Here is a 72089-nt window from a genome sequence, read left to right as displayed (position 1 = left end):
AGCTTTGGAGTTTGTATTGAATTCCGGGGGTGTATTCGAATGACACCGAGTTGAATCATGAAGCTTTTTGATTCATGCCGTTCAAATGAAATGTCCGCCGGAGAGCGCGGGAGATGTAGTGAATCAACAGAGTTCAACTCTTGCGAGATTGCGGATGAACAATAAGTGTACTGCTTGGGCGTAAGCCGCGGATGTTGGGCGCGCTCAGCGGACAGCTCAGTCTAGACTGTGTCATCGGTTCTGGTTGTCGTATAGAGTGATCTATCCTTGCAAATGATTGCAATTTTTATTAGTCGGTGACACGTTTACACTTATCAGTGGGATTATCATTGCGGTGTGTTTTAGAAGCAAAACATTTGCTTGCAATATTTTATTGACGCAGAAATAAGTGAACTTTGTGGAATTTTATACTAAACGTTTGTATAATTTTATCGTTAAGATCAGAAAATTTTTCGGTTTGAATAAATAAAAACAAAAACGGTCATATGTAATGCAAGCGGATTCTTGTTTGAGTATGTCATTCCAAAAGTGATCAATGATTGTAACCATGGAATAAAAATTATTAGCAGTTCGAGTAACTAAGCGTGGAAGCAAACGTTCATTCAAAAAAATAAGTGCATGCTTTGAAAAGTAATAGACTGTCTTGTTCAATAGTTAGCAGAGAAGAATATCTAGTTTCAAATGTATGGGAAAAACGTGTTCCGATAGACGGTTCACGAGGTCACGATTTCACCAGCTATATTTCAAGACTCAGGTGGGGTTAGCTATATGGCTTGCCTTGTTACTTCCGCTTGAATCGCTATCGACCTTCTCTAAAAGTTGATGATTTTTTGACAAGTTTATCTGATATCTTTTCGGTGCGCTTCTAGTCAATCGGGAGATTTTGCAGCGTTGAATTAATTTAACAGATCGATATCCACGTGAGTAATAGAATTGTGTATGCTATGCGGATGAATCCTACAAAAATATTACATCTATATGGTTTGATGGGTTTTGTGTTATGAAAACCAATCAACTTATTGGTAATTCGGCATCTATGTAGTTGGAATTTCCATTTGTGGAGACCAATAGTTATTTGCAATACTTCGTGTCTGATTATTACATTCACCAAGTATATGTATGTGAAAAAGGAACTCTTTCATTCAAAATACACGTATATTGTTCTTGAATGATTTGAAATATTTTATGTAAGTTAATGTCTATTGGAAGCGGCACATTTTCCCCATACTTCCGGCAAAACATAATGGCCTCGCAAAAAATATTTGTTTTTTGTCAGCCAAACCAGTCATTGAGCCATTTTCCCATTTTCGTGAAGCTGGAAGTTGTTCGACCGGAGGCCAAATATTTAACACTTTTAAATAGAAAAAATTGGGTGAAAATTTTGTACCAATATTATTTAGTTGGTCACTCTTCAATTATTGACAGAAGTAAACAACTACAAACATCGACCATGGAAAAAAATGACTGAAATATTTGCCTTAGGGGTAGTGGGAGCAAAGTGGTCACCTACTTATTTGGTAGTATAACTATTAACTATTGGCACCGTATTGATAGTCTCCCTATGTTTGCTGAAAATCATGACTTTTGAGTCACCCTGTACTTCAGTGGAGCCGTCGCATGTCAAATTATAAATAAGAACAAAAATCGCATTCTCGGTACCCATTCGGCCCTAGTTTTGTGCGTTTCGACTTTAAGGAATTTGTAGTGAAATTTAGTTCAACAGTTTGTACGAATGTTCACATATTCTGATATACAGATATACATATATTTTGTGCAATTTCAGCGATTACTTCGCATAGAAGTTACTTTGTTGTTTGGGGACAAAGTGGTCAGTGGAGGATTACTACTGACAATGTTCTGTTTTCAAGAGCTTATATGCCTAATCACTATCTGCTCTTAAAAGGGTCCCTTTTGTGGTTTTGAACCAGGAAAAATATCGCACCCCAACCAAAACCAAGCCTCAAAATGAAAAACGTGTGTTTCCTACTACGTTTTTGTACGCATGATAAAATTTCAATAACGACTCTAGGTGAATAGGCCTAGCTCATTTAATACATGTACCTACTATTTCAATAATGATTTAAACAAATTTGGACAAGAAAACACGCATAAATCTATCCCTTCTAGCATGATATATGCGAGTGACCACGTTACCTCCTCACTAAAAAATGTTTTATTTTTCAATTTTTTTTCTAATAATGAAAAATGTACTCTTTTCAATTTTCTTAATATAAATCACTTGCTCTTTTGAACTACAATAAGTTGAACTACAATATTCTTCTAAAAACGGGAATTGTAGTGGTATGTGGACACAGGAAATGGGCGTGTTCCTAAGGGTGACCATTTTCTCCCCATTTTTCCCGTTTCTCCTATGTCAGTTCATGGTTAGAAGAACAGGTCAAAAAAAGTTTAAGCAAATAAGAGCTAAGTATTTGCCCGCCGTGATTTGTGTCAAATATATTTGATCAGTACAAGTACCATACATGTTGATCATATTTTATCACTCAAAAAGTGTATAACATTTTAGCTTCGGTTAAACAGTATAATTTTACCCTAAACATTGAAGTACTGTTCATCAAGTGTTTGTTCCGTCTATGAAAACAAATAATACTCCGAAAAAGTCAATATCAAATGAGAAGCTCAACCCTTTTTTGTACAGTATTGGACGTTATGACGGGACATTGCATAAAACTTCTGATATTTGAGGATCGATGTGACTTTCATCGTGTAGTTCATTCTGCATACACCTGGTATGTGGCCATATTGAAATTTGCTCGTTTCCTTCCAATTATTTACTTTGTATTCTTCTGCTGCTTAAATTCCGGATAGAGTGTCATGTAGTAGGAAATTTTTTTTTGTCATGCGGTATTGGTCTTCCCTGCCCATGATTGTATAGGAAACGTAATCACCAACACCATTAGTGTTGAGAAATCGCATTTTTGTTGTTTTATTGCCTACTATGCAAATTTACAATGAAATAATTTGTTCAGTTAAAGTATATTATCGGCAAAAAGAGGGCCTATGAGATTTTGCGGATTAAAACATATTTTTGCCATTTGGAAAACGCTAACGTCTATTTATGCGGACAATCAATCATTTTAATGAACATTTGTTCGCATAGTTAGACGTTATCACCAGGTTGCACTGTCGGTAGCGTTAGTATTTTCATTTCCGTAAATAGTCAAAACGTCTCCGTCGGTAGTTTCAATTGTTATCGGATAAAATCAAAAAGGCTTGGAAGAAATTTAATGAAATGTCTGGAAAAAGTGCTCTGGATTTGTTGCGAGTCTATTACTATGTACTTTTTTCCTGAATACTCTGGGATATGATAAGAATAGCAGGTTCGTGTTTTTTCAGTTAATTAAATTTTTAAAGGCAATCTGCAATGCTGGTAATTTTAGCATTGATTTACCGATATCACGATGAATCGCATAAAGATGGTGGAGTGACTTACATCAACGGTACGAGTAAATGCTGAGTATGTAGATTAATTCGATGTAGAATCCGAGGAGTTATAATGCTAAGAACCAATATTATTTTAATTTTAATACTGATCTGATTGTTTCATAATCTATTTGAAGATTCAGATGCAGAAATTAAGGTAATTATAACATTAAAAAACACAATTGCCTCCTCTGTTCATCGCAGAGCAGTGTACAGAAAATAGTAATAATATGAGCAGCGTTTCAATGGTTTCTTATATTCATCTATTAAGAAACACTAAGTAAAAAGACACTATCGTGATAGGCATGTTTGGACTCCCCAAAGAATGTGATTCAAATGTAGATTTAGCTTATAGCACATAATACTGACAATTGTTGATTTTTCGGAAACTTTTTTTCAAAATTGCTGAAATGTTTTTGAACAAAAAATGTTTGTTTGCCTGTTGAGCAAACGTATTACATCGCGTAGAATGCATAACGGCGAAAAAGTCGATTTTGTTCATTTTGTCGCTTACGTCTCCTATACAAACATGGGCAGTTCCGGTTTTACAGTTCTTCAGTCTATTTATTGAGTACCTTTTTGCAGTAACTGATTTCTTCTAATAAATCAATTGTGTCACTTGCAGTGTGGCATGTTGCATCGTCTTGTTGAAACCACAGCACGTTCGCTTTAAGAGCGTATAATTATAGTAGAAAATTAAAAATTCGAAAAGTAGAAGATAGAAATTTGATCAAACAAGAGATCAAAAGAAATGAATTATTTTTCTTTTGAGACTTTTTATACTGAACTGATCAGTTAGTATAAAATACAGAAAAAAATATTCAACTAAGCATCCGGATCAACTCCTGCCATTAGATTCTGCACAGCCACATTGTCCATTTTATTTGTCGCAGAACGCCAAATTTCTTTGAACTGTTTCTCGCTATCAACAGTTTGTTTGGCCTTCTTTAAGTTCCGCTTGATGATGACACAATATTTTTCGATTTATTGGAACTCTGGCGTATTGGGAAGGTTCTCGTCTTTTGGAACTACTTGCACATTGCCATACTACTCCATGGCCTTTATTCCTAATGGCAGGATGGCGAATTCGGTGGAAATCATGTTACCATAAAAATGAGTGGGTTATATCTATGATATAACCGCAAGGTTCACGTGGAACTACCTTAGCTTAGCAATCATTCGTTTGTATTGATTAAATTCTTGATTGAATGAAACAGTTTCCAAATTCAATTGAGTTCAATATATTTGCTCTGTGAGTGAAAAAAATGAACAAATGCCGTGTAAAGTCAATTCATTTATTGTGATTGATTGTTCTTCGTTACAAGTAAATTTAATGACGGACCTTTTACGTTTGGTATGATGACTAGAACAAAATATATGTACGGAAGAATTATCAAACGTTTGATGAACCAGCCTAAGGCTGAAAATCTTTCCAATAAAGACAAAAAAAATTTATCAAACGATTATTTTATTTTACATTTCCCTCTGAAGTTTACATCCCAAAAGTGTACATACTTCTCGAATCTCGAATTTGCTTGAAACTGGGAAGTTCATTCGCTTCTAGTGGCTGTACGATTTTCCCAGGTTCCTAAGTTTAGAAGATCATGTTAGGACAGACATATTCCACTCTGCACAAAGGCAAGCGAGGACAAAAGTACTCGCAGTTTGCATTTATTTGCAGAGCCGATTTCCCCAGAAACCTCGGTTTTGAAGTCTGTGTTAGGGAAACACATTTCAATCGGAACAAAAATACCCCCGATTTGTATGAATTCGCAATGCCGATTTCCCCACGCTTCATGGATTTGAAGTCTGTGTTAGGGAAACACATTCCAGTCGGAACAAAAATACCCCCGACTTGCATGAATTTGAAATACCGATTTCTCCAGGCACCTTGGTTTAGAAATCTCTATTAGGGAACACATTTCGGTGGGAACAAAAGCTCCCCCTACTTTCGTGTGTTCTTTTTCTTCTTTTTGGCTTTAAGAGGGTTTAAACTTTTCAGTTCAATCGCCTCTAGGCTCTTTCGTGTGTTTGCAATGCCGATTTCGCTGCTTGATTTTAAAGTCTGTGTTAGGGAACATTTTTCGATGAGAACAAAAGTCCCCCTACTTTCATGTATTTGCAATGCCGATTTCCCCAAGGCTGCTTGGTTTTGATGGCTGTGTTAGGGAAACCGTAAATCGGGCCAATCAAAACGATGCAGTTAGGGCGTTTAGATAACGCCTAATATTTCACAGTTATTCAATTGTGTATCTAATGAAAAACAACATTTTGTTAGTTGCGATAGATGCGTAGAAATATTCCCTATCAAGTGATGCAAACATCTCTCCTATCCAGTACGAAATGTTCGAGCTATAAGCATTCGAAATCTTTCATTTTGTCCTGCATGTTCTGTGTTTAGGTTTTCATTTTACCCTCCATATATTCCGGTTAGACGTAGTCCCACGTCAAAATCCCTGGTTGACGGTCCCGGCATGTGACAACGTCAATAGCGAAAGCTATCAAACTGTCAAACTGATATGTATCACTGCCCTAAGAAGCATACTACTACTAGGGTCAATATGTCAAAGCCACTTTGCAGCCATATTAAAAATATACTGTAAATAAAACAGTAAGAGGTTTTATTTATTAACAATGCTGCTACATCCCTACATCCTACATAGATTGGATCTTATTCACAACACTGTTTCGCCAATAAACCCGGTCCATAGCTGCAGATCTCCAACTCCGGGGCGCACCGATACTTGAAAAGCCCTGCTTCTCCTGGTCCAACCATCTTGCTCGCTGGGGTTCTCTTATTATTGTCCCCACCGGATTCGATGCAAACACCATCTTTGCAGGACTGTTGGCAATTTTCTGGATGCTGAGTTCGTCGTAGAGTTCCGCCAATTCGTAGTTCATACTCATTCTCCATACTCCGTTTTTCTGTACACCACCGTATAAAGAGGGAACGACCAAAAAGTGCTTAGACAAAATAACGTTTAGAGTATGTTCATTTTTAATTTAAAAATTCATGTTATTTTTGAAGTTCATACATTACATTATTAAAAAAACATTAGGTTAGTTCTTCTGCGACGAAGAAACGAATGCTCGGGCCTTCATTTTCGCATGCTGCATCAAATTTTGTTCAGTTGTTTTGTCGACCTTTTCAGCTGCTACAAACCAGTTCGCCTCGAATTGCTGCTCGCTCCCGACGACTTTTTTGTCTCGCGTAAGTTCCGCTTCACGATGACCCAGTATTGTTCGATCGGGCGAAGCTCTGGGGTGTTGGGCGGGTTCATATCATAAGGCACGAATTGGTCGTTGTTGGCCGCATACCATTCCAGTGCCTTTGGCCGTGATGGTATGAGGCCAAATCCGACCAAAATAACACGGAACCCGTGTGCTGCTGCAGGAACGGCAGGAGTCGTTCTTGGAGGCACTTTTTGACGTAAACTTCCTGGTTGTGATGGTGCCGGTTGTTACAAAAATGCTGCTCTTCTCTCCACACGAGCATATCGTCTGCCAAACCAGAAATTTCTTTGCGAATTTCGACAATTTAATGTTTTTAAATATCTCTGACACCTTGTCCCTTCCCGTCGCCGTGTGGAGTTCTTGTCCCGGAAGCTGGTTAAAGTCGGTTTTGACGTATGTCTCGTCATCCATAGCGATACAGTCGAATTTGGTCAACATCGTCGTGTACATCTTCCGTGTCCTCTTTTTGGTTTCGATTTGTTTTTTCCTTTTTGTCGCGGTTTGGGGTCTTTACCTTTTAGTACGTTAACAGCCCAGCTCTTCTATTGGGGCATTGCACCGTGGTGTGGGACACTCCCACTTTATTTGCCACATCCCGGATCGATAAGTTTGGATTCCTCGTGTATGTTCTCTTCACCACTTTGGTTGTATTTTGGGCCATCGGGATACGGTTTCCTCCACTTCCAGGCTCCCGTATTGTGGTCAACCTCTTCCCAAACACTCTAGGCACTTTAGACACCGTCATTTGAGGCAAATTGAGCTTTTTCACTAACTGGTTATGTGACAAAAGCGGTAATTCTTGGTGCGCGTGCAGAATTTTTAAACGCCGTTCCTCTTGCGTGAAGGCCATTTTGACAACTGAAGAGTGTACGCCGAAAACAAAGCAGGCACATCATTCTACACACCTGTGCCAACAAAAATAGGGGTTCCCATTTTTTTCAAACAATCGATTATAGGATTAATGCTTCATCGAAGTTAAGAACTTTTTGGTCGTTCCACCCTTTACTGTTTTGAGTACCCGGCATACAAAAACACCAAGTACTCATGAGTTCTCTTCGAGCATCGTCTCTGCTCCGTGCCCATAGAGTACAACCATAGCAGGCCCGACTTCCTTTAACTATGCGTCTTAGAATTTCGAAATTGTTTTGTCAGTTGTTATCAACGATCCAAAGTAGATAAATTCCTCGACCACCTCGAGTTCATCGTCGTTGATCACAACGCCACAACCAAGAAATATTCTGTTACGATCAGTCCCTCCTGCACTTTTGGAGGATCTACCGCAGGGTAAAAGTCTGGTCTGTCATCGAGCTACCGAGCTAGTAGGCACCATTCGGGATTGTGATTGCACGGGATCCAGCTTGTCACCTGTTTATAGATAGGGCAGATTACCCTTCTTTCTACTCCTCCGGTAACTGTTGCATGTCCCATATACTGATTATCAATTAGTGCATACATTCTATAAGTTTTTTCGGAACTTCCTCGAAGAGCTCCGCTGCGAGGCTATCTTTACCAGCTACTTTGTGTTTCTTAAGCTAATTAAAGACATCCTTAACTTTCCCCGTCGTCTAGGGGAAACTTTTTGTCCGTCGTCGTAGCTCATTCTCAGTCTCATTCAATCTCATTCTTTCGATCACCTCGCGTTCATTCGTCAAGGCTGCGCATGCTTCTCGCTCAAAAAAACTCGGTACTCCTAGTCTAACCATTCATTCCGTGTTGTCCATGTTGTTCATACCCGATCACGGTCTCTGTTGTGCTGCTAATTGCTGCTTTCAATGTGTTCCAGCATTCATCGAGGGAAGTTCGCATTCAGTTCGTCTACCTCCGGAAACACAAATTCAAGACGCTGCAAGTATGTTTGTTTGTGTAATCATTACTATCAACAGGCCTGAACATGAGTGCCCTAATGATACCTGATAAATTAATAACTTAAAATACTTAATCTACTTAAAACTATGCCTAACTGGAAAGAGCGGTCAAGAATGCCTTTCTTAAACGGGCGCGAGATAAGTGAAAGTCATAAGATAAGTAACAGCGGTTAAATACACGAGACATACTCGATACGGGTTCGTTGTAACCGTAGTTTGTGCGAGAGTGAGGAAGGCAGAGAATGCCGATATCTGAGAAGTGCCGATCATGTTGCAGCAATTTTCGGCTCCTGCAGTCGCTACCTACGACAGTTTGTATCGTGGTGTTAAGAGCGACATGAGCTCACCACGCGATGAGCTTATGTTATGGTCGACTAACAGCTTTGAACGCATCTTAACCATCACCAGGTAGTGATCTGAATCGATGTTAGCGCCACGATAGGTTCTGACGTTGATGATATCTGAGAAGTGTCGATCATCGATCAAAACGTGTTCGTATGAACATAGCTATAGTTCTTGAAGGCGGTGAATTCGAGAAGTCATCGATCATTTTCGTTGGTTTAAAGATGGGCGCTGAATCTATCAGTTACCGATCTGAACTCCTCCTCTTGGCCGTTCAGAGCGTTCAATTCAACGATGACGATTTTGATGCTGAGTTTTAGGCAGCAATCGTACTCACGCTCTAGCTGCGCGTAGAATTCTTCTTCATCGTCATCGGTGCTACTTAGGTGGACTTAGGTGTTGTAATGACGGTATGCACTCATCACGTTTTTTTGAGCTTATGTTATTGTTAACTAACAGTTTAGAACGCAACTTGACCAACATAAGGTCCACCATCGATCAAAACGTGTTCGTGTATGGCTATGTTATTGGAGGCGGTGAAGTCGAGAAGTCATCGATCATTTTCGTTGGTTTAAAGATGGGCGCTGAATCTATCAGTTACCGATCTGAACTCCTCCTCTTGGCCGTTCAGAGCGTTCAATTCAACGATGACGATTTTGATGCTGAGTTTTAGGCAGCAATCGTACTCACGCTCTTGCTGCGCGTAGAATTCTTCTTCATCGTCATCGGTGCTACTTAGGTGGACTTAGGTGTTGTAATGACGGTATGCACTCACCACGTTTTTTTGAGCTTATGTTATTGTTAACTAACAGTTTAGAACGCAACTTGACCAACATAAGGTAGTGATCTGAATCGATGTTAGCGCCACGATAGGTTCTGACGTCGATGATGCCTCAGAGGCGCTGACCATCGATCAAAACGTGTTCGTGTATGGCTATGTTATTGGAGGCGGTGAAGTCGAGAAGTCATAGATCATTTTCGTTGGTTCGCAGATGGGCGCTGAACCTACCATTTACCGGTCTGAACTCCTCCTCTTGGCCGATTTGAGCGTCCAAATCACCGATAACGATTTTGATGCTGAGTTTTGGGCAGCATTCGTACCCACGGTCTAGCTGCGCGTAGAATTCTTCTTCATCGTCATCGGTGCTACTTAGGTGGACGTTCATGATGCTTATGTTGAAGAAGTGATTTCGAATTCTCAATATGTGCATTCATTCATTGATTTGCCATCAGCCGATCAAGCAAGTTTTTTGTACTCAATTGAGCTTTTTAACGCCGTATTTTACGTCGTATTTTGTGCATGTGCATGTGCATGAAATGATATCGCCTACATGTAACACTCTTTTAGAGCACTTATCGTATGCGTGACATTGACCCTTATGCTGGTGTAGAATGACTTGAGTCACTTGTCACACTCTGAAAGGCGAAAGGTGAAAAAATCATCTGGAGTGAAAAACGACAAGCATTCGCGATATATCCGGAGGTGGATGCCGTTATTATAGTTTTTATTCGAAGTTGGGTCCTCTTTTGTTATTTTTTTTTTTTATTAAATCGTTTATTTTTACAGGTTCAGTTACATAAGTTTAAAGGAGCCAAACTCCTGACTGTATTGTTACAAGTATATATAAACATTTTTCCTTAATTCTAATGTTAATGGTGTAGAAAACCGATTACTCGCGGTCTACTCGAATTTAGAAGGGTGACATATTTTCTTCAGGAGAAGGAAGGGATAAAAGGATATGTTGACAATGTTCACTCTCACATTCACACTCACATTCATTACACTCAATTCTTAAGCCTATCTTATATCTAATATGTATTTACATTTCACCTTATTCTATTGTTAATAAGAAGGGATTTGATTTCTCGCGAAGGAAAAGGAAAAGGAGAATATAAGGATATAAGGACAATCAGACACGAAGATCGATAACTTTTAGGAAGACATATATTTGGGACATGTAATCAAGGTCTAAACTAGCCAACACATCTCTCACCGGCACATTGGGCTGCCTTCCTCTAGCCCGAAGAGAGTTTTCTAAATTCGATCTGGCAACAAGATACTCCTCGCACGACCAAACAACGTGTTCGATGTCGTGGTAACCTTGGCCACAGGCACTGATACTGCTGTCGGCAAGATCAAAACGAAAGAGTAGCGCGTTTAACGAACAGTGATTGGACATGAGTCGGGAGAAGGTGCGAATAAAGTCCCGACTCAAGTCCAGACTTTTGAACCATGGTTTAAGGCTAACCTTAGGGATAATTGAGTGGAGCCACCGGCTCAATTCATCTTCGTTCCATTTGCGTTGCCAGTTAACGATGGTATTTTTACGAACTAAAGAATAAAATTCATTGAAGGCGATTTGACGCTGATAAATTTCGCCTTCAATTGCACCTACCTTTGCTAATGAGTCAGCCCTCTCATTACCCGGAATTGAGCAATGTGAAGGGACCCAGACAAAGGTAATGACATAACAGCGTCTGGTTAAAGCACTCAAAATTTCTCGTATTCTCTCAAGGAAGTACGGCGAGTGCTTTTCCGGCCTCACTGAACGGATAGCTTCGACAGAGCTAAGACTATCCGTTACAATGTAATAGTGTTCAACAGGTCTTGAGGCGACGCTGTCCAGCGCCCAGTGTATTGCTGCCAATTAAGCAATATATACTGAGCAAGGATACTGAAGACTGTGTGAGGTGCTAAAAAATACGTTGAACACTCCAAATCCTATGGACTCATTCATAGAGGACCCATCAGTAAAATACATATTATCACAATTGATACGCCCATACTTTGCATTGAAGATCGTAGGAACGATCCCCGATAGAAGGTAATCTGGAATATCATGGATTTTCTCCTTCATGAACAGATCAAAATGTACAGAGGAATTGATGTAGTCAGGGAAACAAACACGGTTGGGAATATACGAAGAAGGATCAACCTGCATGGAGATGAATTCATGATATGAGCTCATAAATCCAGAATGAAAATTTAGCTCGCTCAGTTGCTCAAAATTTCCGATCACCAATGGGTTCATAACCTTACACCGGATGAGGAACCGAAGGGATAATAAATTGAAGCGATCTTTTAGTGGGAGTACGCCTGCCAAAACCTCGAGGCTCATGGTATGCGTTGAGGGCATACATCCCAACGCAATACGGAGACAAAGATACTGAATTCGCTCGAGTTTAATGAGGTGTGTTTTGGCAGCTGATTGAAAACAGAAACTGCCATACTCCATCACTGAGAGAATAGTTGTTCGATAGAACATAATAAGATCTTCGGGATGGGCTCCCCGCCAGGTGCCGGTAATTGTACGGAGAAAGTTTATTCTTTGTTGACATTTTTTACTCAGATACCTAATATGGGCCCCCCAAGTACATTTGGAGTCGAACCAGACCCCAAGATACTTGAATGACATAGCATGAGTGATCGGTTTACCCAAAAGTTGAAGCTTTGGTTTTGCTGGTCTATGCTTCCTAGAAAAAACCACCATCTCTGTTTTCTCCGTGGAGAATTCGATACCTAGCCCAATGGCCCGGGTTGAAAAATTGTTCAAAGTATCTTGTAAGGGTCCTTGCAGATCTGATTCGTTTGATCCTACAACCGACACCACTCCATCATCTGCAAGTTGTCTTAGGCTGCAATTTTGTGTAAGGCAATTGTCGATGTCGCTTACATAGAAGTTGTACAAAAGGGGGCTTAAACATGAGCCCTGGGGGAGGCCCATGTAAGAGAACCGACTTACTGCCGAATCTCCGTGAGAAAAGTTCAAATGTTTCTCACAAAGCAAGTTATATAACATATTATTCAATAGAGGCGGCAGACCCCGAGAGTGTAATTTGTCTGACAAAACCTCTATTGAAACAGAATCAAAGGCCCCCTTTATGTCCAAGAATACTGAAGCCATTTGTTTTTTTTCGGCGTAAGCCATTTGAATTCTTGAAGAAAGCAACGCAAGACAATCATTCGTCCCCTTGCCCCTGCGGAACCCATATTGTGTATCTGAGAGTAGGCCATTCGTTTCAACCCATCGATCAAGGCGAAACAAGATCATTTTCTCCAACAATTTCCGTATACAAGACAGCATTGCTATTGGGCGGTACGAATTGAAGTCGGACGCTGGCCTTCCGGGTTTTTGAATAGCTATAACTCTTACTTGTCTCCAATTATCTGGAACAATATTATGCTCCATGAACCGATTGAATAAATTCAACAAGCGATGTTTCGCCACATCAGGGAGGTTTTTCAACAAGTTGAACTTAATTCTATCCGTTCCTGGAGCCGAATTGTTACAAGAAAGGAGAGCAAGGGAGAATTCTACCATCGAAAACTCGGAATCAAGATTGCACCTATCTTGAGGTATATCTCGAACAATTTTTTGCACAGGAGCGGAATCAGGACAAACCTTCCGTGCAAAATTGAAAATCCATCGATGTGAATATTCTTCGCTTTCATTCGTTGAAGAGCGATTTCTCATGTTTCGAGCCACTTTCCATAATTTTTTCATTGACGTTTCTCGTGACAAACCTCCCACGAAATTTCGCCAATAAGCACGTTTTTTCCCTTTGATCAAGTTTTTAAATTGATTTTCAAGGTCGAAATACGATTGAAAATTTTCAATGGTTCCACGTTTCCGAAAAGCTTTGAATGCGTTCGATTTATCCTGATAAAGCTTGGAACATTGGCTATCCCACCATGGATTGGGAGGCCTTCGACGTATAGTGGAACCTGGGATGAGTTTCGTTTGAGCGCGAACCGCGCTGTCATAGATCAAACGAGAAATGAAGTTATACTCCTCCAATGGAGGAAAACCATCGCTGGAATTGATGGCTAGAGCAATCGCGTCCGCATATTTTTTCCAGTCAATGTGTCTTGTGAGGTTATATGCCATGTTTATAGATTCAGAAGAATTCGACCCAATGGTGATGGAAATTTTGATTGGCAAGTGATCGCTACCGTTGGGGTCCTGGATTACATTCCACTTGCAATCTAACGATAGTGAATTCGAGCAAAGCGAGAGGTCAAGAGCACTTGGGTTAGCAGGAGGTTTAGGAACACGTGTTGTTTCCCCAGTATTCAAAACGGTCATATTGAAGCTGTTACAAAGGTCATATATCAACGATGAACGATTGTCGTCGTACTGTTCCCCCCAGGCAGTTCCGTGAGAGTTTAAGTCTCCCAAGATCAATCGTGGCTCAGGAAGAAGTGAGCACATGTCAACAAGTTGCTTGCGGCTAAGCGCAGCTCTCGGAGGCCAATACAAGCTGACAATACAGAGGTCTTTTCCTCTGATGTTTGCATGACAAGCAACAGCTTCAATCCCTCCAATAGGTGAAAGGTCAATTCGAAAAAATGAGTGGCACTTATTGATCCCCAATAGCACCCCTCCGTATCTGTCGCACGGTCCAAGCGTATAATATTGAAATCATGGAAAGAGAGATCATCTCGCGAAGAAAGCCAAGTTTCGGACAGAGCAAAAACATCACAATTGAACTTATGAATTAAAAATTTGAATGTATCCAATTTAGGGATAAGACTACGACAATTCCACTGTAAAACAGTGATATCTCCGACCTCTCTATTTGAATTAGACATCAAGAGAGATAATCATTGCAAGGAGGGGTCATGTTTGCATCAATTGCTGTAAAATTGTCTTTAATACTGGAAGCATTGAGATGACAATGGTTCTGATGGAGTCGGAAACATTAAAACACTTGAAGATTTGATCCAAAAGGTCAGACAACTTTATAAATCCCGATTGGGAAGTTGAGCTGGACGGAAAAATAGGGACAGTTGGGGTTTTTGATGTCCCCTCGAGTGCTGGGTCGTTCGAAGGTGAACTATTGCCACGGAAGCCAGGAGGAACCTGATTTTGCTTGTCCGCTGCACTCGATTTTTTAGGCAAGCTAACAGGGGTTATCACCGGAGGGACTTGTCCTTGAACTTTGGGAGTGGTCACATTTTTGCGCCGGGGATTTCCTTGGAAAATGAACGGTGTGCCCCCGTTAGCTGTGTCCGCTTCCATTTCGTCAACGGGCAACGTGGCGAAGGCATTTTGTGTATTGATTGGTTGTTGTTCTTGAGCCGGTGGAGAAGCGCCCTTCAAAATTTCCGCAAAAGTGCGCTTCGAGCGTTCCTTCAAAGAGCGCTTCTGTTTATCCCAGCGACTCTTATAAGTTTCACAAGCTGAGAGCTCGTGTGGGGATCCCCGCAATATGGACATTTATGCTCAGTCGACCTGCAGGATTTCCCCTCATGTTGCTCTCCGCAAGTGGCACAGCGCTCCTTGTTGGCGCAATAGTCTGCTGTATGACCAACTGACTTGCATTTGTTGCAAGTCATGGGCTTTGGCACAAAGAGTCGCACTGGAAGCCTTAATTTATCCACCATAACGTAGTCAGGGAGGGCGGAACCAGCAAAAGTTATTCGAAACGAGTCGGACGGCGCGAATTTTTTTTCTTCCCCATTCTGGGAAACTTTTCCAAGTTGCTGGCAGTCCAAAATTTTAATTTGCTTCAAAGGGAGCTGTTTAAATCTGCCATCTCCCTCTTTTATTATTTCGCTCGTCAGACCCGTTTCTGTAATCACCCCCGCAATTTCTACGTTATGGCAGGGCACATATACGCGATATTCTATTACAAAAAGAATTGTCGACAACAATATCGTTAGCGTGCTTCCGATTAGCCACGACAACACGCAGTTTGTTCGGTCTAACCTTTCTAATTTCGACCACGGAGGAATAATATCTTACCAGATCTTTAGAAATTTGAAAGACATTTAGAGATTTTCCTTTTGGTTTGGGCCGGAAGAAAACAACCCAGGGGCCAGATCCAGGTGAATCTTCTGGATAGACCTTGACACGAGGAGAGGAAACAACTGAGGGGGAGGACGAGGTCGATTGTTGAGCGGGATCAGGAACAGTAGGGCTGGGAGGCAAGTTCGGGAGTTGATCGGAAGCGGGAGCAGGAGATTGAGGGGGTGAAGAGGAAAGGTTTGCAAATTTTCTTGAGGGGGGCTTGTTTAGGTGACTTAACTCTCCCTCTAAAGAGACATCCGAGGGGGGAACGCGTTTAAGCGACTTTCCAGCTCCCGTAGATATGGAGGGGTAGACAGTGGATTCAATCTCCATGTCAACGGTTCCTTCTTCATCTGCCATTTAAAGTGGCAGATGTACACTTTTTAGTTAATTTTTCAATTTTTTTTTGTTTTTTCTTTCTTAACCTAATAAACCTAACCTAATAAAATTATTTATACTTATAATGCACACTACACCAGTGCGGATAATCTCCAACGCGTATCAATCCTTCGGTGCAGCTGAACCGGTGTATCGCACCACAGCACGATAATGGTGTCGATGACGAGAGGCGATAAGTTCACCAGCACACAGCATACAGCGCCCGCGCTGCAGGCCTTCTTCCTCCTGCTTGTTGTGTCCGCTTCAATGCAATCCAGTTACAATCTAGGGAATCCCGTTATTGCGCACAATCACTTGACCAGCCACGAGAATAACGGTATCACTTCAACGATACACGATCACGAAATATATGCGTCCGGCGGCTTCGAACTTAGGAAGACGAATGATCTCTTTTGTTATTGATTTTGGTTAAAAATAGAAGCTAAAAGATATGGTGGCTTCCATAATAGATCGAGTGACTTTGACGCGATCAGAATGAGAGGTGTTGAGCACAGTGAAAACATTAAAAATATAGAATTCAAAGGCATATACTTTTCCATTCACTTGGAAAAAAAATTGAACATAAACCTCTGATGAATTATCGATTAAATTAACATTTGTCGCTAACACGAGTATGTCGCTAACACGAGTATTAGTGGTAACAATAACTCGTATTACTATTATTACTATTACTCGTAACTCGCGACAGGTTTCAATGATATATTCTGTGTTCGTCAATGTATGTCTGAGGCATGTTGCACTTATGTACCGTCTGGAACAGATTTTGAACGCGGGAAAATCGCGACTACGCTTCCACTTTAGCACGACGGTACACTCAGAATAATAAAATTGATTTCATTTGAATCGGCCTACTGTGAGATGAGTTGTCGCAAACATACAAATCAAAATATTGATTTTAATCACTTGAGTTTAATTTCCATCAGAGCGCGTTCATAACAAACACGTATTTTCTCTTGGTACGAAGTGTAAAAAAAATCCTAAACAAGAGAGCACAGAGTTCAGATACTAAACATCACTTCTCGCTTGTGTGATGCGCGCCTCATTTTATACATACACACATCAAATTCTGGCGCCCGTTTTGTCTTCGCTCGCTCTAAGCAAAGCATAAAAACAACAGCGCGCTTCCATACTAACCGCATGCGCTTATGTGCAGAAAACTAACTCAACAGAGAAAGCAAACCAGATTCAAGGGCGATGTAAAACAGGTATAAAAATACGGCGCAAATTCGGCGCAAAACTCAGTGTAAAAACGAGGCTGACAACAAAACATTTGATCTGTGTTTCTGGGGTGCTCATTCGCCAAAGCGCATGTGTATACAAGGAGTGAGAGCACAACTGAGTAAAAAAACTTGTTACACATCAGCACCGCGACTGAGATTGACTATGAAAAAAAACGTTTTTTTTTGCTCTAACTTTTATATTTTAAATTTTACATCAAAGTTGTCTTCTGACAACTTTTAGAGCTTATGGTTACCCTAACGCAACTTAGAAAAAAGCTTGAAGTTATTTTAAGAGATAGAAATTGTTCAACAATGTTGCTTACAATATCTGGGGTTGCAACATTGTCGAACTATGTTTACCTCTATCTATAAAAAAAAAGAAGTTAGATTTTATATCTCATCGAAAATTTCGATCACCCTATTTTTGATAATATAAAAATGAGAGCTCTATCATATTTAAAAACATTGTCAAAGACAGTTTTTGAGTGTGAAGGCAATCTGGTGCAGTGGTAACATCCATACCTCTCACGCTAAGGACCACGAGTTCGATTGTCACTCCCAACTTTCTTCAAAAACTTGGAAGTAAAGTGACGAACCAGCCAAAAGTGCTGAAAGTCAGTATAATACAGAAAAAGACAGTTTTTGTCTAGAGTATAACTGCTGAGCGCTAGATGCAAATTTCCACTTAAATGCGCTTCCTGGACCATTGTGCAATGATAGTTATTACAACTTTATTTTTACAACTAGGCTCAAACAATGACATTTTCGTGATTCGAGTTTACTGTCGCTGTAAACCATTGAATACGATTTTCATGTCGCATTTGATCTCAGACAAAAAAAATGAAAGCAAAGGATGCAATCGCTTCTCATTCGAATATTGAAGAAATAACTCAAATGTTGGTTATCAACAAAGACATACTTTTTCAATCCCTTCCTAGTCAAAAAAACAATCAACAAGAATATAAGAAAAAGCCGGATATTTCGGCAAAGTCCTAACTGCAACCGAACCAAACAAAACTCGCCATTGAGACTTTTTCGCCCGATTATTATTACGTGGGTTGGACCATAAATTAATTCCTGCTCCACAATACGTGGGCACACGAATAGGTCCAGATTTGGATTCGAAATACAACATGAAACAGTGATTCACCTCGACCAGCGCTCGATTCGATTCGTATAGCGTTTATACAAAATTGGACAAAAAGGAAGATGATGTGTTTGCGTTCAAAGCTTCTTGATTATGACGATTATGACGAAGCTTGTGGCAGGATGAATGATCCATTCACGCAAGCGTCTAATTATAGAATTTCATTCACTTTCTTGATAAAGGTTCCATTTTACTAAAAGTGCTACAGTTTTAGGCTTGTTTTTATTTAGCACAACTTTCAGTGAAGTCTACCGATGCAATTAAATTTGAGTGGGATTATCAAACTATGACCTGTTGAGGAGAGATGCATGAGGAAATGTAGAAGATAAAATTAAATGAACGGGTGTTGATTTAAAAGAGAGTGAGAGTGAACGCGCGAATTCGAATGTTCATTTGAACCATGGACCAGTGATACATTAAGTGGACAGTTCAGTTCAGTTTGTGTCATCGGCTCTGGCAGCCGCCTAGTGTGCGCTGAGGCTACGCGTTGTACGGCCAGTACCGTAGTATTTGTACGTAGGTGTCACGATCCCACTCATAAATGCAATGTCTCGCTGTTTTCTCGCCATAGATTGAAAAGACCTTCGCGCGACACTCGCTGCTCTCGATGATATTTAATTGAATGAACTCGGCGAAGTCCTCTTAGTTACTTCGAACTCGTGGAACAGCAAACAAGTGATCTCCCTCTCCTGCGAACTTGCCGTAGTAAATCGCGCAGCTTAAACAGTGTACTAACCGCAAAACAAGTGCTACACACCGCTGATGCTCTCGCACTGATGACCTCATTGAGATCTGCGAAACTGTGAATAAATAAGAAGAAAATTATAAAAGTGTATTTATCTATATTAATGAGTGAATGCTTTTGGAACGAAAAGTGAAGGCATGAGATAAAGTGTGTTTAAAGTCTAAGTCTATAAGTGATCGAGTGCAAGCGAAAATTGATTGATTATTATTGTGGTGTTTCAACTTCCAAGATGGGCTTGAACAAACGAGACAAACAGGATAAGCTGAAAAGCCAGAATTTAATTGATGCAGAAAGATCGTTTCATTCTGCTGTTAGCAGCATGGAACATGCTGCTACTGACGTGTCAAATGTGATCACAGAGCAGCACAATCCCCCAGTGAATATAAGTGGTAGCAGCAGAATGCAGACTGCATCTTCAAGTTCGTCCAGTAAAATGTCGAATTCCAAGACAGTGCGAAATAGTAGTGCAAATTCAACCACAATTAGCAGTGCCATAAATGAAAAGCAATCGTCAAAATCTCAGGTTATGAGTAGTGAGAAGTTTATAAGTGAATCAAGTTCTTCGCAGTCTCAAAAGTCGGTACATGTTGCCGAATCAAAAACCGTAAACTTATCATCTTCAATGGGAACCGCCCTCAATACCAGTACATTCCACAAAAAAGATTTCGACGTGCAATCCATAAAGTCTGATATGGATCTGAAAGATTCAGTTCTTGAATTTGAGAAGCAGCTTAAAGACACCGGAAATGATTCCTTCCTTCAGAGTAGCGAATATCACGTTGCGGGTTCTTCTGGTGGTGCGAAACATTTCTCGGATAGTCAAAGTTATTCGTTTTCTGAGAAAACAGCTCCGACCACACAGATCATGTACGACTCGGCAGGGAATAAAATCACCAGCACAACAGTAAGTTCCAAGTCAGGAGGAAATATCATACAAAGCCGAAACATCCAAGACTCGAGCCATTCCGTTATAAATTCGTCGGCCATCACGTCATCTTCAGTTGAACAAAAAAGTTCGTCAAACATTGTGAACATCTCCAATATAAGTGATACGCTAGATAATTCATTCCATAAATCTATGACATCAAAAACGGATAGTAAGGATTATGGCCTGAAAGTGGGTAGTCAGTTTCAGGACATTGGAAATTATTCCGTTATTCACGGTGGATCTCTTCATGTGGATGATACCGGAAACACTAAGACTTTCTCTGATAGACAAAGTTATTCTTTTGCTGAAAAAATCGCTCCCACAACGGAGATTATTTATGACACATTGGGAAACAAAATCGTCAGCAACAAATCGTCTTCCAAATCGGGAGAAACAATCGTTCAAAGTAGTAACATTCAAGACTCGAATCATTCCTTGGCAACTAGTTCTTCGGTTCATGTTTCGTCCTCAAAGCAGCAGAAAACTTCGTCAAACGTTGTCAACGTTTCGAACATTCACAGCGTTGAAGCGAACGATTCCATAATCGATTCAATGACACTGGAAAATTATAAGATTCAAGACAATGTGACTCAATCAAATATGCTTCCGAAGAGCGCCTCAGCGCATACTATCGCCAGCATTTCATCCGCCCATGATTCCCAATCGAATACTATTCAGAGCACTCAATTAATGACCGAATCGAGTCAAGATGTATCATCAAGAACGCAACACTCTGAATCAACGAAAAATTATGAAAAATCATCGCACTATGAGCAAATGGATGAAAAATCCAGATCACGGAAACAAGTCACTGACTATCACGAGCAGCGTGAATCGAATGCTGCAATTTTTAAACGTAAAACGTATGATGAAAAAGTGAAACGACTCAATCTCGTGGATGAGAAAGTTGTTTCCAGAGATGCGATTATTCAGGATATTGAGGATGACGTAACGAATGTCACGAAAACATCTTTCGAAGCAAAACTGTATAATCCAAAACTAAAACGGTGGGAATTGGTAGACCAGAAAACTGTTCTGGAGAAGGATATCACTGTCACTATTCCAGAAGAAATAGTGCACGAGTTAGAAGTAGAACGTCCTGAGCTTGCAAATATTACAACCACAATTCAACTGACAAAGGTAAGTCCCAGAAGGCTCATTCTTTCGTGAAAACGATCTTTTCAACAAGTTTTATCCATTGGTCAGGTTTATGATGCGAATACTAAACAATGGAAAACTGTAGATCAAAAAAAGTACACAGATGTGCTTGAAAAAATCAGCTACCTTGAGGAAAGTAGTGGACGAACCGAACTGAATGAATCGGAGAGGGTGCGAAACTTGCAAAGTATTGACACAGTGGTGAGTATGCCGCAACCACTGCCAACCACTTGGGTCATTCTATATATTGCTACTTTTCATTTCAGGATAAAGTTGTTGTCCAAGAAATAAGTGACCTTAGTGAAGAGAACCGAAGACTCAGCAAGATTAAGAAGCAAACGGACAAAATTGTGAAAGAACAATGCATCTGTGAGATCTGTACCTGTGGGTGAGTATTTATTTTTCAGCGCCAATGGAACACTGTATACTTTACCGACCACGCAAACTACAGTCTCGGACGAAAATTTTTACCGAGTTTCTATATACCACGCAAAAAAAAACCTGCTATCTACTGGAATATACTTGCCGTAGATGGTCAATTGAGGCCGCCTTCTTACGACGTGATGTTGATTTGCATTCGTTTTACACTTCTTTCTTTATATGGCAGAATGACATCACCGGTCTCATATATCGTCATCATTCGGGTTTGTTTTATTCGCCTGTCGGGTTAAATATGTATGCTGTGTGTATGTTGTATGTATTTCTAGTTTTGCAATTCAAAAAAATTACCATTCTACTTCGAATTAATCTCGCTTGAATTGAAGCAGTTTTGGTTGTCTCTGGAGATACTTTGGTCAATTATTTTTTTATTTTATAGAAAAATAAAATTTATATCGTTTTATTTCTCGAAAAAACACTCTCATTTTCGTCACTATAGACAACTCAACACTTCAAACATATCGTTAGTACCAAACCAAGCCTCTGGAAATCGCGTTCGTGCCGGCATTTGGCCATGTGGCCAATGTTTTCTTGTTTTCTTGTGTTTTCAAATTCCACCCACAGTCAGAGATACCAACCTTCCTGATTTTTCAGGATTTCCCAGGCTTTTTGGCAGTCAAACATGTCGTTAGTACCAAACCAAGCCTCTGGAAATCATGCTCGTGCCGGCATTTTCCCATGTGGAGGAGAATGTTTTCTTGTGTTTTCAAATTCCACCCACAGCCAGAGATACCAACCTTCCTGATCCATTTTGCCTGATTTTTCAAAAATGATCCTGATTTCTCCTGATTTTTGTACTTTTTTGTTTATCAGAATGAAAATTATCCGTGATAAATGTACTGGGACCTCTGCAAAAATTTTCCTGATCATAACTGCACTATCATAATATTGGGTTGCCTGAGGAGGAGGAGAAATCGAATCAAATAACATCAAAAATAGGAAACATTCAACAATTCATCCACTTCTGATATGCCTCCCTATTTGTTGAATAAAGATTAATTGCCAAGTATGGACGATGAAATTAGAGAAATTCTGAATACTGAATTTCTCTACATACTCTACAATTGACTATAGTGATGCTGTAGGTTTTTGGGGAAAATATAACCTATCAAAGGATTTGACAAAACACAGTTTTTTTTTCATTTCTGCGAGAGTTTATACCATGCTTATAAATTCTTGAATATTCCTCAGCATCGGTAGAACGACTTTTCTCTCAATTCAATCTTAACACTTTGGCGTCCGGCGACACCACAGTGGTTACGTGCGCATAGTATCTCAGTGGCCGGCGATAGCACTTGAGTATCATTTGCATTCAGTTGGGGTTTGGTTTACGTAACAATAACATATATCAATTTTAATGTTTTTATAAGTGGGGAAGGTGGGGAAAAACGGACATATTAAGAAGAACTTTTATTATATCTTTCGAAACTCGTGTTTTACCAAACTTAAATGCAGTTTCTTGCATTTCAATGTACTTTTTTTCGAAATAATCGGTCAAAGGTTTCTCAATGTTTTTAACAAAATTAAAACAGACCGAAAAGTAGAACATTTATTCGATGATTATCCGTATTGACATATAGTGGGGGGAATACGGACATGTTTGTAATATTTACGTATGTATATCTTCGAAATTTCATGAAATTAGGGGAATAGGGTTGAGAACTTATGAAAACTAACGATAAGATTAGATTTCTATTTCTAGATCTAGATCTAGATCTATTTCTATTTCAATTTCAATTTTTAATTTCCCGATAATGTCAAGAACGGGCGGCGACAAGCCAAGTAATCCGAGTTAGCGCTGCCGACGCCAAGCGCATATTTTTTTACGAATCGTGCGGACGTCAAAGTGTTAATAAAACAAAGATTAGAAATACACTACAAATGGAAACAATGAACGGAATACTAGCCACTAAGAATTATGTAGAGCATAATAAAGAAGATACATATTCTGTTATATTTAGGCTGACCAAACGTACCGTTTTTAACAGAACAGTACCGTTTTTAGGGCCTATTTTAATTGTCCCGTCTTATTATCAATCTGTACCGTATTTTGAGAATAAAGTATAGAATGAAAAATATTTATTCCAATGTCATTATTTTCAACACATTTATTCGAATGGACATCTGATTGAAATTTAGATTCAAAATTATGCTCAGTGTTTTCGTATTCATGTAAAACAATTGAAAAGTTTTTGTGATTCAGTCGGTGAATATTATACAAAATTCCCTGAGCATAATAACACACGATTCGTTTCTCTCTGACCTTCTATCGAGAAGTTTAGTATTTTTGACAGATCGCAATTCTAATTTTTTAACAGAATAAGTGTACTGTTGTACTACGCGATTTATTTGGAAATCCGTGGCTTTTTTTTAAACAAAGAACCGGATAGTTACCTTTCGACGATTTATTGGCGTTTTTTTTATATCTGTATTATTAGTGACTTTGAACTCATTCGGCTGGTTCGTCACTTTAACTTCCATTTTTGGAAGAATGTCGGGAGTGAGAATTGAACTCGTGACCTTTAGCGTGAGAGGCCTGGATGTTACCACTACGCCAGATCGCCTCCTCCTTTATTGGCGTTGTTAGGGAGAATATTGCTGGAGTTGCTTTTGATTTGACAAAATGATAAGACTTCCAAAAATCATAATTTCCTTTGCAAATTCGCTTCGTCATCCAAGAAATTTTCGTTCTAGAGAACAAAACTAGTACATCTAAGAATGTTTAATTGTATGGTTATATTCTTGGTATCATTCACTCAATAAAATTCTTCGGAAAATATTATATCAATATACGAAGGCAGATCGATATGTACTTAGCCTACAAAAAAATTTTTTTTGGTAGATTGGCGATTTATTTCTCAACATAGTCTCCTTTTAGCTCGATACACTTGACCCAGTGATGCTCCAACTTCTTTAATCCATCTGAAAAATACGTTTTCTCGAGGTCTGCAAATTAGACCTCCGTGGCGGCGATGACCTCCTCATTCGACTCAAACTGTTGCCCGGCGAGTGACTTTTTCAAGTTTGGAAACAAAAAAAAAAGCCGCGCGGTGCCAAATCTAGAGAATACGGTGGATGGGGCAGCAGTTCGTAGTGCAATTCGACCAATTTGGCCGTGACGACGGCGGAGGTGTGACGTTGTCATGGTGGAAAAGCACTTTTTTCTTCGCCAAATGGGGCCGTTTTTTCGGCAATTCGGCGTCGAATCGGCCCAATAATTCGGCATAGTAGAGCCTTATGACCGTTTTGCCCTTCTCCAGGTAGTCGATGTAGATCACACCTTGTGAATCCCAGAAACCGGTGGCCATCACCTTAGCCGCCGATAGGACAGTCTTCGCCTTCTTCGGAGCACGTTCGCCGGGTGAAATTCACTGTACACCAGAGACCAAGGAACAGTCGAAATCCTTGGTCTCTGGTGTATACCAGTGGATCCATGTATCGTCGACGGTCACGAAACGACGTAGAAACTCCTTCGGATTGCACTTAAACAGCGTCAAACACTGCTCTGGAGTGGTATCACGGTTGCGCTTGTTGTCTGGAGTGAGCAAACGCCGACAGCTTTCTCATGCCCAAAATTTCATGCAAGAAATGACCCACGCGGTCTTTTGTAGGGTCAATCGGCGGTCTGCCAATACGAGATTGTGGATTTTTGTCACGTTATCCTCAGTGGTAGCCGTTTTCGGGGCGCCTGGGCGTGGCTCATCAGAAATCGACATGAGACCTCGTTGAAACTCGTTAAACCAATTTTTGACGGTCGCCATCAAAGGAGAAGAGTCACCGTATACAACATCCAAGCTCCACACTCGTTCGAGAACTCGCGAGCTGATCGGATAAGCTTGAGAATCGATCCGATAACGGTGTTTTTTTTCACGCAGATTTATATTGTGCTTTTTTCATCAGCGCTTGCGAGTGAAGCGAGCTCAATTAAAAGTGGTGCACGATCGAGACGCTGAGGATCCAGTTCAGATCAACACACATTCATCACACGCTACACAGCAGCGGCAAGTAGAAGTTTATTTTTCTATTGTTCCATTTATCATTCCTTCAACCTCCTGTGTACGATTTACACCATTGTCCAACATTGTATTTACCAAATCGGCAAGCGTTGGCATTAGGGGTGTACAATTTTCTTACATTACCGTTGAACTTTTGTTGAAACTTTTTTTCATTTTTGAATTTATACAATAAAAAATTGAAATAAATATAATTTATATATATCTTGAATACAAATATAATTTATTTACTCATTTATTTTTTTCTATTTTTTTATTATTATTCTATACTGTTCACATCGAACAGGTGACTAATTTATTATTTTGGCTGAGGGCGGGGAGGATCCCCCCTCCACGTCATTGAATGTTTCTGATGCTGACCCACCTCCTGAAGAGCAGGAGGATGAAGCAGACGTTGAGGAGGAAAATTCTGTGTATGAAGTAGAAAGTTCTGAAGATGAGGAAATTGATGAAAAACATGATTTTCGTCTAAAGGAATACCCGGAGGGATTCAAAGGTCCATTCATTGTATACTTTAGACGAAAATCAAAACCTCTTAATGTCATTCGCATCTCAAAAGAACTAACGCAGAAATTTTCCAAAGTTACTGAAATTACTCGGATGGGGCCAGACAAATTACGAGTTGTCGTCTCTTGCAGGACCCAAGCGAATGCAATAACGCGCTGTGATCTCTTTGCGATTGAGTATCGCGTATACGTACCCTGTTGTAACGTTGAAATAGACGGTGTAATAAACGAAAATGGTTTGACTCGAAAAGAGATACTCGATGGTGTCGGTCGCTTCAAGAACTCCTCACTTAAAAGTGTGAAGATTCTTGAATGCGATCGACTGAAGTCTGTGTCACTTAAAAATGACAAACGAGTTCTCAATCGGACAAACTCTTTTCGTGTGACATTTGAGGGTTCCGCTCTTCCAAACTACGTTGCAATAGGTGCACTTCGTTTACCTGTTCGGTTGTTTGTACCCCGGGTAATGAAATGCAACAAATGCATGCAACTCGGTCACACGGCCGCCTATTGTTGCAATAAACAACGTTGCGCAGATTGTGGAGAGAGTCATGATGGGACTTCTTGCGCAAAAGAGCGCAAGTGTCTTCATTGCGACGAGGCTCCACATGATCTTTCTCAATGCCCGGTGTACATACAACGAGGGGAAAAACTCAAGCGTTCCTTAAAGGAACGTTCCAAGCGGACTTATGCAGAAATGCTTAAGAGTTCCGCTTCAACGACTCAGGACAATCCCTACTCCATTCTGCAGAACGACGAGCCTGTTGCTGACGCTCCCAATGCAGGAAGTTCCGGTACATCGCAGGGTGCCATTAGGAAAAGAAAAATTACTTCTTTTCCATCACTCCCCAGAAAGAAGACCGAAACTTCCCAAATTGGAATGAAACCTCGTATCGAACGTGCTGAGAATAGACCGAAGCAAGTACCTCCTGGTTTAAGCGGTTCTTCTACGCACCAGGGGTCCTCAGCACTTCCCGGAGCAGAGCCCAACACGTCTGTTCCTTTTTCGCGGTCGAGGCAACAGCCACAATCTGGCTTGCTTGCGCTTTCTGACCTGGTGGACAATATTTTAAATGCTTTAAATATAAATGACCCTCTTAAAAGCATAGTATTATGTTTGCTCCCGATTGTGAGAACATTTTTGAAAGAAAAATGTGGTTTTTTAGCAGCGTTCATTTCCCTCGATGCCTGATTCAGTGCAAGAGGTCAAGGATTTGACCACTGTAATACAGTGGAATTGCAGAAGCATCATCCCTAAACTAGATCAATTTAAATTTGTAATTCATAGTTCTAACTGTGATGTATTTTCCCTCTGTGAAACATGGCTTTCTTCAGCCGACGAACTGAATTTCCACGATTTCAACATTATTCGCCTCGATCGAAATGACTCGTTTGGTGGCGTACTATTGGGGATCAAAAAATGTCACTCCTTCTATAGAGTCACTCTCCCATCGATGACAGGCATTGAAGTTGTCGCTTGCCAGACACAAATCAATGGCAAAGACCTCTGCATTGCCTCGATATATATTCCTCCAAGAACTATGGTTGGCCGCCATCAGTTTTTTGATATCATCGAGGCACTGCCGGAGCCGCGGCTAATCTTAGGTGACCTCAACTCCCATGGAACAGCATGGGGTTCACTCTACGATGACAACCGTGCCACTTTGATTTATGATCTGTGCGACAACTTCAAATTGACAGTTTTGAATACTGGGGAAGCAACTAGAATAGCCAACCCCCCTGCACGGGCATGTATGCTAGACATATCACTTTGCTCTTCTTCGTTATCCCTGGATTGCACGTGGAAGGTAATCCAAGATCCCCACGGTAGTGACCACCTGCCAATAATTTTATCGATCGCCAATGAATCAGGTTCTCGTGAGTCAGTCGATATTGCGTATGACCTCACGAAAAATATTGACTGGAGAAAATTTGCAGAAATAATATCTGAAGCACTTGTTTCAATGCATGAACTTCCTCCACTCGAAGAGTATAACTTTATATCGAGTTTGATTTACGAAAGCGCACTTCAAGCTCAAAAGAAACGTGTTCCTGCTACCACTTTCCGACGTCGTCCTCCATCACTTTGGTGAGACAAGGAGTGTTCAAAGGTCTACCTTGAAAAATCATCCGCTTTCAAAAAATTCCGGAAAACTGGACTAGTGGAATGGTTTCGAAAGTACCAAGCTCTAGAAGCCAAACTAAAAGGTCTGATTAAAGCAAAAAAGTGTGGATATTGGCGAAAGTTCGTCAATGGTTTGTCAAGGGAGACCGCTATGAGCACTCTTTGGAATACGGCTAGGAGAATGCGTGGCTGGAACCATACAAATGAAAGTGAGGAATACTCTGACCGTTGGATTTTCAAATTTGCAAGAAAGGTTTGTCCCGATTCCGTTCCTGCACAAAGCGTCGTACGCGACATTCCGCTCCAATGCGACTATGAGAATTTTTCGATGGTAGAATTCTCAATTGCCCTCCTCTCATGTAACAATTCAGCTCCTGGGATGGACAAGATTAAATTCAACTTGTTGAAGAATCTTCCCGACTTGGCAAAACAGCGTTTGCTGAACTTGTTCAACAAGTTTCTGGAGCTGAATATTGTCCCACATGACTGGAGGCAAGTGAGAGTGATAGCCATACGAAAACCCAACAAGCCGGCTTGCGATAACAACTCGTATAGGCCGATTGCAATGTTATCCTGTATTCGTAAATTGTTAGAGAAAATGATTCTACTTCGTTTGGACAAGTGGGTTGAAGCGAACAATTTGCTGTCAAATACGTAGTTTGGCTTCCGCCGAGGTAAAGGGACGAACGATTGTCTGGCGCTGCTATCTTCTGAAATCCAAATCGCATTTGCTCGCAAAGAACAAATGGCTTCCGTTTTCCTCGATATCAAAGGGGCATTTGATTCAGTTTTCATGGAAATTCTCTCAGAGAAACTTCATAATCGTGGACTTTCACCAATTCTGAATAATTTCCTGTACAATTTACTGTCAGAAAAGCACATGTTTTTCAATCATGGCAGCTTGAAATCTTCTCGATACAGTTTTATGGGCCTACCACAAGGCTCCTGCCTAAGCCCCCTCTTGTACAGTTTTTACGTCAATGATATAGATGATTGTCAAACTAGAGACTGCACGCTGAGACAACTTGCAGACGATGGAGTTATTTCCATCACGGGTACTAATCCCGTCGTTCTGCAAAAGTCGTTGCAAGATACCCTGAACAATCTGTTCACGTGGGCCCTCAAGCTGGGTATCGAATTCTCTACGGAGAAAACTGAAATGGTCGTTTTTTCTAGGAAGCACGAACCCGCCCAATTCCAGCTTCACCTATCCGGCAAAACGATCAAGCACTCGATGTTTTTCAAATACCTTGGGGTATATTTTGACTCTAAATGTACCTGGGGAATACACATTGCGTATTTGAAACAGAAATGCCAGCAAAGAATCAATTTTCTCCAAACAATAACCGGAACATGGTGGGGTGCCCATCCAGGAGACCTCATTCAGTTATACAAAACAACGATATTATCAGTGTTAGAATATGGCAGTTTTTGCTTCCGATCAGCTGCCAGGATTCATATTCTCAAGCTGGAGAGAATACAATATCGTTGCCTGCGTATAGCCATGGGGTGTTTGCATTCGACACATACGATGAGTCTCGAAGTTTTGGCAGGAGTACCCCCGCTTACTCTTCGGTTCACAGAATTATCCTACAGATTTCTCATCCGTTGCAAGATCATGAATCCATTGGTGATTGATAACTTCGAAAATCTACTCCAACTGATTCCTCAGTCAAGTTTTATGTCTTTATACCATGAGTACCTTACCCACGACGTGCACCCTTCACCAGGCATCTCCAACCAAGTTTGCTTCCCATACTTTTGCAATTCCTCTGTCATTTTTGATCTGTCCATGCGACAAAAAATCCATGGAATCCCAGATCATCTACGCTCCGATTATATTCCGCCGATATTTTCGGCAGAATATGGGAAAGTTAGATCTGATAAAATGTTCTTTACTGACGGTTCATACATAAACGGGTCCACTGGCTTCGGCATCTTCAATGAAAATTCCAGTGCCTCTTTCAAACTCAAAGATCCTTGTTCCGTGTATGTCGCTGAACTGGGTGCGATATACTACGCACTGGGGATCATTGAAACATTGCCCATCGACCACTATTTTATTTTTTCAGACAGTCTCAGCTCAATAGAGGCAATCCGCTCAATGAAAGTTGATAAACGCTCATCTTATTTCCTAACAAGAATAAGACAATTATTGAGTGTTTTGGTCGAAAAATTATTCAAGATTACCTTAGCATGGGTTCCCTCTCATTGCTCGATTCCGGGGAATGAGAAAGCGGACTCGCTAGCTAAGGTGGGCGCTTTAGAAGGCACACTTTTTGAAAGGCAAATTGCTTATAATGAATTTTTCCACATTCCTCGTCAGTACACGCTCGTAAGTTGGCAGGGCATGTGGAGTGGAGATGAGTTCGGTCGTTGGTTACACACGATTATCCCTAAGGTCTCGACGAGTGCATGGTTCAAGGGATTGAATGTAGGTCGTGATTTCATTCGCGTGATATCTCGGCTTATGTCCAATCACTACAACCTAAACGCGCATCTCTATCGCATTGGGCTCGCAGCAAACAATCTTTGTGATTGTGGCGATGGCTATCACGACATCGAGCATGTTGTCTGGTCGTGTATCCGGTTCCATGCTGCTCGCTCTCAGCTCTCTAGAGCACTGAGAGCACAAGGCAGACAATCGGAGATCCCCGTCCGGGATATCTTAGGTAGCCGTGATCCTGATCTTCTGCTTCATCTATACCTGTTCCTCAGGAACGCCGATGTCAACGTTTAATGATGTTTCCTTCGTTGTGTCCCCGTTTTATATCCCTCCTATCCGATCGATAAACTTTTACTTAGTCGCGGCAATACATACACACACTCTTTACAGATACACGGGCCAAAGGTTGTGCAGTCCACTGATGATTCAACAAGAGCCAAAGGTTGTACCGCTCATGACAACTCTACATGAACTGATGATTGCGCCGGTTAGTGACCATTCTATCCTGGATTCCTCGAGTCGAGAAAGACGCACCACGCTAGATATGAGGTACAGACTAGGGGGACGTTGCTGATCAAGGGTCAGCTGCATCCCAATAGGAAGTATCCCGAGTCGGGCACACGTACAGAGCATTGGAGACAGCAACATCCGAATTACGAAAACACTTGTAATACTAACCTCGAGCCAACCGCGAGTAATCGGTTACATATTACTAACATAGATAATAAGAAAAATTGTCAAAGTATTGAACTCCCGGCCCCGTGAGGCTAACGCCATATGAGCCTTGATAAAAATATATATTTTGGAAAAAAAAAAACATCCAAGCGCTCTTTGATTCCGCTAGGCGATTTCCCTTCCAAAAACAAGAATCGAATCACCGACCGATATTGTTCTTTTTCCATTTTTCTAAAACCCGCGAACACGCCTGCTTCCGCACACTGTCAAAACAAAACTACGAGTCCGATTCGGCTGAAATTTTGACAGTAGCCGTTTCCGAGTACTACACGATAGTAATCTCTTTTGCGATACTGACACTATCGGGCGATGAGGTTAAAAACTTATCGGATAGCCTCGTACATAAAAATAACATGGCAAATGTGTTGTTTAGTGCAAAACTCGTGAACAGAGATGCAATGTAATGACAATAGTTTTTCAGGTGGAATAATGCACTTCTATATCTATACAAATGAAAATGATACACCAAATATGTTCAAAACTCGACAACGGTTTGCCCGATTTAAGTTGTTTCATTTTCTTGTGTTCGTCTCTGCCCGTAGCTGCTAAGGCAAAAAGATTGGAATATTTTGAAGGAAGATGGAAAAATTCTGAACATTTTCTACTGTAATGTTTTAAGTTCAATTGAAATTCGCGAAATTGTTATTGGTGATTGGTGATGAAAACGGTTAATTTACAACAATGTTGAGCGGCAAAAACATGGGGTGAGTGAAATCTACCACCATTAGCTTAACCTAAAACCGGTCTTCACCCGAAGAAAGCCATACTCTGTGTCTAATGGGATCGGGAAGAAATTCTGTATTATGAGCTACTATCAAACAATCGGTCGAAAATTCCCACAAGTATTGCTCGCAACTTGACAAATTAAAAGGCCAAATAAAAAAATATCTCGAATTGTTTTCGACAAGAAAGTAGGCACAAAAGATTTTTTAAGCCGCGTGAAAGCTAAAAATAATACTTTTGTTTTCCCAAAAATCGACGCGAACTTTGCGGACAAACCGATGTGAGCTATTCTGATTTCTTCCAGATTTTTATTTCTATTCTTCCTGATTTTTGAAAATTATAGTTGGCAATCCTGCCCACAGTGCAACCGGTAACATTGGGCCCTATTCCTGTATACACTTCACGATGAAAGCAAAATGAAGTGTATCCGCGATGACAACGGTACAGTGTCGATATCTGCGTAAGAAATTAATTTTTAACAAGGCATTCCACTCTCTATCAGATAAGCCGGCCCGAAGGCAATTTTAAATTGCTAAAATTGAAATGAAAAATTTTACTAGGCGTCATTTATTTTTTTTTGTGCGTTTTTCTTACCTTAACTTAACCTATTTTCTGTAAACTTTGCGATATTCCCACTAAAACTTATCATTATAGTTAAACATTATCTACAAATATGATTTTTTACAGTGACTATTTTACCACATGAACAAAACAAAGTTTTTCATTTACATTGACCAACAATTTGATAAAGAGGGGTTTATTTTCATTCATTATTTCTATTTGGAAAGTGTTCATTCTGCCTGAAAATCCAACTTGTAAAACGAACTTCAATAAGATACCGTTAATTTCGTTTTCAGCGTGAAGTGTATACGGAAATAAGGCCCATTGAATACCATCGGTGTTCGGATAATTGTCAGAAAACTATATGCGCAGCTTCCTGTTGTACACCTCAAACTGCAATAATTGTTTTTATTATCAGAAAATTTCCATAAACAATTTCACTCTACTTACAAATTTCAGTTCTCCAATACGGTAGAAAAAAACCTGATTCGATTTTCAGTTGTGGCGCCCAAGGCGCGTAGAAGTATATCCTAGGGTGGGCCAACTTGCTAAAACCACTCTTCAGCCATCTTGGAAGTCTACTGTGTTTTGTTTGTAAACAAAACACAATACGCTTGTGCCGGAGCTCGCTCGTGATCAGTCTGTCTCTTTCACGCTTCAAGCAAATAATTCCCCTTCTGCTTTCTTCCGTACTGTTTTGGTATACCGCTCCCCTAACCAATTTAGTGACGAAACGGCCTCACCTAGTACCATAGACCCGTCTTGGTGGCGCCTATGCAAAGTGCAATGAAGAATGAAAATGTACTATTCGAATGAGAATCAGAGCCTACTATCGCCTATCTCTTCCTGTGTGCTTGAATGATGCCACCATTACAGCTGTCAGTGGGGTTCAAAAACCATGGAAGGGTTAATCCAGACGTCGAGTGTGACTCTCACCCACTAAAACCAAGCTCTCTATTCGTAGCCCCATTCCCCCTGGGACCACATCTAGGCGACTACTTCGGGAAACGGCTGTGCTCATGCATTTCACCTGTTGTTATTATCTTACACCTTTTCTTTCGTGCAATTCCAATTATGTCATCAACCGTTCACCCGTCGTACGTGTACGTGTACTGATTAGGGATTGTCCTCCAACATGTCGCGCAACCCGTCACGGCCACCCTCGCGGGATTTCTTCTTCCCAACAGAACGTCTAATAAGTAGTGCCCTTAAACAAAACGCGCACTCCGCACGGCTACTCTCGTAGGGTATGCACCGGCTAGACGACTCCTTCCTTGACGCTCGCTCCTTAGAAACGATCCTCGCAGTGTTCATCCTTCCAGTCCACGATCAGGCACTGCCTGCACGCCTTTTGGTATTCGAAACTCCGCTTGCATTCCATTTCGCCAGTATTTTTGTTTTTCTCTTTTATAGTGACTTTCAACTCTTTTGGCTGGTTCGCCACTGTTACTTTACCCGACGAGACGTGTACCGATTAGGAGTTGCCCTCCAACTTGACGCGCAACCCGTCACAGCCACCCTCGCGGGGTTTCTCACGTGTCGAGACGTGAACCGATTAGGAAACGCCCTCCAACGTAACGCGCGCCCCGTTTCAGTCACCCTCGCAGGATTTCTCTTACCAGCGGAATGCCGGAATGCAGCTACTCTCGTGGGGTACCATCCGTTAGAGCAATCATTGCAGATGTTCTCCTTAATCAATCAGGCACGCTGGTCGGTCCTCCACTTTCGCTGTAATTCGGACATGATGTGTGATGTGCACTCGGGCCTTGCGGTGAATCTGAGACATATGAATACGACGTGCTCCGGTTTTTTCCGCATCTTCACACTCCGGACAGAGTGGCGACCTTGCGTACCCGAACCGGTGTAAATATTGCCTGAAGCAACCATATCCAGACAGGAACTGTGTCAGACTAAAATTCACCTCTCCGTGCTTCCCGTTCAGCCAAGTCGATATTATCGGTATGAGCCCATGCGTGTCCCATTCATACTTCCACTTCAATAGTGATTCTGCTCTTGCTGTTTCTGGACATCGTTGGTTTTTTCACGTATATAACACTCACCGTCTTCCGCCAGGCTTATGTCAATCGGGATCATGCCGACGATAACGCACACTGCTTCCAAAGAAATCGTCCTATATGCACTCGCAACTCTCATCACCATGAGCCGACACGTACGGTTCAGTTTCCTGCGATTCCGTTTTCAAGAATCGCAGACCAGGCTGGCGCTCCGTACCACAGTATTGACAAGTATACAGTAGCTATAAGACGCCTTTTACTACTGCAGGGTCCAGCGATGTTCGGCATTATCCTAGCTTTTTCGCAGGCGTAGTCGACGTGGTTATTGAAACTCAGTCGGTCGTCGATCATAACTCCCAAGTACTTTAACATACGCTTGCATTCAGTTTCCTACTGTGGCAATGTACTGTACATCATCACCTCTTCCAGTGTCTCGCCTGTCAATGTGAGTGCGATATCGTCCGCGAAGCCCACGATCTCCACGTCTTTGGAAAGCTTCAATGTCAGCACTCCGTTGTACATAAGATTCGACAGCGTTGAAACCAGGATAGAGACTTGTTGTACTCCTTCCGTTATCTTCATCAGTATCTGCCCTCTGCCCTTCTCGTAGACTAGAACGTGGTTATGTTAATAGCTTCCTAGAATTCTGCACAGGTACCCAGGAACCTTCATACGATACAGGAACTCGGCAGTAGCGCCCCAGTTAGCGCTATTGAACACATTTCTCACGTCGATCGTGGCCACTGCGCAGTGTCGGTCACTCTCCGCTTTTGTTTCGACGACTTCTCAGCTTTTCCGATAACCGTGCGGATAACACAAACAGTGGGCCTGCCTTTCCGGAAACCAAACTGCATTTTTGACAGACCATTATTACTCTCCGTACATTTTGTCAGCCGGTCAAGGATAATCCTTTCCAAGATTTTTCCGAGCATATCCAGCAGGCATATATGATGTTGATACTCCCGAGGTTTTTCCTAGTTTCGGCAGCTACACTAACTTCTGTATTTTCTATTGTTTAGGAAAGCGACCATCGTCCAGACATTTCTGGAGCACTATCCTGAAAATGTCCTTTACCTGTCTGAGCTAATCCCCTTGGCCAACCTGAGTGTTTAACACGTTCAACCTCGAATTTTTCTTGCTGCACTTCCCATTCATCCCGTATCTGGAGCATTTGCACAATATCAGTGTCAGTCCTCTCTCCTAAGGATATTTACTGTATGAAAATAAAATAGTCAGAAACTTGACTATTCAGCAGTCAGAAAGCAGTCACATGTCGTAAAACATCCGAAAACATTTTTTTTATATTTCCTTATTTTGCAACTGTCAGTCCCAGTGATCAACGTTTTTCCATCGAAAAGATCAACGTCGGTCCCTAGAGACCGACACGGGGCTCAACGTGTTAAATCATTGATAACGATTTTTTTGCCATGTTTTAGGCAACGATCGTATTATCGCTCTATCTGCGCATAGAATTCTTCTTTAACGGTGACTACCATTTAATCACCCGTTTCTGCATCACCCTCGTCACGGTGAGAGCTATTACAGACTTGTGAAGTCTGGTAAGGAAGCCACAAAGAACTTCTCAATCAAATCAATCAATCTTTTCCTTGACCGGTATTTGAAGTGAGTGATGGAACTGCTGTGATGCTGCAGCTCTGATAGATTGTAAAACCATCCTGAAAATCTAGCCTTGCCAGCACTCATAATGTAACGCCACAATGTTGATATGGAGCACAAATTGTGTCTAATTTGCCAAACTCATTGTTGAACCCATTTACGATCTTCTGCATCTTTTCCACGTCAAAACGAACATTGAGAAACATAAAAGCGAATAGTTTTGTTTCTCAATATTTTCCTAACATATTATTGCGTGTGACGTTAACAATAATACGTTGACAATAACAAATTTCTTATTAAATTTTGACTCTTTTTTCCAGTCGTCACAATTGCTTCAACTGTGGTGGTGCAACAACTCAAACATCTTCGAAAACAGCTACTGTCAGCAACACTGAGAACTTTTATCAGAAAGGTACCATTTATTCATATTATTTGTGCGCAATCTGTTACGTATTTGATCATCCAATTCTTTCGCAGAAACGTCTGAACTGAATGAAGAGAGTACGTTTGTTAGGCGACGCACTTGGACGAAGGAAGATGCCGATGAGTATTTAAGTCGCACACAAGCTACATCCATCGAACGCAGCAGCACAGAGCAAAATGTAACCAATCGCAGACTAACGTGGACAAAGGAAGACTTTGAAAAAATCGACATAACTAAACTGAGGGAAGATTCATACGACATAGTGAGACAAAAACCAATACGACCAGAAGATAATCTGAGACCAGAAGGTGACTTTCAGAGGCCAGAGAAAACTACGTTTCGACCAGCTGAACGTCCGAAACAAATTCGCCCTGAAGATAATTTGCGACCAGAGGGTGATTTTGAACGACCAGATAAGTCACCGTTTCGACCAGCCGAACGCCCCAAACAAATTCGCCCTGAGGATAATCTGAGACCTGAAGGAACATTTGAAACACCGGAAAAACAAAGATATCAGCCTGGCGAACGTCCGAAACAAGTTCGACCTGAAGATAATTTGCATCCCGAGGGCGAGTTTGAGCGGCCAGAAAAATCACCGTTCCGACCAGCTGAACGTCCCAAACAAATTCGTCCAGAAGATAATTTGAGACCTGAAGGGGCATTCGAGACTCCGGATAAACCAAGATATCAACCTGGTGAACGTCCGAAACAAATTCGTCCGGATGATAATCTGCGTCCAGAAGGTGACTTTGATCGACCAGAGAAGTCACCATTCCGGCCAGCTGAACGTCCGAAACAAATTCGTCCTGAGGATAACTTGAGACCTGAGGGAACATTTGAAACGCCGGATAAACCGAGATATCAACCTGGTGAACGTCCGAAACAAATTCGGCCGGATGATAATCTGCGTCCAGAAGGTGACTTTGATCGACCAGAGAAGTCACCATTCCGGCCAGCTGAACGTCCGAAACAAATTCGTCCTGAGGATAACTTGAGACCTGAGGGAACATTTGAAACGCCGGATAAACCAAGATACCAACCTGGCGAACGTCCGAAACAAATTCGTCCGGATGATAATCTGCGTCCAGAAGGTGACTTTGATCGACCAGAGAAGTCACCATTCCGGCCAGCTGAACGTCCCAAACAAATTCGTCCAGAAGATAATTTGAGACCGGAAGGAACATTTGAAACGCCGGAAAAACAAAGATATCAGCCTGGCGAACGTCCGAAACAAATTCGTCCGGATGATAATCTGCGTCCAGAAGGTGACTTTGATCGACCAGAGAAGTCACCATTCCGACCAGCTGAACGTCCCAAACAAATTCGTCCAGAAGATAATTTGAGACCGGAAGGAACATTTGAAACGCCGGAAAAACAAAGATATCAGCCTGGCGAACGTCCGAAACAAGTTCGACCTGAAGATAATTTGCATCCCGAGGGCGAGTTTGAGCGGCCAGAAAAATCACCGTTCCGACCAGCAGAACGTCCCAAACAAATTCGTCCAGAAGATAATTTGAGACCTGAAGGGGCTTTCGAGACTCCGGATAAACCGAAATACCAACCAGCAGAACGTGCGAAGCAAATTCGGCCGGATGATAATCTGCGTCCCGAGGGCGAATTCGATCGACCAGAAAAGTCTCCCTTCCGTCCAGCTGAACGTCCTAAGCAAGTTCGTCCAGAAGATAACTTAAAACCAGAGGGTGAGTTCGAGCGTCCACAACCAATCGTATTTGGTAAAGTGGAACGATCCCAAATCGTAAGACACGAGGATAACTTGCGCCTAGAAGGAACTTTCGAGAGAACTGAAAAAAGTGTTTATATCTCTGGGCAACGTCCAAAACCGATTAAACCTGATGATAATTTGAAAACTGAAGGTGAATTTACAACTCCTGAAAAGCAACAATATCGTCCTGCTGAGAGACCAGAGCAGGTTCGTCCGAAAGATAATTTGAGACCCGAAGGTGAATTCGAACGTCCAAAACCAGTAACTGTTGGCAAAGTGGAGAGATCGCAAATAATACGTCATGAAGATAATTTCCGTATTGAAGGTAGCTTTGAACGGACTGAAAAATCTGTGTATATTGCTGGAGAGAAGCCGAAACCAATTAAACACGACGACAATCTACGACCAGAGGGAGACTTCGAACGACCAGAAAAGTCTCCGTTCCAACCAGCTGAACGTCCCAAACAAATCCGTCCTGAGGATAATCTTAGACCTGAGGGAACATTCGAGACACCGGATAAACCCAAATATCAACCAGCAGAACGTCCGAAACAGATTCGACCCGACGATAATCTACGTTCTGAAGGCGAATTCGATCGACCAGAGAAGACTCCGTTCCGACCAGCTGAGCGTCCCAAACAAATTCGCCCTGAGGATAATCTGAGACCGGAAGGAACATTTGAGACACCGGATAAACCCAAATATCAACCAGCAGAACGTCCGAAACAGATTCGACCCGACGATAATCTACGTTCTGAAGGCGAATTCGATCGACCAGAGAAGACTCCGTTCCGACCAGCTGAGCGTCCTAAACAAATTCGTCCAGAGGATAATCTGAGACCGGAAGGAACATTAGAGACACCGGATAAACCCAAATATCAACCAGCAGAACGTCCGAAACAGATTCGACCCGACGATAATCTACGTTCTGAAGGCGAATTCGATCGACCAGAGAAGACTCCGTTCCGACCAGCTGAGCGTCCCAAACAAATTCGCCCTGAGGATAATCTGAAACCGGAAGGAACATTTGAGACACCGGATAAACCCAAATATCAACCAGCAGAACGTCCGAAACAGATTCGACCCGACGATAATCTACGTTCTGAAGGCGAATTCGATCGACCAGAGAAGACTCCGTTCCGACCAGCTGAGCGTCCTAAACAAATTCGTCCAGAGGATAATCTGAGACCGGAAGGAACATTTGAGACACCGGATAAACCCAAATATCAACCAGCAGAACGTCCGAAACAGATTCGACCCGACGATAATCTACGTTCTGAAGGCGAATTCGATCGACCAGAGAAGACTCCGTTCCGACCAGCTGAGCGTCCTAAACAAATTCGTCCAGAGGATAATCTGAGACCGGAAGGAACATTTGAGACACCGGATAAACCCAAATATCAACCAGCAGAACGTCCGAAACAGATTCGACCCGACGATAATCTACGTTCTGAAGGCGAATTCGATCGACCAGAGAAGACTCCGTTCCGACCAGCTGAGCGTCCTAAACAAATTCGTCCAGAGGATAATCTCAGACCTGAGGGAACGTTCGAGACTCCGGATAAACCAAAATACCAACCAGCAGAACGTCCGAAACAAATTCGTCCGGATGATAATCTACGTTCCGAAGGTGAATTTGACCGACCAGAGAAGACTCCGTTCCGACCAGCTGAGCGTCCCAAACAAATTCGTCCTGAGGATAACCTTAGACCTGAAGGAGTCTTTGAGACACCGGATAAGCCGAAATATCAACCTGTCGAACGCCCGAAACAAATTCGTCCAGATGATAATCTACGTTCCGAAGGTGAATTTGACCGACCAGAGAAGACTCCGTTCCGACCTGCTGAGCGTCCCAAACAAATTCGCCCTGAGGATAATCTGAGACCGGAAGGAACATTTGAGACACCGGATAAACCCAAATATCAACCAGCAGAACGTCCGAAACAGATTCGACCCGACGATAATCTACGTTCTGAAGGCGAATTCGATCGACCAGAGAAGACTCCATTCCGACCAGCTGAGCGTCCCAAACAAATTCGCCCTGAGGATAATCTGAGACCGGAAGGAACATTTGAGACACCGGATAAACCCAAATATCAATCAGCAGAACGTCCGAAACAGATTCGACCCGACGATAATCTACGTTCTGAAGGCGAATTCGATCGACCAGAGAAGACTCCGTTCCGACCAGCTGAGCGTCCTAAACAAATTCGTCCAGAGGATAATCTCAGACCTGAGGGAACATTCGAGACTCCGGATAAACCAAAATACCAACCAGCAGAACGTCCGAAACAAATTCGTCCGGATGACAATCTACGTTCCGAAGGCGAATTTGATCGACCAGAGAAGACTCCGTTCCGACCAGCTGAGCGTCCCAAACAAATTCGTCCTGAGGATAACCTTAGACCTGAAGGAGCCTTTGAGACGCCGGATAAGCCGAAATATCAACCTGCCGAACGCCCGAAACAAATTCGTCCAGATGATAATCTTCGTTCCGAAGGTGAATTTGACCGACCAGAGAAGACTCCGTTCCGACCTGCTGAGCGTCCCAAACAAATTCGCCCTGAGGATAATCTGAGACCGGAAGGAACATTTGAGACACCGGATAAACCCAAATATCAACCAGCAGAACGTCCGAAACAGATTCGACCCGACGATAATCTACGTTCTGAAGGCGAATTCGATCGACCAGAGAAGACTCCGTTCCGGCCAGCTGAGCGTCCTAAACAAATTCGTCCAGAGGATAATCTCAGACCTGAGGGAACGTTCGAGACTCCGGATAAACCAAAATACCAACCAGCAGAACGTCCGAGACAAATTCGTCCGGATGATAATCTACGTTCCGAAGGTGAATTTGATCGACCAGAGAAGACTCCGTTCCGACCAGCTGAGCGTCCCAAACAAATTCGTCCTGAGGATAACCTTAGACCGGAAGGAGCATTTGAAACACCGGATAAACCGAAATATCAATCAGCTGAGCGTCCGAAACAGATTCGTCCGGATGATAATTTACGTTCCGAAGGCGAATTTGACCGTCCTGAGAAAACTCCGTTCCGACCAGCTGAACGTCCCAAACAAATTCGTCCAGAGGATAATCTCAGACCTGAGGGAACGTTCGAGACTCCGGATAAATCAAAATATCAACCAGCAGAACGTCCGAAACAAATTCGCCCCGACGATAATCTTCGTTCTGAAGGCGAATTTGATCGACCCGAGAAGATTCCGTTCCGACCAGCTGAACGTCCCAAACAAATTCGTCCAGAGGATAATCTGAGACCTGAGGGAGCATTTGAGACACCGGATAAGCCGAAATATCAACCTGCCGAACGCCCGAAACAAATTCGTCCGGATGATAATCTACGTTCCGAAGGTGAATTTGACCGACCAGAGAAGACTCCGTTCCGACCTGCCGAGCGTCCCAAACAAATTCGCCCTGAGGATAATCTGAGACCGGAAGGAACATTTGAGACACCGGATAAACCCAAATATCAACCAGCTGAGCGTCCGAAACAAATTCGTCCGGATGATAATCTACGTTCTGAAGGTGAATTTGACCGACCAGAGAAGACTCCGTTCCAACCCGCTGAGCGTCCTAAACAAATTCGTCCAGAGGATAATCTGAGACCTGAGGGAGCATTTGAGACACCGGATAAGCCGAAATATCAACCTGCCGAACGCCCGAAACAAATTCGTCCAGATGATAATCTACGTTCCGAAGGTGATTTTGATCGACCAGAGAAGACTCCGTTCCGACCAGCTGAACGCCCAAAACAAATTCGCCCAGAGGATAATCTCAGACCTGAGGGAACGTTCGAGACTCCGGATAAACCGAAATATCAACCAGCTGAGCGTCCGAAACAAATTCGTCCGGATGATAATCTACGTTCCGAAGGTCAATTTGACCGACCAGAGAAGACTCCGTTCCGACCTGCTGAGCGTCCCAAACAAATTCGCCCTGAGGATAATCTGAGACCGGAAGGAACATTTGAGACACCGGATAAACCCAAATATCAACCAGCTGAGCGTCCGAAACAGATTCGTCCGGATGATAATCTACGTTCCGAAGGTGAATTTGACCGTCCTGAGAGAACTCCGTTCCGACCAGCTGAACGCCCTAAACAAATTCGCCCAGAAGACAATCTGAGACCCGAAGGAACATTCGAGAGTCCGGATAAACCAAAATATCAACCAGGGGAACGCCCGAAACAAATTCGCCCTGACGATAATCTACGTCCTGAAGGCGAGTTCGATCGACCGGAGAAGTCTCCGTACCGATCAGCTGAACGTCCCAAACAAATTCGTCCAGAGGACAATTTGAGGCCCGAAGGAACATTCGAAACTCCGGATAAACCGAGATATCAACCAGCTGAACGTCCAAAGCAAATTCGTCCAGATGATAATCTGCGTCCAGAAGGTGATTTTGAGAGACCCGAAAAGTCTCCATTCCGACCTGCTGAACGTCCGAAACAAATCCGTCCTGACGATAACTTGAGACCTGAAGGAACTTTCGAGAGTCCGGATAAACCGAAATACCAGCCAGGAGAACGCCCTAAACAATTCCGCCCTGACGATAATCTACGTCCTGAAGGCGTCTTCGAGCGTCCAGAAAAGTCTCCATTCCGACCAGCTGAACGTCCCAAACAAATTCGTCCTGAGGACAACTTGAGGCCCGAAGGAACATTTGAAAAGCCAGATAAACCAAGGTATCAACCAGCAGAACGTCCAAAACAAATTCGTCCGGATGATAACCTACGTCCAGAGGGTAACTTTGAGCGTCCAGAAAAGTCACCGTTCCGACCGGCTGAACGTCCCAAACAAATTCGTCCCGAGGATAACCTTAGACCCGAGGGAACATTTGAAACACCCGAGAAACCACAATATCGATCAGTGGAGAGGTCCAAGATTATACGACACGAAGATAATCTATATTTGGATGGTACTTTCGAACGAACGGAAAAAACGACGTACATTGCGGGTGAACGACCGAAACCAATCAAGCCGGATGATAATCTCAGACCTGAAGGATCCTTCACAACACCGGAAAAACCCAAGTATCGACCAGCTGAGATACCAAAGCAGATTAAACCAGAAGACAATTTGAAGCCTGAAGGAATGTTTGAGACACCTGATAAGCCTAAATATCAACCAGGTGAAAGACAAAAACCTATTAGACAAACCGATAATCTGCGCCCGGAGGGCGAATTCGATCGTCCGGAAAAATCACCATTCAGACCTGCCGAAAGACCGAAACAAGTCAGACCTGAAGATAATTTGAAACCTGAAGGTTCATTCGAAACTCCGGAAAAACCAAAGTATCAGCAAGGCGAAAGACAGAAGCCGATCCGTCAAGATGACAATCTACGTCCAGAGGGCGAATTTGAGCGCCCAACGAAAGCTCCATTCAAATCAGCTGAACGTCCAAAACAAACACGACCAGAGGATAATCTCAAATCAGAAGGAACAATGGATATGCCTCATAAGCCAAAATACCAACCAGGAGAAAGGCCAAAGCCGATTCGGCATGGGGATAACTTACGACCGGAAGGTGAATTCGAGAGACCTGTGGAGAAACCTCAGTACCGACAAGCAGAGCGCCCAAAGCAATATAAACCTAAAGATAATTTGCATATGGAAGGAGACTATCACTCATTGACGGAATATAAGGAAACTAAGCAACGCAAAGAAGATGAACTTAAACAAGTTCATGAAATTGATCAAATTCTTGATGGAGCTGTGCTAGTTACTACACAGAAAGTCACGACTATTGTCAAGGGTCAAAAACCGAAAGCTACGGGCAAAAAAGTTATAACATCGGAGACAGAGGATAACACCATGCTATCTCAGACGAATGAACGGCATTACGAGTCCACTTCGCACATATCTCACGATGAGAGTAGGGAGAATCAAATCAATCAAAGATACATCGATACAAGCGTTAAGAAAGATACCGGACACGCACTCTCCCATACAGCACATGACACACAACGCCATACCCATTCTGAGATTAAACAAACATCCTCGAAGAAATCGGTATCTTCTGTTCATTCTCAGTCTGCTACGAATATTTTGGGAGATTCGAATATCCAAACAATCTCCTCTCCAAGGCAGCATCCCGATAACCTGAAGCATATACATGACGTGACGAACATCGAAAAAACCTTATCTCAGGCTGAGCGAAATATGAGGGAAAGTACACAAAGTAGCACGAGGAAATCCTTTGCAATGAACACAATGTCTTCCGAAGATTCGCAAACAATTAAGGATGTATCGCAAAGCACCAGAAGTCAGACGTCATCTAGGCAGATTATTTCAAGTAGTGAAAAAACAACAAATGGTCACATAACATCTTCGGGTGATGATATAACTGGCTTACCCCACGGTTCTTCACCACATATTCGCAAAACATCACACGCACATTACACTGGATCCAAAGCTTCGTTGGCCAGCAATATCACGGTTATCGATGGGAAAGTCGTTACCGACAAAGTTGTAACTGAGAAGTCTGGAGTTGAAAAGGTTATCAAAGACGGCAGGGTACAGGTTGATACGGCATTTGATGAAAGACGAGTCACTGGTCACGACGAAATAGCACATCTACAGGAGAACACTGGAATGAGGAAAGTGACAGTGTCGGATATCAATTCCAAGAAAAGTCAGATGAACGACATTATCCACACCTCGTCTCATGACAACAAAGTAAACGAAAGCCATAAAACTACTCATGCTTCGGATATCGGAGAAAAAGTGCAAGTGAGAAAACTGGTTGCAGGCAAATGGGTCACGAGAACGGTAACAAAGACTGGATCCGATAAGAGTGTTGTCGAACAGCATGACAAAAATTCGGTTGCTAAACAGAAGCACTCTTCTATGACAACAGAACAATCGAATAATAGTTTTGATTACGATCGTTCTAATATTTCTTCAGAACAAGTCGGAACAGTGAGAACTCAGGAACACTCTTCGGGATCCAACATTTCATCGGCTAGTAATACTATAGTCATAGATGGGAAAGTTGTTACTGACAAAACTGTAAGCCATGCATCGGGTCATGATAAGTTTATTGAAGATGGACAAGTGAAATATAACAAATCTTTTGACGACAGACGGGTCACTGGACATGATGAACTATCCACCTTACATAAAAGTACTGATATGAAAAATGTGATAATGAAACACGACGATCAAACGGTTTCCGGACGTACCAGTTCCCAGAATAGTCAAAGTAAAACTATTGTCAGCACATCTTCATATGAAAATAGCGGAAATACAAGCAATAAAACAACTCACGCTTCAGATGTTGGGAAGCAAGTGCAGGTGAGAAAACTAATTGGAGGCAAATGGGTTACGAGAACGGTCACTGAGAACGGAACTGATAAGCATGGTGCCGAACAACATCACAACAATGCGATTGCTACTCAAAAGCATTCTTCTATGGCATCTCAACACTCTCAACATTCTCAACATTCAAATGACAACTGTGAAAGCACTAATATTTCATCAAAACAAAACGCCACAACGAAAATTATTGGAGGAAAGTTAGTTCAAATGGCTGTAAGTGATGGAAACAGTAATGTTTCCACAATGAAAACAAGTCGTGCAGACTCAATGAATAATATTATCTATTCTGAGTCAGTAGCTGCGAAATCGTCATCAAATGTAAGTTCATCGATCCACCAAGAGTCAAGCCACGAGTCGTCGCAGAATATTTCACAGTCTGCTAGCACTAAACAGTTTTCGCGGAAAAGTGCATTTTCATCTTCCGACAATGTTAATAACGCTATCCTTTGCCGCCAGCAGAATTCAAATGTTCATCCTTCAGGTAGCAGTTTGAGTATCTCCGGGTCGATACAACGCAAGAGCATATCCAATTTGAACGACAATAACATGTACTCGACAAATAATCGAACTAGTTACAGCTCATTGCACCGACGTGAGAAAGAATCGGTTGATTCCAGAATGCAAAACTACGTGAAAACTCTCGAGTCTGGAAGTATTACAACACGTGCCAAACTACAACCATGCCCGCCTCCAACGATGACAACTCAAACGAACGCTAGCAGCACGAGTAGCAGCGCCATTGGTCAACATTCCACCATGCAACAGACTAAATCGTTGCGTGATTATCACGCAGCATTGAACGTGACCAAAAGCTCAACGAAAGCAAATGCGTCCAGCATATCTTTTGGTGACGATAATAAATTCCACGGCACTAGCTCGTACAAGATGCAATATGTGCAACAGAACGATGGTCGCTGTCCTGCGCATGCTATTAATGATAACTTGAAGGTATCCAAGGTTACTAAGCAACATACCTACTATGTGCGTGATAGAAGATAATAAGAATGGCGGATTCATCAATCTTCGCAGATGCGCAAAACAATAACGGCTTTTTTTTTATTGTTGCTTTGTTTACGATATACAACTAAACGACAGCAGAACTATAATATTGTTACTAATATAACCCTTTAATAGTTTGCTTCGAAAAATAAAGACGAAAATATAATAAAGTTTAGTCTTACGATTAATAATGTCCGAAAAACATGCAGTAAATTTATCAAATTACGATTAATTTACAATGATGCTACACCCCCAAGAGATTGGATCTTACTTGTAACATTATTTCGCCAATAAACCCGGTACATAGCTGCAATTCTCCAACTCTGAGCCACACCGATTCTTGCCAAGTCCTGGTCCGTCTGATCCAACCCCCTCGCTCGCTGGGCATCTGTTCTTCTTGTGAATTCACTATCAAACATTATATTCGCGGGCCTGCTGAACGGCATTCTGACAACATGTTCCACCCATCGCATTCTCGAAGTCCCCTGTGCGTCTCAAACGATTCCGGCTGGTCGCATGAGATCCGCAAACTGTCCCGCACACAGTTCTTCCTTGTCTGAATCAGTCTTGGCGGCTTCCGGAGAAAGCCGTGCTCGTCCATGATTCTCCATAGCTATCGTCGGTCGACTGTATCATATGCGGCTTTGAAGTCGATGAAGGTGTGGTGCTAGGGACTTGTTACTCGCAGCATTTTCGGAAGATCTGCCGCAATGTAAATATCCGGTTCGTCGTTGAGCAACCGGGCATGAATCTGATAATTTCTCCGAATCTTCTAACTATTGGCGATAGACAGCGAGTGACACAGAATTTCAGAGTCGTTGTTACATAGACGGTGAAATCGTTCGGATTTCCTCAGACAAACTCGTTTTTTTTAGAATAAGCTTTTAGCTGCAATATTCAATTTTAATTTCGTTTAATGTTGTAGTATATTTAGAATCTATTTACAATTTATTTCCTTTTCGTTTACTTATCCGCCTTGTAACAATTTCCGTTGTGTTAAACTGAACGTGAAGCTAAAGTTCACTGATAGCAATTCAATTACTTAACCAACGTTTAAATCTTAGCCAAGTATATACAAAAAATCAGCATGTAAATATTTACAAAATTCACGAGATTGATTGCAGTTCATGCTTAAAAATTCGAGTTCACTTTTGGTAAACGAAATCGTTGGAAACTTTTGCCGTCCGGGCTCGCTTCGAACGCCGTGGTACGTGACCTGCAGGTGTATCCGAGTCATCGGGGATGAATCTACGTTTCCGCTCGAATCTGATGGTCTACTGTCTGTCACCAGAAGATCAATGTCACTCTTCATAGGTGAGCATGTTTTAGCTCTTGCTTTTGAAGGTGCACAATGTTGTATACATAAGGTATGGCGAATACACTACATCTTCCAACAAGCACCTGGAAAACGTTTTTAGAAATGCGTTTTAGAATCATAGCTTTTAACCAGCGAAGCTTGTGATGGGGGTTATGATTCTTGTACCACAGAATCCCCCTCCATCAGCTTGTCCAAAGGGTCAATCGAAATCGTTGACTCAAACCTTGGCTCAATCACATCATTGGATGGATTTTGTGAGCTTGAGCTTGGGAAGACTGTACAATTCGTAGTTGCTCTCCGTGATTTACCTGAACCAACCAAAATGCACAAAGAACACACAGAATGACGCTTGGGACTAGCAAATCATTCTCGTTGTGCATTTTTCGGTGATTCGAGCTTTAAATGATCAATAATAACGCCGGCCACGTCCTTACAGTCACCAGGGGAAGGAAAGGAATGTTAGTATGATATTCACCGCTCGAAGGCCAGAAGGGTCGCCTCTAGTATAGAAATACGGCGCAAAATTCAGCGTGAACTCAGCGCAAAAACGATGCTGACAACAAAACATTTCATCTGTGTTTCGGAGCGTGCTCATTCGCCAGAGCACATGTGTACACGAGGAGTGGGAGCTCAACTAGGTACAAAAATCTTGTAACACATCAGCACCGAGTTGCATTCTGAAGACTGGATCCATTATTTGCTGAAAAATTGCAGCACTAGAAGAAGCTCCCTGTGGTAAACGATTGTAAGTAAAAAGACCTTTGATCGTATTGATGACCATAAATTTAATTGATCCTTCCAAATCCAAAGAACAATAAACTTTACAGCCAGAGAGCTGTGCAAAGATGTCCTGAGCAACTGATAATGGGTAAGTATTAGGGATAATTAACTTGTTAATTGAAACTCTACAATCAATTACAAGTCGAATGTCGTTATTTTTTGACGTAGGACTACGTCTTTCATTTCTATACCGGGGTGTAAAATCAAAGTTTCGAAAACAAAAGCGTTACGCCGGAGACCGAGATTTTGAGCGTTAATAGCTCCTAAACAACTGAACGAAATGGTATGATAAACACTTCATTCGAAAGATAAAATGTCTACGCGTTCTATACTTGTTACTTTCTGATCCAAAAACTTGTTTCAATAGTCTTAAAATTGATTTCAAAACAGGCTATTGAAATCACCAATCGGTATATAAGCGAGCGCCGCTCAGAAATCCACTCAGTTCTGATTGAACAGCGATTGGAGCATGTCGTCGCTGTTGTGGTGAAGCTCTTCGTTTATCATGAAAGCGCGAATGAACGGTGTCACCAAGAGCCTGTTTGTGCACCTTAGGCCAGAAGGGAATCCATCAGGAGGAGAGTGATGCCACAAACGGTTCCTCGAGGCAGGCGCTACACACACACACACACACGCGCGGAATTCTTTCCGTTTGGATGCCATTCAGCATCGAGAAAGATCCGGAAAATAAGCTGCCAGTTCCTCTGGGAATTTAAAAATGCATTCATGTGACAGAGTTTATTTGAATGTTTTCTATCCATGTAACACTGTGACCAAATATGTTTCAATCAAGTGCTATTAACAGATGGTTATCGAGTTAGCATTAACCACTGGTGGGCTTCCAGTATCGAGGAAAATGTGGAAATATCTAATCGTTACTGAAAATAATCTGCCAATTCCTCTGGGAATTTAAAAATACATTCATGTGAAAGAGTTTATTTGAATGTTTTCTATCCATGTAACACTGTGACCAAATACATTTGGTTTTGTGATTTTTCAATCAATCGCAATTAACAGAATAGCTTCTGAAGATTATTCTTCCCCATCAGTAGGATATTTCCGTATCCAATATTGTATGCGCCCGCAATCGATTATTGCTCAGTCGCCGAAAGTTTCGAATTCAGAGAGTTCATTCCCCTCTAGTTTGCCTTCCAAATTGCCATCGTAAATCACGCCTTCTCTCGATTCAATCACGCACAAAAAGCATACTTAAGCGATATTCTGGTGGTGAGATGCATTCATTTTTCGTGAGGACATCGTCAAGACAACATCGTTGCTGAGGGTGCTGGACGGCGAAGGATCGAGATCTGACCTGAAACTCAAGCAGTTTGTTTAAAGCTGTGAGGGAGCACTGAGAAGCCGATCCTTCAGGAGAAGAGAAGGTGACCATCAAAGCAGCCGCTACACACATACACATACACGCACGGAATTCTTTCCGTTTGGATGCCATTCAACATCAAGAAAGATCCGGAAAATAATCTGCCAGTTACTCTGGGAATTTAAAAATACATTCATGTGAAAGAGTTTATTTGAATGTTTTCTATACATGTAACACTGTGACCAAATACATTTGGTTTTGTGATTTCAATCGCAATTAACAGAATAGCTTCTGAAGATTATTCTTCCCCATCAGTAGGATATTTCCGTATCCAATATTGGATGCATAAAACCTTGTGCCTCCAACGTAACGCTCTCGTTATCGAAGTCCCCCAAATATTCATTCATTCAGAATGAGTTCAGATTCAACTTCAAACAAATGATCTCTAAATCAACGATAGTCCTACGTCACCCTTGCGGTTATACCATAGATATAACCCACTTCCTGTTTTTTTCATGACAACAATCACACTGCCAATGTTTGTATAGGAGACGTAAGCGACAAAATGAACAAAATCGACTTTTTCGCCGTTATGCATTCTACGCAATGTAATATGTTTGCTCAACATGCAAAAAAACATTTTTTGTTCGAAAACATTTGAGCAATTTCGAAAAAACGTTTCCCAAAAATCACTGTTTGTCCACATAACAGACTTAGTTCATACAGCTTTCATACATCGTTCGAAAATCAACAATTGTCAGTACCATGTGCTATAAGCTAAATCTACATTTGAATCACATTCTTTGTCGAGTCCAAACATGCCTATCACGATAGTGCCTTAGTACTTAGTGTTTCCTAATAGATGAATATAAGAAACCATTGAAACGTTGCTCTTATAATTACTATTTTCTGTACACCGCACCGCGATGAACAAAGAGAAGTAATTGTGTTTTTTAAAGTTATAATTACCTAAATTCCTGCATTTGAATCTTCAAGTAAATAATGAAACAATCAGATCAGTAGTAAAATCAGAATAATATTGGTTCTTAGCATTATAACACCTCGGATTCAACATCGTATTATTCCACATACTCAGCATTTACTCATATCGTTGGTGTAAGTCACTCCACCATCTTTATGCGATTGATCGTGATATCGGTAAGTCATGTTGCAGAAATTACCAACATTGCAGATTGCCTTTACAAATTCAATTAATTAAAAAAACACGAACCTGCTGTAAAGTACTATCATAGACTCGCAGCAAATCCAGATCACCTTTTCCAGACATTTCACTAAATTTCTTCCAAACCTTTTCGATTTTATCAGATAACAACTGAAACTACCGACGGAGACGTTTTGACTATTATCGTAAATGTAAATACTAACGCTACAGACAGAACAACCTGGTGATTACGTCTAGCTATGCGAACAAATGTTCATTGAAACGATTGATTGTCCGCATAAATATGCGTAAGCGTTTTCCAAATGGAAAAATATGTTTTAATCCATAAAAGATCCTAGGCTGTCTTTTTGCTGATAATATTATATCTTTCAACTGCACAGATTATTTCATTGGAAATTTGCATGGTTACACTTGTAGGCAAAAAAAACAACAAAATTGGGTTTTCCCAACACTAATGGTGTTGGTGATACCTTCTCCAATGTAAACATGAGCAGCACAGGAGAAGCCCATTCGCTAGTTTTAATTGGTGTAATTACTTTTTGTTTTTCCAACTTCGTCAAATAATCTAAAACTTTATCTTTTAGCCGATACGGTACGCCATAAGATTCCTTAAAATAGGGATCTCGTTCTTCAAAACCAATTCGGCTTCATTTGGTGAAGAAAAATCCTTCACAAAAACTGAATAAAAACGTTGTTTAATATCTTCAAATACATTCTCACTGCATTTGTACGAAGAAATTTCTACAATCTAAAAAGAAAATGTCCAACCATGTACGTCCAAACAATGGAATAAAGTCATGTGAAGTATCCAACACTAACAATTTCAATTTTTGTTCAATTCCCTTGAATTTTACCTAGACAAACGTCTCTCTCAATTTTCAAATTTCAATTTTGGCTCCATTGACAACTATCAATTATTTGCTAGATTCCCTCAAAGGGGTTGTAAAATTTAGAGAATATGGTTTTTTTTTCATTACAGACACATACGAACCACAATCAGCCTCCATTTTTATTAGTTTACCTTCAATCAACAGTTCAATCAGATACGGCTCATTCACTCTGTTCACGAACGACACATGCATACATTCAAATCTATGGAGGTTACTTCCGGCATTCGATACTCCTAATGGTCTGGCACTAGCTTTAACGAGCTCTCATTTGGCCACAATCAACTTCCAGAGAAATATTTTCCTCATTCAAGAACCGTTACTGCAAAGCAGGATCTCTGACGCCCGCTACAATGCGGTCACGTATTGCCATTCCCTTGAAACTTTCAAATCTGCAAAATTCTGCTTGAAGTTTAACACTGAGAACAAAATCCTCGACAGACTCATCAGGTTGTGGAACCCGATTGTTAAATTTAAAACGCTGAATCATGTCTGATTCAGTGTTTTCAAATCTACTTTTGAGTTTTTCTACCATGTCGCCATAGGTAACCGTTGCTAAATCCCCGTTGGGATAGAGAAGCTTCAATTCGTTGAAAATATCATCTCCACCGAGCGTGATCAAAAAGACTTTTTTTGAGTCTTTCGGGATGTTGCCCACAATGAAATAATATTCAAGGCGCTCCACCCAATTTGAAAAGGATTTGTTCCTCTTATATTCTTCAATGGTCGCGGCCGTTGTATTTTGCACTTTAGCCATTTTGTGGAAAAAAATGAGTGGGTTATATCTATGATATAACCGCAAGGTTCACGTGGAACTACCTTAGCTTAGCAATCATTCGTTTGTATTGATTAAATTCTTGAATGAAACAGTTTCCAAATTCAATTGAGTTCAATATATTTGCTCTGTGAGTGAAAAAAATGAACAAATGCCGTGTAAAGTCAATTCATTTATTGTGATTCATTGTTCTTCGTTACAAGTAAATTTAATGACGGACCTTTTACGTTTGGTATGATGACTAGAACAAAATATATGTACGGAAGAATTATCAAACGTTTGATGAACCAGCCTAAGGCTGAAAATCTTTCCAATAAAGACAAAAAAAAATTATCAAACGATTATTTTATTTTACATTTCCCTCTGAAGTTTACATCCCAAAAGTGTACATACTTCTCGAATCTCGAATTTGCTTGAAACTGGGAAGTTCATTCGCTTCTAGTGGCTGCACGATTTTCCCATGTTCGGGACTGCTGATATGAGGCTTCCATTGCTGTGTTAGAATTAGCACCAATTGGGGAATTGACCACAATAGATTTTCGCACAATCAATATACCAAAAAAAGGAATAGTTAAATTGGCTTACCAGAAATGTCCAACTGCTCACCCTTTACGGTCAATCAACGTGCCATACACGTTCAATGGTATTATTCGGATTCAGAAGCTCCCAGCGTACCAGCATAGACCGCTTCGCTTTGACCTCCGCACCAACGAGGAAATCGCACCAGGAAAAGGGAAAAGGTCCTCGCAATCTGATTTCCCTTAGCGGTTGCAAATGATTTTCACAGGTAGCGTCACGGAATATACTTTTATTGATACAATAAAAAAAAGTGTTCTTCATGTAAAAAATGGGTGGGTTATATCTATGATATAATCGCAAGGTTGACGTGGGACTATCTTAGCTTAATAATCTATTGTTCGTATTGATTAAATTTTCGATTAAATTAAACAATTTCCGAATTCAATTGAATTCATTATATTTGCGTTGTGAGTAAAAAGTTTGAACAAATGCCATGTCTCTAGTGTCTGCACGATTTTACCAGGTACCTAAGTTTAGAAGACCGGGTTAAGGAAACGCACTCTAGTCTGCACAAAGGCAAGCAAGTACAAATTTACTCGCAGTTTGCATGTATTTGCAATGCCGATTTCCCCAGACACCTTGGTTTAGAAGTCTTTATAGGTAAACAGATTTCAGTCGGAAAAAATACTCCCGATCTGCATGAATTTGCAATCCCAATTTCCGTAGACACCTTGGTTCTGATGCCTGTGTTGAGAAAACATATTTTAGTCGGAACAAAAATGCCCCCGACTTGCATGTATTTGCAATGCCAACTTCCCCACGCTCCTTGGATTTGAAGTCTGTGTTAGGGAAACACATTTCGGTGGGAACAAAAGCTCCCCCTACTTTCACGTATTTGTAATGTCGATTTCTCCAACGCTGCTGGGTTTTGAAGTCTGTGTTAGGGAACATATTTCGGAGAGAACAAAAGTCGCCCTACTTTCATGTATTTGCAATTCCGATTTCCCCAAGGCTGCTTGGCTTCGAAGTCTGTGTTGGGGAAACCGTAAAGTGGGTCAATCAAAACGAATTCATTCAATTATTTATCTAATGAAAAATAACATTCCATTAATTGCGATAGATGCGTAGAAATATTCCCTATCAATTGATGCAAACATCTTCCCGATCCAGTAGAAAATGTTCGAGTTATAAGCATTCGAAATCTTGCATTTTTTCCTGCATGTTCAGTGTTTATATTTTCATTTTACCCCCCATATATTCCGGTTAGACGGTTAGACGTCCCACGTCAAAAAAAAAACAACTAGAGCGGTCGCAACAATAGCGAATTGAACCACCGCCGGAGAAAAAATCCTCCTTTGTTTCGGCGATAACTCGCGAGGGCGAGGCTCGCACAATACACACTGTATGCAACACTATATTTTTTTATCATGACCAGCACTTTTTGCACTCGCGTAGTGGCTTTTCTTTTTCCTCGTCGCCACTAAAATGTACAAGGTTCGGACTAAGTTCTAAAAAAGAGTTCAATGAACGTCAAGTTGTTCGATGAATACATATAAAAGGTCGATAAATCGATTGCAAGGTGGCAGCATTTGAGGTCGATTGTTGACATTTCATCGACCCGATCTTGGCAGGCAAAACGGAATGTGGGGACGTTTGTAGTGAACGAGGGGCTTCATAGCGTTGTGCACATACCCACCCGTGTTGCTCGAAGTCCCTTCAGCACGTGCGAGTTTGCCCAATTCGTTAACTACCACTGAGTTTATACGATTGGGATGCTCAGCTTCATATGGATTCCCCGGCTGTAGGAACCTGTGATGGTATTCTTGACAACCATCAGATCCGCACACTGAGGCTTTGCACGGCCATTTCTCGTGTGGATACAATCATATTTTACACAAATGTGATGCGATGCGATGCGATGCGATGCGATGCGATGCGATGCTCTGTTCAGTCCGGTGGCAGAAAATAAATGGGATTGCCACAGTTCAGTCCGGTGGCAGAGAAGAAATGGGATTGAAAGAGAAAATATAGTTATCTAAACGCCCTATCAACCCCGTTTTGATTGGCACGGTTTCCCCAACATAGCCATCAAAACCAAGCTGCCTGGGGAATGCGACGCGATGCGATGCGATGTATAATAACAAATATAACAAAATGTTGTTTTTCATTAGATAAACAATTGAATAACTGTAAAATATTAGGCGTTATTTAAACGCCCTAACTGCATCGTTTTGATTGGCCCGATTTACGGTTTCCCTAACACAGCCATCAAAACCAAGCAGCCTTGGGGAAATCGGCATTGCAAATACATGAAAGTAGGGGGACTTTTGTTCTCATCGAAAAATGTTCCCTAACACAGACTTTAAAACCAAGCAGCGAAATCGGCATTGCAAACACACGAAAGAGCCTAGAGGCGAGTGAACTGAAAAGTTTAAACCCTCTTAAAGCCAAAAAGAAGAAAAAGAACACACGAAAGTAGGGGGAGCTTTTGTTCCCACCGAAATGTGTTCCCTAATAGAGATTTCTAAACCAAGGTGCATGGAGAAATCGGTATTTCAAATTCATGCAAGTCGGGGGTATTTTTGTTCCGACTGGAATGTGTTTCCCTAACACAGACTTCAAATCCATGAAGTGTGGGGAAATCGGCATTGCGAATTCATACAAATCGGGGGTATTTTTGTTCCGATTGAAATGTGTTTCCCTAACACAGACTTCAAAACCGAGGTTTCTGGGGAAATCGGCTCTGCAAATAAATGCAAACTGCGAGTACTTTTGTCCTCGCTTGCCTTTGTGCAGAGTGGAATATGTCTGTCCTAACATGATTGTTACTCGTTAGACGAAAGAATAAAGCGGGTTCCGTATAATTAATATTGTATTCACAAAATTAAAAATTTCCTGCAGACAACAATTCATATTATTCCCTGAAACAACTTCATTTCTAATTCACTTACGTTTAGTTTCCTTATTCTCTCCTTCTGTCTCTATTTTTCTCCTCTTCATAATTTATTATAATCGTTGCATTCTCATTCAATAATAATATAATTTTCTTCAGGTAATGGATAGTAATGGGAAAATCGTGACAATGATATTTTTTCACCTTGACGTTTCAATCTCTCCCAATGGCTGCACGATCCAGATTGCTTCGATGAGGAGCGCCGACCGATAGGGATGTGACAATGATCTTCTAAACTTAGGAACCTGGGAAAATCGTGCAGCCACTAGAAGCGAATGAACTTCCCAGTTTCAAGCAAATTCGAGATTCGAGAAGTATGTACACTTTTGGGATGTAAACTTCAGAGGGAAATGTAAAATAAAATAATCGTTTGATAATTTTTTTTTGTCTATATTGGAAAGATTTTCAGCCTTAGGCTGGTTCATCAAACGTTTGATAATTCTTCCGTACATATATTTTGTTCTAGTCATCATACCAAACGTAAAAGGTCCGTCATTAAATTTACTTGTAACGAAGAACAATCAATCACAATAAATGAATTGACTTTATACGGCATTTGTTCATTTTTTTCACTCACAGAGCAAATATATTGAACTCAATTGAATTTGGAAACTGTTTCATTCAATCAAGAATTTAATCAATACAAACGAATGATCGCTAAGCTAAGGTAGTTCCACGTGAACCTTGCGGTTATATCATAGATATAACCTACTCATTCTTTTTGATTGGCACGGTTTCCCCAACATAGTCATAGTTTTGATTGGCACGGTTTCCCCAACATAGCCATCAAAACCAAGCTGCCTGGGGAATGGGATGCGATGCGATGCGTTGCGATGACTAAGGCTAAGGTTACTTTGGATAGGAGTACGCACGAAAATTTGATTGTACGAATAGAAACAAACAATTTTGTTCGATAGAAGCTGACGAATACGAACGAAGCAAGGGGGAAGCAATGTAACCACACCAATACAACTCAATGTGGTTGTTTAGCTTCACTATTGCATACAATTCGTACGACCACTTTTCTGCATCCAGTGTCACCGCCGCCTAATAAACCACTGTTCAGTCCGATGGCAGAAAAGAAATGGGATTGCCACTGTTCAGTCCGGTGGCAGAGAAGAAATGGGATTGAAAGAGAAAATATAGTTATCTAAACGCCCTATCAATCCCGTTTTGATTGGCACGGTTTCCCCAACATAGCCATCAAAACCAAGCTGCCTGGGGAATGCGATGCGATGGGATTGGGATTGCCACTGTTCAGTCCGGTGGCAGAGAAGAAATGGGATTGAAAGAGAAAATATAGTTATCTAAACGCCCTATCAATCCCGTTTTGATTGGCACGGTTTCCCCAACATAGCCATCAAAACCAAGCTGCCTGGGGAATGCGATGCGATGGGATTGGGATTGCCACTGTTCAGTCCGGTGGCAGAGAAGAAATGGGATTGAAAGAGAAAATATAGTTATCTAAACGCCCTATCAATCCCGTTTTGATTGGCACGGTTTCCCCAACATAGCCATCAAAACCAAGCTGCCTGGGGAATGCGATGCGATGCGATGCGATGCGATGCGATGCGATGCGATGCAATGCGATGCGATGCTCTGTTCAGTCCGGTGGCAGAGAAGAAATGGGATTGAAAGAGAAAATATAGTTATCTAAACGCCCTATCAACCCCGTTTTGATTGGCACGGTTTCCCCAACATAGCCATCAAAACCAAGCTGCCTGGGGAATGCGATGCGATGCGATGCGATGCGATGCGATGCGATGCGATGCAATGCAATGTATAATAACAAATAAAACAAAATGTTGTTTTTCATTAGATAAACAATTGAATAACTGTAAAATATTAGGCGTTATCTAAACGCCCTAACTGCATCGTTTTGATTGGCCCGATTTACGGTTTCCCTAACACAGCCATCAAAACCAAGCAGCCTTGGGGAAATCGGCATTGCAAATACATGAAAGTAGGGGGACTTTTGTTCTCATCGAAAAATGTTCCCTAACACAGACTTTAAAACCAAGCAGCGAAATCGGCATTGCAAACACACGAAAGAGCCTAGAGGCGAGTGAACTGAAAAGTTTAAACCCTCTTAAAGCCAAAAAGAAGAAAAAGAACACACGAAAGTAGGGGGAGCTTTTGTTCCCACCGAAATGTGTTCCCTAATAGAGATTTCTAAACCAAGGTGCCTGGAGAAATCGGTATTTCAAATTCATGCAAGTCGGGGGTATTTTTGTTCCGGCTGGAATGTGTTTCCCTAACACAGACTTCAAATCCATGAAGCGTGGGGAAATCGGCATTGCGAAGTCATACAAATCGGGGGTATTTTTGTTCCGATTGAAATGTGTTTCCCTAACACAGACTTCAAAACCGAGGTTTCTGGGGAAATCGGCTCTGCAAATAAATGCAAACTGCGAGTACTTTTGTCCTCGCTTGCCTTTGTGCAGAGTGGAATATGTCTGTCCTAACATGATCTTCTAAACTTAGGAACATGGGAAAATCGTGCAGCCACTTGAAGCGAATGAACTTCCCAGTTTCAAGCAAATTCGAGATTCGAGAAGTATGTACACTTTTGGGATGTAAACTTCAGAGGGAAATGTAAAATAAAATAATCGTTTGATAATTTTTTTTTGTCTATATTGGAAAGATTTTCAGCCTTAGGCTGGTTCATCAAACGTTTGATAATTCTTCCGTACATGTATTTTGTTCTAGTCATCATACCAAACGTAAAAGGTCCGTCATTAAATTTACTTGTAACGAAGAACAATCAATCACAATAAATGAATTGACTTTACACGGCATTTGTTCATTTTTTTCACTCACAGAGCAAATATATTGAACTCAATTGAATTTGGAAACTGTTTCATTCAATCAAGAATTTAATCAATACAAACGAATGATTGCTAAGCTAAGGTAGTTCCACGTGAACCTTGCGGTTATATCATAGATATAACCTACTCATTCTTTTTGATTGGCACGGTTTCCCCAACATAGTCATAGTTTTGATTGGCACGGTTTCCCCAACATAGCCATCAAAACCAAGCTGCCTGGGGAATGGGATGCGATGCGATGCGTTGCGATGACTAAGGCTAAGGTTACTTTGGATAGGAGTACGCACGAAAATTTGATTGTACGAATAGAAACAAACAATTTTGTTAGATAGAAGCTGACGAATACGAACGAAGCAAGGGGGAAGCAATGTAACCACACCAATACAACTCAATGTGGTTGTTTAGCTTCACTATTGCATACAATTCGTACGACCACTTTTCTGCATCCAGTGTCACCGCCGCCTAATAAACCACTGTTCAGTCCGATGGCAGAAAAGAAATGGGATTGCCACTGTTCAGTCCGGTGGCAGAGAAGAAATGGGATTGAAAGAGAAAATATAGTTATCTAAACGTCCTATCAATCCCGTTTTGATTGGCACGGATTCCCCAACATAGCCATCAAAACCAAGCTGCCTGGGGAATGCGATGCGATGCGATGCGATGCGATGCGATGCGATTCGATTCGATGCGATGCGATGCGATGCGATGCGATGCGATGCGATGCGATGCGATGCGATGCGATGCGATGCGATGCGAGGCGATGCGATGCGAGGCGATGCGATGCGATGCGATGCGATGCGATGCGATGCGATGCGATGCGATGCGATACTCTGTTCAGTCCGGTGGCAGAAAATAAATGGGATTGTCACTGTTCAGTCCGACGACAGAAAATAAATGGGATTGCCACGGTTCAGTCCGGTGGTAGAGAAGAAATGGGATTTCCACTGTTCAGTCCGGTGGCAGAAAATGAATGGGATTGCCACTGTTCAGTCCGGTGGCAGAGAAGAAATGGGATTGAAGGAGAAAATATAGTTATCTAAACGCCCTATCAACCCTGTTTTGATTGGCACGGTTTCCCCAACATAGCCATCAAAACCAAGCTGCCTGGGGAATGCGATGCGATGCGTAGGCTAATAAACCACTGTTCAGTCCGATGGCAGAAAAGAAATGGGATTGCCTCTGTTCAGTCCGGTTGCAGAAAATAAATGGGATTGCCACTGTTCAGTACGGTGGCAGAGAAGAAATGGGATTGAGAGAGAAGAACATAGTATTTAGGCGAGCGAGCGAGAGAAACTATTTTCCTATCACATTGCAAATGCAACTAAATTAATTTCCGAGCGGGCACCGGCTAATAAACCACTGTTCAGTCCGATGGCAGAAAAGAAATGGGATTGCCTCTGTTCAGTCCGGTGGCAGAAAATAAATGGGATTGCCACTGTTCAGTCCGGTGGCAGAGAAGAAATGGGATTGAAAAAGAAAATATGGTTATCTAAACGCCCTATCAACCCCGTTTTGATTGGCACGGTTTCCCCAACATAGCCATCAAAACCAAGCTGCCTGGGGAATGCGATGCGATGCGATGCGATGGCTAATAAACCACTGTTCAGTCCGATGGCAGAAAAGAAATGGGATTGCCTCTGTTCAGTCCGGTAGCTGAAAATAAATGGGATTGCCACTGGCATTGTCCGGTGGCAGAGAAGAAATGGGATTTAGAGAGAAGATCATAGTATTTGGGGGTGCGATTAATATAGTTATCTAAACGCCCTATCAACCCCGTTTTGATTGGCACGGTTTCCCCAACATAGCCATCAAAACCAAGCTGCCTGGGGAATGCGATGCGATGGCTAATAAACCACTGTTCAGTCCGATGGCAGAAAAGAAATGGGATTGCCTCTGTTCAGTCCGGTGGCAGAAAATAAATGGGATTGCCACTGTTCAGTCCGGTGGCAGAGAAGAAATGGGATTGAAAGAGAAAATATAGTTATCTAAACGCCCTATCAACCCCGTTTTGATTGGCACGGTTTCCCCAACATAGCCATCAAAACCAAGCTGCCTGGGGAATGCGATGCGATGGCTAATATACCACTGTTCAGTCCGATGGCAGAAAAGAAATGGGATTGCCACTGTTCAGTCCGGTAGCTGGTGGCAGAGAAGAAATGGGATTGAGAGAGAAGAACATAGTATTTAGGGGAGCGAGTGAGAGAAACTGTTTTCTTATCACATTGCAATTGCTATTAAATTAATTTCCGAGCGGGCACCGGCTAATAAACCACTGTTCAGTCCGATGGCAGAAAAGAAATGGGATTGCCTCTGTTCAGTCCGGTTGCAGAAAATAAATGGGATAGCCACTGTTCAGTACGGTGGCAGAGAAGAAATGGGATTGAAAGAGAAGAACATAGTATTTAGGGGAGCGAGTGAGAGAAACTGTGCTCCTATCACTAAATTAATTTCCGAGCGGGCACCGGCTAATAAACCACTGTTCAGTCCGATGGCAGAAAAGAAAAGGGATTGCCTCTGTTCTGTTCGATGGCAGAAAAGAAATGGGATTGCCTCTGTTCAGTCCGGTGGCAGAAAATAAATGGGATTGCCACTGTTCAGTCCGGTGGCAGAGAAGAAATGGGATTGAAAGAGAAGAAAATAGTATTTAAGAGAGCGAGTGAGAGCTATGCTCCTATCACATTGCAAATGCAACTAAATTAATTTCCGAGCGAGCACCGGCTAATAAACCACTGTTCAGTCCGATGGCAGAAAAGAAATGGGATGGCCTCTGTTCAGTCCGGTGGCAGAAAATAAATGGGATTCTCCGGTGGTCCGGTGGCAGAGAAGAAATGGGATTGAAAGAGAAAATATAGTTATCTAAACGCCCTATCAACCCCGTTTTGATTGGCACGGTTTCCCCAACATAGCCATCAAAACCAAGCTGCCTGGGGAATGCGATGCGATGCGATACGATGCGATGCGATGCGATGCGATGTGATGCGATGCGATGCGATGCGATGCGATGCGATGCGATGCGATGCGATGCGATGCGATGCGATGCGATGCGATGCGATGCGATGCGATGCGATAGTATTTAGGGGAGCGAGTGAGAGTTCAGTGCCACTGTTCAGTACGGTGGCAGAAAATAAATGTGATTGCCACTGTTCAGTCCGGTGGCTGAGAAGAAATGGGATTGAGAGAGAAGAACATAGTGTTTAGGCGAGCGAGCGAGAGAAACTATTTTCCTATCACATTGCAAATGCAACTAAATTAATTTCCGAGCGGGCACCGGCTAATAAACCACTGTTCAGGCCGATGGCAGAAAAGAAATGGGATTGCCTCTGTTCAGTCCGGTGGCAGAAAATAAATGGGATTCTCCGGTGGTCCGGTGGCAGAGAAGAAATGGGATTGAAAGAGAAAATATAGTTATCCAAACGTCCTATCAACCCCGTTTTGATTGGCACGGTTTCCCCAACATAGCCATCAAAACCAAGCTGCCTGGGGAATGCGATGCGATGCGATGCGATGGCTAATAAACCACTGTTCAGTCCGATGGCAGAAAAGAAATGGGATTGCCTCTGTTCAGTCCGGTAGCTGAAAATAAATGGGATTGCCACTGGCATTGTCCGGTGGCAGAGAAGAAATGGGATTTAGAGAGAAGATCATAGTATTTGGGGGAGCGAGTGAGAGAAACTGTTTTCTTGTCACATTGCAATTGCTATTAAATTAATTTCCGAGCGGGCACCGGCTAATAAACCACTGTTCAGTCCGATGGCAGAAAAGAAATGGGATTGCCTCTGTTCAGTCCGGTTGCAGAAAATAAATGGGATTGCCACTGTTCAGTCCGGTGGCAGAGAAGAAATGGGATTGAAAGAGAAGAGCGAGCGAGGGGAGCGAGTGAGAGAAACTGTGCTCCTATCACAAAATTATTTTCCGAGCGGGCACCGGCTACTAAACCACTGTTCAGTCCGATGGCAGAAAAGAAATGGGATTGCCTCTGTTCAGTTCGATGGCAGAAAAGAAATGGGATTGCCTCTGTTCAGTCCGGTTGCAGAAAATAAATGGGATTCCCATTGTTCAGTACGGTGGCAGAAAATAAATGGGATTGCCACTGTTCAGTCCGGTGGCAGAGAAGAAATGGGATTGAAAGAGAAGAAAATAGTATTTAGGAGAGCGAGTGAGAGCTGTGCTCCTATCACATTGCAAATGCAACTAACTTAATTTCCGAGCGAGCACCGGCTAATAAACCACTGTTCAGTCCGATGGCAGAAAAGAAATGGGATTGCCTCTGTTCAGTCCGGTGGCAGAAAATAAATGGGATTCTCCGGTGGACCGGTGGCAGAGAAGAAATGGGATTGAAAGAGAAAATATAGTTATCTAAACGCCCTATCAACCCCGTTTTGATTGGCACGGTTTCCCCAACATATCCATCAAAACCAAGCTGCCTGGGGAATGCGATACGATGCGATGCGATGCGATGCGATGTGATGCGACGCGATGCGATGCGATGCGATGCTATGCGATGCTCTGTTCAGTCCGGTGGCAGAAAAAAAATGGGATTGCGACTGTTCAGTCCGGTGGCAGAAAATAAATGGGATTGAAAGAGAAAATATAGTTATCTAAACGCCCTAACAACCCCGTTTTGATTGGCACGGTTTCCCCAACATAGCCATCAAAACCAAGGGAGCGAGTGAGAGAAACTGTGCTCCTATCACATTGCAATTGCTATTAAATTAATTTCCGAGCGGACACCGGCTAATAAACCACTGTTCAGTCCGATGGCAGAAAAGAAATGGGATTGACTCTGTTCAGTCCGGTTGCAGAAAATAAATGGGATTGCCATTGTTCAGTACGGTGGCAGAAAATAAATGGGATTGCCACTGTTCAGTCCGGTGGCGGAGAAGAAATGGGATTGAAAGAGAAGAAAATAGTATTTAGGAGAGCGAGTGAGAGCTGTGCTCCTATCACATTGGAAATGCAACTAAATTAATTTCCGAGCGGGCATCGGCTAATAAACCACTGTTCAGTCCGATGGCAGAAAAGAAATGGGATTGCCTCTGTTCAGTCCGGTGGCAGAAAATAAATGGGATTCTCCGGTGGTCCGGTGGCAGAGAAGAAATGGAGAGAAAATATAGTTATCTAAACGCCCTATCAACCCCGGTTTGATTGGCACGGTTTCCCCAACATATCCATCAAAACCAAGCTGCCTGGGGAATGCGATGCGATGCGATACGATGCGATGCGATGCGATGTAATGCGATGCGATGCGATGCGATGCTATGCGATGCTCTGTTCAGTCCGGTGGCAGAAAAAAAATGGGATTGCCTCTGTTCAGTCCGGTTGCAGAAAATAAATGGGATTGCCATTGTTCAGTACGGTGGCAGAAAATAAATGGGATTGCCACTGTTCAGTCCGGTGGCAGAGATGAAATGGGATTGAATGAGAAGAAAATAGTATTTAGGAGAGCGAGTGAGAGCTGTGCTCCTATCACATTGCAAATGCAACTAAATTAATTTCCGAGCGGGCTCCGGCTAATAAACCACTGTTCAGTCCGTTGGCAGAAAAGAAATGGGATTGCCTCTGTTCAGTCAGGTGGCAGAAAATAAATGGGATTCTCCGGTGGTCCGGTGGCAGAGACAAAATGGGATTGAAAGAGAAAATATAGTTATCTAAATGCCCTATCAATCCCGTTTTGATTGGCACGGTTTCCCCAACATAGCCATCAAAACCAAGCTGCCTGGGGAATGCGATGTGATGCGATGCGACGCGATGCGATGCGATGCGATGCGATGCTCTGTTCAGTCCGGTGGCAGAAAATAAATGGGATTGCCACTGTTCAGTACGGTGGCAGAAAATAAATGGGATTGCCACTGTTCAGTCCGGTGGCAGAGAAGAAATGGGATTGAAAGAGAAAATATAGTTATCTAAACGCCCTATCAACCCCGTTTTGATTGGCACGGTTTCCCCAACATAGCCATCAAAACCAAGCTACCTGGAGAATGCAATGTGATGCGATGCGATGCTCTGTTCAGTCCGGTGGCAGAAAATAAATGGGATTGCCACTGTTTAGTCCGGTGGCAGAGAAGAAATGGGATTGAAAGAGAAAATATAGTTATCTAAACGCTCTATCAACCCCGTTTTGATTGGCACGGTTTCCCCAACATAGCCATCAAAACCAAGCTGCCTGGGGAATGCGATGCGATGCGATGCGATGTGATGCGATGCGATGCGATGCGATGCGATGCGATGCGATGCGATGCGATGCGATGCGATGCGATGCGATGCGATGCGATGCGATGCGATGCGATGCGATGCGATGCGATGCGATGCGAAGCGATGCGATGCGATGCGATGCGATGCGATGCGATGCGATGCGATGCGATGCGATAGTATTTAGGGGAGCGAGTGAGAGTTCAGTGCCACTGTTCAGTACGGTGGCAGAAAATAAATGTTATTGCCACTGTTCAGTCCGGTGGCTGAGAAGAAATGGGATTGAGAGTGAAGAACATAGTATTTAGGCGAGCGAGCGAGAGAAACTATTTTCCTATCACATTGCAAATGCAACTAAATTAATTTCCGAGCGGGCACCGGCTAATAAACCACTGTTCAGTTCGATGGCAGAAAAGAAATGGGATTGCCTCTGTTCAGTCCGGTGGCAGAAAGTAAATGGGATTCTCCGGTGGTCCGGTGGCAGAGAAGAAATGGGATTGAAAGAGAAAATATAGTTATCTAAACGCCCTATCAACCCCGTTTTGATTGGCACGGTTTCCCCAACATATCCATCAAAACCAAACTGCCTGGGGAATGCGATGCGATGCGATACGATGCGATGCGATGCGATGTGATGCGATGCGATGCGATGCGATGCGATGCGATGCGATGCTATGCGATGCTCTGTTCTGTCCGGTGGCAGAAAATAAATGGGATTCTCCGGTGGTCCGGTGGCAGAGAAGAAATGGGATTGAAAGAGAAAATATAGTTATCTAAACGCCCTATCAACCCCGTTTTGATTGGCACGGTTTCCCCAACATATCCATCAAAACCAAGCTGCCTGGGGAATGCGATGCGATGCGATACGATGCGATGCGATGCGATGTGATGCGATGCGATGCGATGCGATGCGATGCGATGCTATGCGATGCTCTGTTCAGTCCGGTGGCAGAAAAAAAATGGGATTGCGACTGTTCAGTCCGGTGGCAGAAAATAAATGGGATTGAAAGAGAAAATATAGTTATCTAAACGCCCTAACAACCCCGTTTTGATTGGCACGGTTTCCCCAACATAGCCATCAAAACCAAGCTGCCTGGGGAATGCGATGCGATGCGATGCGATGCGATGCGATGCGATGCGATGCGATGCTCTGTTCAGTCCGGTGGCAGAAAATAAATGGGATTGCCACTATTCAGTCCGGTGGCAGAGAAGAAATGGGATTGAATGAGAAGAAAATAGTATTTAGGAGAGCGAGTGAGAGCTGTGCTCCTATCACATTGCAAATGCAACTAAATTAATTTCCGAGCGGGCTCCGGCTAATAAACCACTGTTCAGTCCGTTGGCATAAAAGAAATGGGATTGCCTCTGTTCAGTCAGGTGGCAGAAAATAAATGGGATTCTCCGGTGGTCCGGTGGCAGAGACAAAATGGGATTGAAAGAGAAAATATAGTTATCTAAATGCCCTATCAATCCCGTTTTGATTGGCACGGTTTCCCCAACATAGCCATCAAAACCAAGCTGCCTGGGGAATGCGATGTGATGCGATGCGACGCGATGCGATGCGATGCGATGCGATGCGATGCTCTGTTCAGTGCGGTGGCAGAAAATAAATGGGATTGCCACTGTTCAGTACGGTGGCAGAAAATAAATGGGATTGCCACTGTTCAGTCCGGTGGCAGAGAAGAAATGGGATTGAATGAGAAGAAAATAGTATTTAGGAGAGCGAGTGAGAGCTGTGCTCCTATCACATTGCAAATGCAACTAAATTAATTTCCGAGCGGGCTCCGGCTAATAAACCACTGTTCAGTCCGTTGGCATAAAAGAAATGGGATTGCCTCTGTTCAGTCAGGTGGCAGAAAATAAATGGGATTCTCCGGTGGTCCGGTGGCAGAGACAAAATGGGATTGAAAGAGAAAATATAGTTATCTAAATGCCCTATCAATCCCGTTTTGATTGGCACGGTTTCCCCAACATAGCCATCAAAACCAAGCTGCCTGGGGAATGCGATGTGATGCGATGCGACGCGATGCGATGCGATGCGATGCGATGCGATGCTCTGTTCAGTGCGGTGGCAGAAAATAAATGGGATTGCCACTGTTCAGTACGGTGGCAGAAAATAAATGGGATTGCCACTGTTCAGTCCGGTGGCAGAGAAGAAATGGGATTGAAAGAGAAAATATAGTTATCTAAACGCTCTATCAACCCCGTTTTGATTGGCACGGTTTCCCCAACATAGCCATCAAAACCAAGCTGCCTGGGGAATGCGATTTGATGCGATGCGATGCGATGTGATGCGATGCGATGCGATGCGATGCGATGCCATGCGATGCGATGCGATGCGATGCGATGCGATGCGATGCGATGCGATGCGATGCGATGCGATGCGATGCGATGCGATGCGATGCGAAGCGATGCGATGCGATGCGATGCGATGCGATGCGATGCGATGCGATGCGATAGTATTTAGGGGAGCGAGTGAGAGTTCAGTGCCACTGTTCAGTACGGTGGCAGAAAATAAATGTTATTGCCACTGTTCAGTCCGGTGGCTGAGAAGAAATGGGATTGAGAGTGAAGAACATAGTATTTAGGCGAGCGAGCGAGAGAAACTATTTTCCTATCACATTGCAAATGCAACTAAATTAATTTCCGAGCGGGCACCGGCTAATAAACCACTGTTCAGTTCGATGGCAGAAAAGAAATGGGATTGCCTCTGTTCAGTCCGGTGGCAGAAAGTAAATGGGATTCTCCGGTGGTCCGGTGGCAGAGAAGAAATGGGATTGAAAGAGAAAATATAGTTATCTAAACGCCCTATCAACCCCGTTTTGATTGGCACGGTTTCCCCAACATATCCATCAAAACCAAGCTGCCTGGGGAATGCGATGCGATGCGATACGATGCGATGCGATGCGATGTGATGCGATGCGATGCGATGCGATGCGATGCTATGCGATGCTATGCGATGCTCTGTTCAGTCCGGTGGCAGAAAAAAAATGGGATTGCGACTGTTCAGTCCGGTGGCAGAAAATAAATGGGATTGAAAGAGAAAATATAGTCATCTAAACGCCCTAACAACCCCGTTTTGATTGGCACGGTTTCCCCAACATAGCCATCAAAACCAAGCTGCCTGGGGAATGCGATGCGATGCGATGCGATGCTCTGTTCAGTCCGGTGGCAGAAAATAAATGGGATTGCGACTGTTCAGTTCGGTGGCAGAAAATAAATGGGATTGAAAGAGAAAATATAGTTATCAAAACGCCCTAACAACCCCGTTTTGATTGGCACGGTTTCCCCAACATAGCCATCAAAACCAAGCTGCCTGGGGAATGTGATGCGATGTGATGCGATGCGATGCTGTGTTCAGTCCGGTGGCAGAAAATAAATGGGATTGCCACTGTTCAGTACGGTGGCAGAAAATAAATGGGATTGAAAGAGAAAATATAGTTATCTAAACGCCATAACAAACCCGTTTTGATTGGCACGGTTTCCCCAACATAGCCATCAAAACCAAGCTGCCTGGGGAAAGCGATGCGATGCGATGCGATGCGATGCGATGCTCTGTTCAGTCCGGTGGTAGAAAATAAATGGGATTGCCACTGTTCAGTCCGGTGGCAGAGAAGAAATGGGATTGAGAGAGAAGAACATAGTATTTAGGCGAGCGAGCGAGAGAAACTATTTTCCTATCACAAATTAATTTCCGAGCGGGCACCGGCTAATAAATCACTGTTCAGTCCGATGGCAGAAAAGAAATGGGATTGCCTCTGTTCAGTCCGGTTGCAGAAAATAAATGGGATTGCCACTGTTCAGTCCGGTGGCAGAGAAGAAATGGGATTGAAAGAGAAGAACATAGTATTTAGGGGAGCGAGTGAGAGAAACTGTGCTCCTATCACATTGCAATTGCTATTAAATTAATTTCCGAGCGGACACCGGCTAATAAACCACTGTTCAGTCCGATGGCAGAAAAGAAATGGGATTGCCTCTGTTCAGTACGGTGGCAGAATATAAATGGGATTGCCACTGTTCAGTCCGGTGGCAGAGAAGAAATGGGATTGAAAGAGAAAATATAGTTATCTAAACGCTCTATCAACCCCGTTTTGATTGGTACGGTTTCCCCAACATAGCCATCAAAACCAAGCTGCCTGGGGAATGCGATGCGATGCGATGCGATGCGATGCGATGCGAAGCGATGCGATGCGATGCGATGCGATGCGATGCGATGCGATGCGATGCGATGCGATGTGATGCGATGCGATGCGATGCGATGCTATGCGATGCTCTGTTCAGTCATGTGGCAGAAAAAAAATGGGATTGCGACTGTTCAGTTCGGTGGCAGAAAATAAATGGGATTGAAAGAGAAAATATAGTTATCTAAACGCCCTAACAACCCCGTTTTGATTGGCACGGTTTCCCCAACATAGCCATCAAAACCAAGCTGCCTGGGGAATGCGATGCGATGCGATGCGATGCGATGCGATGCTCTGTTCAGTCCGGTGGCAGAAAATAAATGGGATTGCCACTGTTCAGTACTGTTCAGCGATTCGATGCGATGCGATGCGATGCGATGCGATGCGATGTTCAGTTCGGTGGCAGAAAATAAATGGGATTGCCACTGTTCAGTACGGTGGCAGAGAAGAAATGGGATTGAAAGAGAAAATATAGTTATCTAAACGCCCTATCAACCCCGTTTTGATTGGCACGGTTTCCCCAACATAGCCATCAAAACCAAGCTACCTGGGGAATGCGATGCGATGCTCTGTTCAGTCCGGTGGCAGAAAATAAATGGGATTGCCACTGTTCAGTACGGTGGCAGAAAATAAATGGGATTGCCACTGTTCAGTCCGGTGGCAGAGAAGAAATAGGATTGAGAGTGAAGAACATAGTACTTAGGCGAGCGAGCGCGAGAAACTATTTTCCTATCACATTGCAAATGGAACTAAATTAATTTCCGAGCGGTCACCGGCTAATAAATCACTGTTCAGTCCGATGGCAGAAAAGAAATGGGATTGCCTCTATTCAGTCCGGTGGCAGAAAATAAATGGGATTGCCACTGTTCAGTCCAGTGGCAGAGAAGAAATGGGATTGAAAGAGAAAATATAGTTATCTAAACGCCCTATCAACCCCGTTTTGATTGGCACGGTTTCCCCAACATAGCCATCAAAACCAAGCTGCCTGGGGAATGCGATGCGATGCGATGCGAAGGCTAATAAACCACTGTTCAGTCCGATGGCAGAAAAGAAATGGGATTGCCTCTGTTCAGTCCGGTTGCAGAAAATAAATGGGATTGCCACTGTTCAGTACGGTGGCAGAAAATAAATGGGATTGCCACTGTTCAGTCCGGTGGCAGAGAAGAAATGGGATTGAGAGAGAAGAACATAGTATTTAGGCGAGCGAGCGAGAGAAACTATTTTCCTATCACATTGCAAATGCAACTAAATTAATTTCCGAGCGGGCACCGGCTAATAAATCACTGTTCAGTCCGATGGCAGAAAAGAAATGGGATTGCCACTGTTCAGTACGGTGGCAGAAAATAAATGGGATTGCCACTGTTCAGTCCGGTGGCAGAGAAGAAATGGGATTGAGAGAGAAGAACATAGTATTTAGGCGAGCGAGCGAGAGAAACTATTTTCCTATCACATTGCAAATGCAACTAAATTAATTTCCGAGCGGGCACCGGCTAATAAATCACTGTTCAGTCCGATGGCAGAAAAGAAATGGGATTGCCTCTGTTCAGTCCGGTTGCAGAAAATAAATGGGATTGCCACTGTTCAGTCCGGTGGCAGAGAAGAAATGGGATTGAAAGAGAAGAACATAGTATTTAGGGGAGCGAGTGAGAGAAACTGTGCTCCTATCACATTGCAATTGCTATTAAATTAATTTCCGAGCGGACACCGGCTAATAAACCACTGTTTAGTCCGATGGCAGAAAAGAAATTGGATTGCCTCTGTTCAGTTCGGTGGCAGAAAATAAATGGGATTGCCACTGTTCAGTCCGGTGGCAGAGAAGAAATGGGATTGAAAGAGAAAATATAGTTATCTAAACGCTCTATCAACCCCGTTTTGATTGGCACGGTTTCCCCAACATAGCCATCAAAACCAAGCTGCCTGGGGAATTATTTTCCGAGCGGGCACCGGCTACTAAACCACTGTTCAGTCCGATGGCAGAAAAGAAATGGGATTGCCTCTGTTCAGTCCGGTTGCAGAAAATAAATGGGATTGCCATTGTTCAGTACGGTGGCAGAAAATAAATGGGATTGCCACTGTTCAGTCCGGTGGCAGAGAAGAAATGGGATTGAAAGAGAAGAAAATAGTATTTAGGAGAGCGAGTGAGAGCTGTGCTCCTATCACATTGCAAATGCAACTAACTTAATTTCCGAGCGGGCACCGGCTAATAAACCACTGTTCAG

General features: G+C 42.4%; 1 protein-coding gene across 1 annotated transcript; it reads left to right on the top strand.

Annotated features, from left to right (window-relative positions):
- The first annotated feature begins 18604 nt into the window (after positions 1 to 18604).
- On the top strand, positions 18605 to 47093 carry LOC129773153 (titin). Its single transcript, XM_055776727.1, has 5 exons — positions 18605 to 21258; positions 21325 to 21477; positions 21543 to 21664; positions 36776 to 36867; positions 36933 to 47093. Exons 1-5 carry the CDS (start codon positions 19420 to 19422, stop codon positions 46937 to 46939), a joined length of 12213 nt encoding a protein of 4070 aa, XP_055632702.1. The 5' UTR covers positions 18605 to 19419; the 3' UTR covers positions 46940 to 47093.
- The last annotated feature ends 24996 nt before the right edge of the window (positions 47094 to 72089 follow it).

Source organism: Toxorhynchites rutilus, chromosome 3 (genome assembly GCF_029784135.1).
Source record: "Toxorhynchites rutilus septentrionalis strain SRP chromosome 3, ASM2978413v1, whole genome shotgun sequence".
Taxonomy (NCBI): domain Eukaryota; kingdom Metazoa; phylum Arthropoda; class Insecta; order Diptera; family Culicidae; genus Toxorhynchites; species Toxorhynchites rutilus.
Note: the sequence above shows the minus strand (reverse complement) of the source record. Positions and strands in the feature narration are given on the sequence as shown.

Bases quoted from the DNA above. Each gene is read 5' to 3' on its own strand.
- LOC129773153 (XM_055776727.1), top strand. From the start codon at position 19,420: ATGGGCTTGAACAAACGAGACAAACAGGATAAGCTGAAAAGCCAGAAT. The intron at 21,259-21,324 runs GTAAGTCCCAGA...TCCATTGGTCAG, and splicing joins CCACAATTCAACTGACAAAG to GTTTATGATGCGAATACTAA. The intron at 36,868-36,932 runs GTACCATTTATT...ATTCTTTCGCAG, and splicing joins TGAGAACTTTTATCAGAAAG to AAACGTCTGAACTGAATGAA.